Below are 57432 nucleotides of genomic sequence, written 5' to 3'. Positions count from 1 at the left end.
GGCTAGCGAGACACGGTATCTAATATACTATATTCTCCCAATGCTTGATCTTGCGGCGAAGCTCTAAGCCATTTTCTTAGCGTCTCGGTCTTGGCAGTGTCTGGGCCATTGTACGTCAAGGCAATATGCTTATTGATATCAGCTGATTCTCGCTCGATGTGATACTGTTGCCATCGCCGAAGCCGTTTCATCTAGTGAGGAATAGTGATGTTGGGCGCAGGAGAATAGCTTATTTTGTAAAAACAAAAGCAGCAACAATACTTTGAAACTGAAATCAATTTCACCAGTTGAAAATACTTTACTTATCGTTCTTCCGAAATTTCAAATCAGGTCGCGGGCCCCAAAACATGACCTCGCGGGCCGCGTGTTGGTGACCCCTGGCCTAAATCATTATAACTTCGAAAGTTGCACCCATTTAGATGTGCCAGTTGTAGTCGGCAAATAACCAAATTAGTTACAGGACTTCGGATTTCATTCGGTAGAAATAAGTAGTTCCGGGATATATATAGGTACATCAGTTTTTATGAGGGTTGTCCTATCAGCTATGCAGGCCTGGGCAAAGTGCGGCCCGCGGGCCAAATGAAAGGGGGGGTTGGACGCGAAATTTTTCACTATCATAAGGGGGGCGTGTCTAAAATAAGCTTGTGAACCAATGTTTTGGTGTCTTAATAGAAGAACGTGGATAGGGGATTAAAGAGAATTACAAATGTATCATGTTTAACATTGTTTCGAACCAATGACGGCAAATAGATATTTTGTAAAATTTGCCGCCACTTTCTAATTACCTAACATCAACACATTCACTGAGCACCATTTATTAACAATGAAATTTAGAAATATATTGAAATAGGCTGGGTATATAGCTAAAAATTTTCACTCGGCCCGCCAACGTATTTTCTGCTTCTCATTTGGCCCGCGGAGGAAAATAATTGCCCACCCTTGAGCTATGGGCTAATAACCCCTGTATCACGGTAACCGAATATATGTGCGACAATTTACGCCCGGTTATGCTATTTTAAAATTGTACTTTACAGATCTTCATCTTCTATAATTCGATTTGAAGTAGGAGTTTTGAGTTGTTTTGTAAATAACTACTTCTACTTTGAATTGTGTAGATATCGATGACATTACTGCTATTTCAGCAGGGACTAGCCTATACTTTGACTATATCTTTCAATTTTGATTGCGATCTATTGGTCTGACAAGTTGTAGAAAGATACTTGAACGTATATGCTAGATGTCGATAACGTTTCAGTCGAGCGTCTGCATAAGAGACTTCTCACGACAATACAATAATCCAGTTGCCAATGGAGATCATGTCGTGGGAAGTTAATTTATAAGAAAGAATGTCCTTGTTTCACCTGGGTATAATCTTATTTCACCATTCACCACAAGGTAAAGAGAGCACAAAATTTACAATGTATTTATTGTACATAAATTTCCGAGTTATTCGAGAAAATCTCTTTCATCTCAAACATTTTAGACTCATATCAGCGCGTTAACAAGCTCGACATATCTTTATCACACCCCTAATTGACAGAGGCCAATTAGCAAGAAGTAAATCTACTTTTTCGGAAGGCCTAAACTCTAGACGGCTTTAAATATTAAAGAATCGTTAGCCATCGGCCCTACAGGTTTAGAACGGACAATCAGGGTTATAATGACACGATTCTAGTTCCGATTTTTCGTTTACTCGTCTTGACTCGAGTCATTTCCTTTAAACGTGGAAAATGAATCGATATACCCGGGTCATTGCGCATGAGTCAACCAAGTTATATGACTCGGCACATACTATATGATTTGATTGAAGTCTCGTTTAACAGGACCGATACCTGAAAATTAGACCCAGAAACTATCTTGTAGCCTATCTGTTTGAATGAACACGCTGATAGTGAGAAAAATGAGCATATTACGAATGCGAGGCCTTCGACATCATCCAACAGTCTCATAGAAGTGTGGTAAATCTCACTTGAACTCGATGATGACTATTTGACTCGGTGTAGAATTGAAAATTACTGGACTTGCCACGAGTCAAAACTATAAAAGTACAATTGATTTTTGACTTGGAACCTTGTGACTTCGGACAATGTATATTTATAATTGACGAATGTTTATAACGATAGAGATCAACAATAATATGCAGGTGAAGATATCATCCTTTGGAAGGATCTTTACGAACATCGCGGAGAACACTTGATTTCAAGTGCCGCCAATTGCTTCCGATGATTTGAGAAAAGAATATCACAGGGCGCCTACGTTCGCTCTTGGACGCCATTCTGGTGGTCACGCTCGCGATTGTCACCAGGAAATCTAGCTTTGCGAGGTGATTCGAAGTTTCTATGACCCTGAGAACGGTCGAGATGTTCGGCCGCCAGTACAGGTTCTGGAATGTAGATGTGTTACTGAATGTATATGGTATTGTATAGGTCTCAACCCCGGATCTCATGGAAACGTACAGGTTTACAGGATTCAGTCCCTCCAAGGACTTTATAAAAAATTTACAACGACTTAGTTTGAAACTGGATGCACGGAGATACAGACAGGCAGACAGACGGGCATGTTTATTGAATAATAGTTACAGCATAAAAAATACAATATATGTTGCAGCGGTACGATTCGTTAGGTGTTTGGGCTCCCGCGAATCTTCTTGTCAACTGTATTGATCGAGTATACAAGTTATGTTACAGAGAAAAATTGAAAAGTGTTTGTTTTCCAAATGGGTTGAAGAGAAAGTAAAATAGCATTAGAGAGTAAAAATCATTAGAATGAATAAAAAGCAATCCGTGGGTTTCGTTGGTGAGATCTGTATGGGCCAAATTATTGAATGCGACTAAAGTCGATATCTGATATATAACTCAGTGGATAATGAAGAGGTTCGGTTGCATTAATAGAGGGATGCATTCAACCAGCGGCTCAAATGTCATGTATTTATTCTAAAATTTCAAAATTACAATTAACTGACTTCACCAGGGAGAGTGGTGCACAAGTGAACGCCACAAGCTCACAACCAACTATTTAAGCCACTATGATATAATTAGGCTACATTGTTTCGTGAAAAAACTCACTTTAGGGGTCTTTTGTTTAAAACGTTGTTTTAACATCTTTTAAACAAGTGTGTTGTAAAACAGGATTTGTTTTAAATGCGACACTAAAACGCATATCCATCTTATTTATTTTACAACCTACTTATTTTGATATAAAATTCACATGAAGTCCATATATCACTAGCAGAATAAAGTTATTTTATTGATAGTATCGGCTGCATTACATATATTTGTCGTCTAAGAAATCTATTATACCGAAACATATAGCATGGTAAGTTACTCACGCTTTCGATCTGTACTACTATAGTCTTGTGGCCTTGCGCAACAGTTATTGTTTTTATTGTCATCATGAGGTTTTACGGCTTTCCATATAACTTCGACACATGTATCTTTGCATGGACGCCTGGGTGGCTGTATCGGTTGAACCTTTTCATTCTGATGAACTGTTCTGATCACCGCAGTCAATAAGTCATGCAAACTTTATAGGACTGCTCAGGCGATACGGAAACCGAACGGATCCCTTATGCCCTGTTGCATCGCATTGTGATAGGTGCATAGAGCATAGTCCTATGTGTCTTGAGTGGATATGAATATCATGAACCGCTGAATGTTATGCTGTCACAACGTTTGCGAATTTTCATAATATAAACGTATAGTTACTGTTGCGGGATGGTGGGGATATAATATTAGGAAATGTTGACTGCATCAAGTTGTTCCGACTATTTTCAAACTTTTCGTTGTATCGCAGTCGTTTAATTTGAACTGACGTCAGACAACTCAACAAGTTGTGGTAGCTAAGTGTATGTAAGGCTATATATTACGGGTAAAATATATGGTCACAGCATAGTCTTAGAATTCATAATCATAGAATTTAAAAGAACGATACTCCGTCTTTCGGATCAAGGCAAGTCAACAAGATGCATTTAAATTGTATTTCTGATATACCCTTGGAGTAGCCTAATTATAGACCTATACAGTACACCAGATACAATGAGAGATTTAACAGAACTTGGTGCAATAATTGTCTTCATAGCTTGGTATCAGCATCTGGTTAGCAAGCCTTTTGAATCACTGTCTTGCGTTTCCCATGACAATCTGCTTGGTTATAAGCTCGCACATTTTATGTACATTTTAAATATTTGTCATGATCTTGCCGGTAGCATCTGCGTCCTGGATGTACTGTTTTTCTTTTATTAGGGCTTTTATGAGAGATATGTAAAAGCGAGTCACTCTGACAATGTTATACTGTGATGAAACTGAACCCAAGACAAGCAATAAATTCGTCACGCTTCCAGAAAAGCCGTAGCGATATTTATGGAACAAAGCTATAATCGGAAATCTCTGTACGAAACAATTAACCCTACCCATTCCCAAAGTAGCGTGCGCGGAAGATAGCACGTGTGTGCAGAGAATAGATCGTAATGTATGAAGGGCAGGCTGGTGGTATGTTTCCAAAAAGCAAGAGGAAAACTTCACATTGTTTCCGGCAAGCCCTCTTGTACTTGAGATATAGACTAACAGCGCCCAGAAGTCGGGTGATTGCTGTATCAGATAGAAGGCATGTTCAAAATCCCATTTGAAACAGTTGTTTCCGGTTCCTGTTCGCATAGGGACGACGCGCGTAGATATCGTACAGTGCAAGGTATAGTTGAGATATGGCACGCATCAAACCTTGACAAATGTAGATAGCATTTAGTGTAACTTGGATCTGGCTGGGCTTGCAACGTCATACGTATTTGCGGATAGCTGAAGCCTGTATTAACTCATCTTAATCTGATGTAGCCTAGGCGCAGGGAACTAGGATAAATTGTGATTCTATTTCAGATATCTGATCGCGTATGTTGGTATATAAGTATGTTCACTAACAGGTACAGAGTTTTCTACCTACTTTTTTCTTCGATTCTTTGCGCAATGATTTCGACAGGTGAGTCAATTTACTTTGATCTGATGGATAGAGGTTATATATTAATAGGCGTACAATGTAGGATGTAATGTGTTTATTGCGATCAAGGATAATTCAAAATTCCTAATTCAAAATTCCTAATTCATTGTCACGTACACGTCTTCTTTAGGTTTTGCCGTTATACTGGCTGAGCAGTGAGCAATCGTGTGATTATACTTGGGAGTTTGGGGATGCGATGCATCACAAATGCGCCTGCTTGTGTTAGATCGAAATTGCCTAATGCTTATAGCAGCCTAATCTCTGCTCCAACGCTTTTTATTAACAGGTTTCGCTGGCAATATCACTCATGAAGTCATTTCAACAACAGGCAAGACACTAAATTTCACCTGTAGCGGGTCTTCACCTACCTGGAGGTACCCGTTAAGTTTGATCAACAGTACCAGACTTCAAAAGCGATACCGAGCTGTCCAACTGGGCAAAGGCACACAATACGTTAGTACACTGACACTTGATTCAACGACTATTGACGATACCGGAGTCTATCAATGCCTAACAACCCGGATAAATCAAGACAGACGAGACGATGTAATGAATCGACTCGGAAAATTGTCACAAAACAAGAGAATCGCTAAGGAGTTTCATGTGTTTGTTTCCGGTGGGTATTTAAACTTCATAATTTGTACACTAGTGGAGTATACATAATTGAATATGTCATGCGAAAACGGTGATGACAATGACCCCCATATATGACAAATATCCGCGTTTAGCTGGTAATCGTTGTCGTTGTGACCACACAACAGACTCGATATATGTATGATTATGATGATGACTGTATCTACTCAACATCCACTGGCACGCCGCAAAAGGCTATTTATATCAAATCTCCTTTTACGATTCTTCGGATATGAATGATGAATTCCCACGTCATGGGGTTAACAATATTAACAATGGTAGTGACAGATCTTTTCTTTTAATAAACAACAATGACATATTAACAAATGTGAAAATATTGGCGTTTGGCTACTTTTCTGTTGGGGGCTAAGGTATCGTTGGTAACTTTATTACTAACAGTGTTGGGATGACTCGAGTCAGACTCGAGTCACCTTTTTCGTGTGACTTGACTTGACTCGAGTCACTTTGCTAAAATGACTTGACTTGACTTGACTCGGCGTATCAGAAATGAGGATTGACTCGTGACTCGGAGCTAAATTCACGAGTCAATTTCGAGTCATCAAGTAATCGGTGTCGATAAAAATCACCCAATCTTGCATATGTTCGGATTGTTCGCGAAACGCTGATGTAAGATGTAACCCGTGAGAGCGACCAATAATTCAATGAACGTGCGTTTTATTGAGCCTCCATTGTTCTATCACAAATAAATTGACCGCCAGCGAAGTGATTGAAGCCGACAGCTTACGCTGTCGTAAACTAGTATAGTATATTAATTTTTATAGCAGAATATCAATTTCTGTTCTATACGTTCTAGCTTTAACAAAAACTCTTGTTTTATTGAAATTGAATCGAATATAGTTTATGTAGTCGATCCGCAACCATTGGCGCAGGCTCGAATTGAATCATATCAATTTGTAAATGGGTAATGTATTGCATCTTATCAATTCGTTACTCTATTCTCTATTTTGGCTGGTAACTATAAACTAAGGCTATGCAATTACTTACGTAGTGAGCAGTTCTACGCATATGTGAGCGATACAGCGTCTACTTGCGTGTATATTTAACTCTATATTGGTTCATCGCTTCAAAATCAATGACCACTCAATCTGTATTTCAGACAGCTAGCAAAATGACGTAATCATTTTTCATAGTTCGAAAAGGCTACTTGACTTGCATTGTGACTTGACTCGTGACTTGACTTGACTTGACTCGACTTGACTCGAGTCACCTCCAAAAATCGACTGACTTGACTTGACTCGAGTCAAAATGTGCAATGACTCGAAATGACTCGTGACTCGAAGGTAGTGACTTGATCCCAACACTGATTACTAATGGACCGCTTCTGGATATTGTGAGCTTTTCCAAACTAGATTAGAATTTGAATTCTAAAAATAGAGGTAAATTACTTTAAATTCTCAATTAGAAAGAAATACAACGAAGTCAAGGTCAATTCATATCATACCATACCAGAGCTCATTCTCATAAGCACGAGAACGACAAATTTACCAAGCTAGGCTCGTTTCGAACTGCACAGATCTCCCGTAGTATTCCCGAGAAAACCCGAAATTCTATTACAATTAATATTAGGAGCATAGAAACATTTCACAAATTATATTACGATTACTTTCTATCTTACAGATAACGAAACTTTACTGACGACAACACGAAATTTCGTCGTAGTGGAGGAGGGCGCCGACCTCCAGCTTCCTTGTAAAGTCACTGTGAAGGACGCTACCATCGAACTTACGAAATCAGGCAGAACGGTGCTTAACTCAAGTCGAGTATGTTCAACTCAGAAACGTTCTGTGATATCACCAAATACGATCGATTGTTGATGTACAATGTGCATTTTTATTATCTACCATCTGCGGACGATTACCCCTGACGAGTGTTAGCCGAACATATCCCGGTTTATGAATATTTTATTCAATTGTATGGAAGTTCTGCCTCTCCTGGAATTTTGTGATTTCTTTATCACTCGGAATAACGGGCGCTGATAAGGTGTATTTTCCCTACCCAAATACGGCATATTACAGTTTCTTACAGAATAGCGGTTTAGTGAACGTGAATATCTTTCTGGAAATTGTTCCCATCCACATTTTTTTTATTGCGCCGCGCCCTACGTGCAATTTACTTTAATCTTCATCTTTGGCTTGATTGGTTACACTAGTTACAGGGTCATATCAGACCTGGGCAGAGGTGGTCGGTCACAAAGTAGCCTGCTTATACTTTAAAAGCACCCAAGTAGGTTTTTGTTTACTTCCACTACATATACTCATGTGGTTATGATGCTGGACTATTTCCACTCCTACACTTGAACACGAACAGTCTTACAGGCAAAATTTAGCGAGATAGCGTAGTGGTATATTTCACAGCTGCAACACCAATGGGTCGCGGGTTCGAGTCCGACTGAGGTCGACTCCAGTATTCCTACCTAATTGTTGAAGGTTTATCTAGGCTTCGTCTCGCCATATCATCTGCGTAAGCGGTGTCTTAGAAAGGCCTAGAAGTGGGCCGTGCTTCAAATCTGCAGCTGCGGAATGAAAATGAAGAAAATTGGCCAGGTGTAAATGACCGTAGTAGTCGACAAACACCATATGATTACCACAAGCAACAACAACAGCAATAGGCAATAGTACTTTCTTTTATCCCTTTAGGTTTTGAAGAGTGTATAATGCCCATGAGAACCGCGTGAAATAGCCATCGCAGTATAACGGGGGATATATTTTCGAAAATTGGATCTATATTAGTCATTTTGCAGTAGTCGCGAATCATCTACATCTTGCAATTTCGAACATACCCACCATCTATTAGCATGTCAAAAGTACGCGAATGGTCGACCGAGGATACTTTGTGAAACTAGTTATACTTCAGTACTTTTCAAACCTTTTCGACTTCCACGTGAATTAGTTTTGACACGTTTTCGACTTTTAATTGAGTAGCAACGCTGACTATACTATAACCACCTCTGGATCTGGGTATATATTCAATAAGAACTAGCTTTTTGTTCCCTTTCTGTCGAATCGGGAAACTCGGATTCTGTGCTTTAGCAGACAGCTCCGTCCACACCATGTACAATCTACAGTGGGTTAGTTATTATAGCCGGGGTGATAACGTAGTGGTGAGCGTCGGCGCCATCCGAGCAGGCGTATGAGGTTCGATTCCCGTCATCGGAGGTTATTCTGGGCTCCTGGTCCCCCGATCAGCCAATGGCCACCAACCTTCAAGTGGCCCGCGCATTGGTTGGAAAATCTCATGTGGCCCTTTGACCGTAATGGTTGGCCACCCCCGCTCAGTTTGACCAAAACAGGGGTTTGGAGTTGACTGTGAAACCAGCATAATATTTCCATCTTTTGTTTTTCTTTTTGTTTTCGATTGACCTTTCGCTAATGAGAATCATAACTCATCACTACACTTATTTTGATCATCAGGTTGAATATGAAATCTCTCGCGGCTACACAGTGCATAAAGTAACGAAGCGCGACGCGGGCCATTGGAAGTGCACGGCAGAATATGGCGGGATCACCACCAAGAAAATGATCTACGTATTAATTACAGAGGCTGCACCAAAAAGTAAGAATGGCAAGACACGCTGAGTTGATCAAGTAGAAATGATGGTAGAGATTTACGAGTGAGTAAAATGTAATGATTAGGGCAAGTTTTTGCAACTTTTGCAACTTTTTTTACAGCTTCTGGAAGCTTCGCAAATACTTATATTGTATGTAGTATGGTGTTTTAATCTGTTTGGAGGAGTTTTATGTTGCAACTTTTTGCAAATTTTGTGTCTATTTTTCATGGAACTTTTTTCTGCAACTTTTATCAAGTATTGCACAAAATATGCTATAAAACTATAATAAAGACTAAATTAATGAATTTCAAGTGACAATGCAGCCCACCATAGGCGCCGGACGCAGGTATTCTGGGTATGCCGTGTTTACCTAGCAATTTTTTCGTGTATGTGGCATACCCACTATTCCGTTAGTCATGAAACTCCCTGAACTAACTGGTAAATTGTGCGAACCCTATGTTAATAAAAATGTAACCATGATCGATTGAATAGCGAAGGAAGAAACGGAACAAGCAGACACCATGCAAATTTTAAACTGCTGGAACCTTTCGAGTATCTCATACCCTCATGATTTCAAAAAATTGTATAAATGCAACTTCTGCAACTTTCGTTGAAATTAAAAAAATAAATGCAACTTTATCAGGTTTTTAGTGCAACAAAAACTTGCCCTATAATGATTCCAAGTCTATTTTTGCCTCAAAAACTGAAAACTGTCAAGTCGAAGTAAAAGTATTCTAAAATCATATCTACTTGAAGTACTTCTGCTTTATCGGATTATGTATTGTTACTTGTAATTGTGTAGAAATTTACAGCATTACTTGTACTTCTACTTGATTGCCAACAATGACTGCTTCCACCACTTCTGCTAATCATGCGACGTAGCCGCTGATGAATACGCCATTCGCTCGTACACTCTTTAGTTTCGCATAATAGTTTCCAATCTGCGCAGGACCCCCTGTATCAGCTAAATCCTGTTTCTTTACAAGTAATTCGTATTGGGCGCACAAAACTGGACGTCAAACCCGGAAGTCGCGTCTTGGTGGGCGAAGACGTTATACTGCGATGTGAAGTTGAGATGCCGACGAATACAAGGTTCAAAATCGACTGGAATTCCACATCAGTGCATGGATTCAAGGTGAGCCAGTAGGGTTTGTAATATTTTTCTTTTGAGTTTTAATGGGAACCCGATTAAATTGTCGGCTTGGCTAAAATCGCTTCACATTATATCTGGCTTAATTCTGACCCGCCGAAGCGAAGTTGTAGGTGTCGAAAATTTTAGATTTGAAAAAAATGTAGTATTTAGAGTGGGGTATTCTATCATTTAGGCCAGGGTTGTAACCATGTCACAATATTCCGAGTCGCAAGTCAATCTTGCATTTCTTGTTTTGAGTCAATTTGAGTCATTATCAATTCGCCCCGATTCAAGTTCAAGTCGAGGAGCAAAGAGTCGAATCCGAGTCCAGTCATGACTCGGTGTCATTGAAGCCCTGATTTAGCGATCCCGAAAATTTGTAATTATTATGAGTGAACGAGAAGTAATTCTAATTTACATGTCTTGATCTTTATAATTGCCCGAAATCTATAGATATTACTCTATATTTGAAACTAATGTGACGCGTAGCCAGGGGGTTTCGGGGGTCGAAAGTCGAAACCCCCCTTTAGAAACGCGAAACCCCTTCCTTTAACGCGAAACCCCGACCTTTGCAAATGACTAGGGCTGGGCAAAATCGAGTACCTGAGTGATTCGATTCTGAATCACGTAAAATGCTTCGAGTCGAGTATTCGAGTATCACCCATTATGACGTCACAACAGAATGTACTATGTCAAAGTTCAAAGATGTACCTTTTATGCCACCGAGAAGAACATAATGCCTGTTACCCGTCACATTAATGATACTTCGGTATGTTTTCGACCATACCGACTTCATTGCACTTCTTGACAATGTTGTGGAACGATCATGACTTCGGAAATGTGTTATTTCCAGTAACGTGCGTAGCTTTGTACTATGTCTATCATGCTACGACACGGCCAATCAAGGTTTCAAGGCTTCCTCAGTGGGAAATATTATCAAAACTGTAATTCTCGCTGGTTCATTAACTTTCAGTTGCGAGGAGCGTGCAATTTCAGTACTCGAAAAAATCGTCTTTTACTACTCGACTCGAATCATTAAAATTAATACTCGATTCAGATTCGAGTACTCGAATCATTGTGCCCAGCCCTACAAATGACCGCTCTGACGCTAATACTCGGTTGCAATTCAATAAGTCGTATTATCAGTATTGCGCGCGGCAATTAACGAAAGACGTGTTGCCAATTAGCGAGATTGTCCGTGCGCGACCCGATCTCCCGCTGAGATGATTGCGAAATCAGGCCATTCATTCATTGTTGCGCGATCGGCAATCGTTGCTAGCCTGATTTTCAGCGTCTCCAACAAGCCTGATTCCGCTGGCTTGAATAATCGCATCTGCAATAGGCCCTGTGCGCACGATATCGTCGCTGGCCTACACAATCACTTCTGCATTGGCTTGGTGCGCACGATATCTTCGCTGGCCTACACAATCGCATCTGCAATAGGTCTAGTACCTAGCCTAACTACCGCGTCTTGGGCTGGGCCTACAATGCTTTGGCTCCTATTTCTCGATGGCTTGGATAAAATGCTATTAAGTATATGCTGATTAGCGATTGTGATTGAAGAGTGACATCTCGTCACTGAATGACATCGAATGTCCGCAATCATGTGCGACGCGTGCGTACATGTGTAATTGATTTCCACTAGTCTTGAGTTATAGTCCAGTAGGCTTGAGTTATAAATGAGGTAAGGTTTGAACCACCTCAAATCGGCGTCGTTATAGCACAGGGGTGGGCAAACTACGGCCCGCGGGCCGCATGCGGCCCTCCACAACGTTCTGTGCGGCCCGCGAGAGTATAAAAAAAATTAATGAAAATATTGATAAAATGCGTACTAAAAATCGAATTAAAGCTAGGATTTGATTAAATTTTTCTTAGTATATTTCACCATGATAATCCTAAGGCAATGGTTCTCAAACAGGGGGCGCACCTCCCTTGAGGGGGTGAAAGCATCTAAAGATGGGCGCGAAGCTAAGCTCAACTAAAAATACTTTTCGCGCTTCGCGCGACCTACATTCCCTTCATACTGGTTACTCTGCATTTTAGTCAGAATTTCATATTTCAAAATCTCTCATCCACAGTCGTAACCTTCCATGGCATATAACTATCCGTTAGGTTTGCTAGCATTGGTTGCGTTTTGTGAAATGACGGAAAGGGGGGCGTGAGCTCTTTTACCATCACAAGGACGTGGTGTGGCGTGTTTGAGAACCACTGTACTAAGGTGAATACTTCGTATATAATTTTTTATGTTTAATTTCTGGCGCGACATCCCGATCTCAAGGCTACCGCCGGTTGAAAGGCTTCAACTGCTAAACATCACAGAAATCCTAAACGAAATTTGCATAATTCGGGTCACTTTTGTGATTACAGATTGGCCAATCCACTTTTAATTATTTCAGCGTTGCGCTTATAAAACACGATTCGCGCGTGCCTTTGGTAGATTCGTTCTCTGTGTGCGCAGTATTAGGGTATTTATATTTTATCTACACATATTAGAAGCGTATTTGGAGCTAACATGCTTATGATGCTGTCAGTATTGTGTGTCCTGAAACTGATCGAAAAGTGGAATTAGCAAATCTATGAACGGATCGCTGCTCACATATTCAAATTTCATTCCTGTTCTGAGAATCGGGACAATCTACTTTCATCTCTATTTGAAGAGCTTCTTGGAGGTACAGAACTTCAATATACAATTAAATAGTATATTCATATTGAAATGAACCCGAATATTTTCGGCTGACACTCGTCAGGGGTAATCGTCAGCAACTAGTAGAGAATTGGAAAGAACATTGTATATCAACAATCGTATCACAAAATATGACGTCACCAGCATGAAATTTCGAATGAGAGAGCGTTCAATGTACTATTTTTAGGTGATACACGAACTCCTTTTGTTGACATCTTTTGTTGACATGTTCATCTCTATAGTTTTGACTGATTTGTTATTGAGGTCGCCCAGCCTATGAAATCTCGCCACTGTTTCTGACGCGTGTACGATATCATCAAAGCAATGTTTAGATTGTTTAAAATGAGCATATATCGTATCTCATTGTCCTCACTATATAATCAAATACCCATGTTGCGTTTTTGGTTTATAATCCCAATTTTATATAGTGCGGGCCGCGAATAGATTCAGATATTGAATGCGGCCCGCGAGCTCAAAAGTTTGCCTACCCCTGTTATAGCACATATTCCATAAAAACTCGTGCATTTTGACTTGCGCAAATTGTCGCCGAGGCTACATAAGACGTATTGGGCGTATTTAATTGTTGGATGCGTTGATAAGCGCGGGTATTTAATTGTTGGACGCGTTGATACGAGCGCGTATTCAAATGTTCGACGCGTGCGTATTTCATTGTTCACGACATATCAGGGAGTCGCTAATTAACAGCACTTCAGGACTTGTCGACAAGCTTATCATACGCCTATAATCTCCAACACGGGGATGTTGTATAATCGTTATTTACGCATCGCATGACTTAACCCTAATGAATTGATGCTACATTACTAAATTCGAAAAAAAATCGAAACCCCCTTTTTATTTCAACCCCCCTTATTTTTCGGCTGGCTACGCGCCTGAAAGCTAAATTTATTAGAACAAGTAACGGTTGTGATTAGCAATTTTACCAAATAAGCAATACAAATAGAAAGTTGCATATTTTTGTCCTTTGCGGCATGTACGTACGTCCACTCATGATATACATACACATTATCTGTGCATATGCATACCATAAGTGCATGATGCGCATATGCAGCTGGACAGGGAAGGTGCAGAAATAGCCTTGTCAGGCTTTCTAAGTCTTGCACCAACCCTCCATGCTATCCCAGTAATGCTGATCCAATCGGGAAGCCACGGATAGCAGTTTTACTAATCAGGTCTTTGGTCTGACCCGGCCCAGGATTAGGTACTGTTTTACATGTATGGAGTGAGCTTGTAATTTAGAGCATACTGAAGAGGCGCAGGAATGGTATCAGGAGGTACGGTACTGACGTCAAGGAAGCATTGATAAAACCTAGCAGCGGCTACTTGGTATCATGGTCCGAAATCAAGCTTAAAAGGGCTCAAATGTCAGACGCCGGATCATACGAATGTACTATATCATCCTCAGGAGACAGCAAACGCATGACCTCAAGATTGGACGTCGTAGGTGAGAGATGCTTTGCCTATTCCCGAACTAGATTTTGTTTCTATGCGCCGGTGATGTCATATGTGGCGCTACGATTGTTGGTATGCAATGTTCTTTGCGATTCTCTACTAGTTGCTGACGAGTGACGAGTGTCAGCCTGAAATAATCCGGGTTAATATACTATTCAATTGCATATTGACGCTCAGTATACCTATACAAGAAGCTTCGTCTAATATAAGCCTTTGGATTTTCTCAGAAAGACCATATATCGAACTCAAGAGCGTGCGGAATTTGGAAAGAATTGGAAACACAAGCGCTTTTCTCACTAAGGCGATAAAAGGACTCGATACAGACATCGAATTTGAGGTAAGGTTTGTGAATATCCGTGGGCATATATGAGCATGAGACTCTGCTGTATGTGTGGTTAAATTCAGGGTTCGGGTTAGATTCAGAGGGGTCGTTATTGGCGAAGTATTACATAACCATTATCTAGGTCTGGAATACTTACTTTTTAAAGTCACATGTTTTCAGGGTTGTAAAGACTCGTCTCGGAGTTTTTCATTGACATGCGGTACTTCATCCACATCTAGTGTATCAGCACGGATACTTGAAAAATTGGCTCTAAAACCCATTTTTTTTGTTTGGATAAACAATGTTAAGGCTCCTCTTCGCCATCTCATCCGCGTAAGCGGTGTCTTATAAAGCCTATAGAAGTGGGCGCTGTTACAAGTCGGCAGCCACGGATAAAAATGATGGAAATTGGTCTGGTATAAATGACCCTAAACATAGTCGACAAACACCACAAATACCGCAAGCACGAACAAACAAACATGTTAAGAGTATGGAAATGAGTATAATGTGAATCCTAGGCCTTTGATATCACCCAAGAGTTTCATAGAAGTGACTTGAACCCGTCTTGTGCTCAACGAACAGTGAACTCTATGACTTCGACCCGGACTCGAGTCTCAACAGTCAACACTATGACTCTGACTCCACCCGTTTCTCCCCGACTTGACTCGTTGGTCAATTGAAAATGACTCAACGTGACCCGAGTCAAAACCATAAAAGTAAAATTGACTTGTGACTCGGAACCTCGTGACTTGGCTGTAACCAGCATTTTGAAGTCTCGCATGATCAACTGTCGTTTTTCATTGCGTCACATGTTCAAACACGGGTGATCGTTCTGTGACATTGTGCTAAATGTTAGAAATTGTGGCGGAAAATGAGCGCTGTTAAAATATTCAGATATCTGCATTCCCTTCTCCCGTGTTCGAAATACTTCACAACGGCAAGCGACTTGGTAAGAACTGGATGCGCTATCACTGGTCAACGAAAGGCTGGATGTCGCGTCTGCATTTCGCGAGGGCAAGTTTCAGGGATTCTGGCAAATACTCACTCCGAGTAACCACGACTAGAAGACCGATGGTCAAGACGATTCGGTTTGAGGTCTTGGTCGAAGGTTGGTTGAAAGTTTTGAACATTGCGATCGAATTTTACAACGTTATGCTGTTTATCAAAATCAAAATTCGTGTATGTATGCCACAGAGGTGATCAGAATAGTCGTTTTTGGTTAGGGTTGCCATATTTTAAGGTCCGAAAGAGAGGACAATTTTCGGATTTTCGTTGCTTCAAAACACCGCGTTTCAAATGCAGAATGAGTCAAGAAGATTGTTCCAGATGAAAAGCGTGACTTATACCATTTTTTCAGATCCTTATCCGCCGATATTCGAAGAAGGCGATGTTCGGAAAGAACGAAGCAAGGTTGTTTTCATCGGGGAAGCGTTGAAACTTAACTGCTCCGTGAAAGGCCTTCCCACTCCAACGATACAATGGTTCAAAGATGGCGTTCCCGCAGGTAAAATCAAATACAATGAGGCTCATCAATATCATTAACAATCCAGGCTAACTCACGAAATGCGCGCGGTCTAATATGATAAACTACCCTTTGCGTTTAATCAAGACATGCGCCAATGCCGTTATTCGTAACAGTATATGTGGGCTGATTACTAAGCTAATAGCTGGCATGAAACGCAGACGCAGTCAGATATACTTTACAAGACCATTGCGACAGTTAATTGCATCTTTAAATGAAGCAGCTCCATACGCATTATGCCCCGAACAAAGTGAAAATAAGTCGAATGTTGTTCAGGTAATTCAAGCATACTTCTGGTACTGAAAACTTCAGCAAACGACACCGGGAACTATACTTGCTTGGCGACGAATCTAATGGGGAAGGAATCAAGAAGCGTATTCGTTTCTGCAAGAAGTGAGTTTTCAAGTATTTGGTATCGATTCCAATCGTGCCGTTTCGTTGGCGTGCCTCTCAGCTACCTTGCATTATAACATTTCTTTCTGCGTTGAAAACAAGACACGTGATCTCTTTACCCAATTCTGTTCAGGCCCGCAGCAAAAGTACAAGATGGGACTTTCAATATCGATTCCAATACTCGGATTAATAGTCCTGTCAACAATGTTCGCTCTCATCATGAAAAACAGAAGAATTCGGCAGGTTTGATACGCTTATTGTATATGAAGATCTTCTCGGAGGTACAGAACTACAATATACAATTGAATAATCTATTGATATTGAAATAAACCCGAATGTTTTCGGCCGACACTCGTCAGGAGTAATCGTCAGCAAGACTGTAATACCCCTGACCCTTCGCTTATGCACTGTACAGATAGAGCAACAAATGAAAATTCATATGGATTATCTGGCGCCTATACTGGAGGGTGAAGACGGAGATGCGGACGGCGAAGAGGCTTACGATCCTAAAATATGGGAGATACCGAGAGACCGTCTCAAGCTAGGAAAGACAATCGGAAGGGGAGCGTTTGGCCGGGTCGTACAAGCAACCGGTTATGACATAGATCAGATATCCGCTTGCAAGACTGTAGCTGTGAAAATGCTGAAAGGTATGATAACATTATATCAAGAGCTTCTTGGAGGTACAGAACCTATAGTACTGCGAGGATTTTCACTCTTAAAATAAGCACTTCACCATTGCGTTCGACGCATGAAAAAAAATGACGCTATCTAGGTTCTAGACCAGTGGTTCTCAACCGGGGGTCCGCGGACTCCTAGGGGTCCGCGAAGCAATTTCAGGGGGTCCGCGAGACCTCTAAACTTTTAAAATGGTTGATAACGTAATTTTTATTTTATTTAATAATTTGAGAAAGCATGAGGCAGTTTCGCACCACAACTGCTAAAACCTCGTGACTCATATCATCATAATAATCGTTTGACATGAACTATCGTAGTGTGGAAATTCATTTTCATTGCCAATTTTCCAATAACTTGCCGATACAAACATACTGCTGTTTAGAGACGTTTTGTTGAGGTTTGTTGACAAAATAAAAATATGGAGATAATAAGGTCAATCAGGGGAACTTCGTTATGTCTTCTCGATTTGAAGTTATCAGTCTCATCAAATTAGTGAACAGTCGTTTGAAATAAAAATTTCCGAAGTATTTCCCTAATTTGTCCCAATGCAGGGATTAAAACCTCACCGCGAAATCCATTTTATCCTGTGATAGACATAACCACTATTTGAACAGCTTCTTGGAGGTACAGAACTTCAATATACAATTGAATAGTATATTCATATTGAAATGAACCCGAATATTGTCGGCTGACAGTCGTCATAAATCGGACGATGATATAGCTGCTTTTGAAGCTCGACTATCAGATTTGGCGCATTCTTATTGCGGATGTCCTATCTACAAAGCTGTTTTTTGATGAACAAGGAGTGTTTCGTTGCTATCAAAGCATTACGCTCCAACCTTGAAATTTATCTCACCAGTTATATTGGTATGCAGCCTTGTCTTGTTAATGTTCAATTGTTCATGGTCGAAAACGTATGCTCGTAAATATATATGTAAACCCGAACAGAACAAGTCGTTTCGTGACAGTCTTTCTCGGGTTGGAAAACATGGTTCCATTATTTGGCGCATAAAATGTGTCTACACTATTACATTAGGATTTCACTTTGACGGTAGGAACTCTCTGCGGGCCGATAAAAATGCCGTTGCGGGGCGGATCCGGCCCGCGGTCCGTATGTTGCCCGTCCCTGCGATAAATGCTGGACGTTATATGCTCATAAAATATATGTTTTTTTCATCTTGGTGCCATAAATGTTGTGATCACACCAAAAGTATCGTCGGAAGCGTTATGCGTTTATACTGCCTCCATCTATATTTGCGGAAATGGTTTTCGGCCATCCTCATTCACATCAAAACGAGGACGCGGATTTTCAAGACACGACCATGTACTTCAAGAAATACAGCAGCAAAATTTGCTTTGAAATAACAAAGTTCTACCAATTTCTACATCAATAGTATGATGTTATTTTCAAGAAAAATCATGATTTTGTTGTTTATCACAAGCCTACAGTTCATATTTGCACAAGACAGATGAAGGTTGCACCATAATAGAGCTAAAATTGAACTAAAACTTGAGGGGGTCCGCGAGGATCCGTGACGGTCGAAAGGGGTCCGCGAAGCCAAAAAGGTTGAGAACCACTGTTCTAGACACTGCAATCAACCAAAAGCACGGATGGGGAATCACCTTTATACGGTCTAAGAATTTAATAAACCTTACTGTTCGTAGTGATACTCATTGTGCTGATGGCCTTCATTACATTCAGTATCTAAGGCTTATATTGTGGAATGAGTACCACAATACGCAACGCAACTACGCCTACAACTAAGTTACTAAGGCAGCGGTTCTCAAACTTTTTTGACACGCCCCCCTTTATGATTTTTTCTTTTGACCGCAGCTTCGCGCCCCTTTCAGATGCTGTTACGCTCCCCAGTTTGAGAACCACTGTACTAAGGTATCGAAGAAGAACAAATTAGGAGCGACACAGTAGGCTATATAGGAGAGAAGACAAGTAATCAAGTTGGTTCAGCTAAATGCACAGGACGAGACAATCGGACACAAGAATTCACCACACTCGTTTCAACGCTGCATCACCATTCCACACATCCCTCGATTCCATCAATCAGATACGACTAGGGCTGTACAAGCAATCAATTCCATAATATTGGATGGTTGCCACAAAAGCACCTGCTCGTTCGCACTAGAAGTCTCGGCAACAAAAATGAGAGATTTCGATGCATGTTCCCATACATATCAAAGCGCGATTGAACGAGTTGGTGACAGAAATAGGTTCCAAGGCACCCGTACGTCTGGTCGGGCGATCACTCAGTGGCTTCTAGCAATATTTTGATGTGTTGGCAAACGCGTTGTGATTCGATAAACCGTGAAATCTTCCCACGCTTTGCATTACTGATAAAAATCAAATACTTGCCAGGTACTGCATAATATAGCTGTGAAGGATCCATAGATTCCGATTTAGGGATTCGATACGAAGTCTTAAACTGCTTTATTTGTCCATTCTACAAATTGTACGCAATATATGGAGAACAGAAATTGAAGAATTATATTACTTTCTTCCTAAATACTGAAAAGGAAATCGTGACTAGAGTCGGACTCGAGTCATTACAACCATGGTATTGACTCGAAGTATACTCGCGTCATTTCGCATGACTCGACCAAGTTATATGACTCGAGAATCGGACGCCCGAGACAGGCATTTTAACTTCGAGGAATTGTAAAGTTCCATATTATTGGTATTTGGTTGTTCAGTAATGATACAGAAACTGTAAAGAATGATGAAAATAAGCATATTATTATTGTGAGGCATTCGATATCACCCGAGCTGAGTTGTAAAAAAGTGGGCTGAACAAGACTTGAACTCGAAATTGAACAGTGCACGCTATTACATGGACTCGAGCCTTCTCACCTCGACTTGAACTCGGACTTGACTCGATGATGAATTGAGATCGAGTCAAATCTAAGAAAGTAAGATTGACTTGTGACTCGGAACCTTGTGACGCAGTTACAACCCTGGTTTAAACATATATCTGTTTGGGCAAATATGGAGTTACTGACGTTATGATAACTGATTCGATCTGCATATTTGTCTTCAGCTGGATGCAGGAACAGCGAATTCCAGGCCTTGATGTCGGAACTGAAAATTTTGATTCACATGGGACCGCATCTCAACATCGTCAACCTCTACGGCGCTTGCACGACACCCGAAGGTACGTGAGTTGTTTTTACTGTATATGAAAGTGTGTTGTGTTATTGGTATTCCCAATATTTTCGGGAGTGGTCTATGAGCGAAAGAAAATATCTCCGTTAGAATTCCGTTTTGAAATTACCGCGAATAAATTGAATGATGAAATGAAACCGACTATATTCGTTCAACACTCGTCAGCGGTAATTGTCAGCAACTAGTAGAGAATTGAAGAGAACATTGTATATTAATGTTATTGCTAATATACAATATTTTTATCAAATCCATACTAGTTGCTGACAATTACCCCTGACGAGTGTCCGCCAAGAATATTCGGGTTTATATTTCAATATGAATATATTATTCAATTGCGTACTGAAGTTCTGTACGTCCAAGACTCTCTTACCTGTTTTACTGTAAAATATATTCCCTGATTTAGAATTATTTGATCGCAGAAATTTGAGGTGCATATTACGTCTGCTCGACATTTGAGTTTGTGCCACTTTGGCACGTGACTTTATAACCACAAAATTAACCCTTACATTAACCCTAACTCTAAATTTAAGACTTCCCAACCCTAACATTAACCCACATGCTCAAGTGTCGCATGTCCATTAGTTAAATGTACGCAGATCACGTATAACTTCTCGTTTTCTGCTTAACAGCAACGAATTCTCTTTTCTGCAGGACCATTGATGATGGTGGTGGAATATTGTCGCTTCGGGAACCTGTCCAACTATCTGAGACGTTACCGCGTCAATTACGTAAGTCGGACTAGAAGAACGCGAATAGTGAGCAAAGAATTTGATGACTTCAAGGAAAGGGGCCCAACGAGATCTACAGCCGATGAAGCTGACCCCATCGATGCCGCCTCTGTTTCTGGAGAGAGCGCGTTTGTGGATGGCTGTGAGGAAAATAGGTTCGTAGTACAACTATTTCAGAGTGGTACTATACTAGAATATAAACATAAACACACATAGCCATGGATAGGAATATTTACTTTGTTAGTTAATATAATGCTCCGAGTGTAGCAATTTCTGCAGTAAGATGCTCTTGGCATGGGTTGCGTTGCTCAAATGATTCTGTCATATCGAGCCTCATGTCTATACCTTGCTTAACTGTGTGTCCCATGTAATCCAATTCCATTTTTGTTATGTGTGTAATTGACAAAAAAATTCTCTCTTTCTCTCTTCCTGTAAATTCGTAAAATCATGGTATATCGTGCTTATAACTACGAAGTCTTTTGCACCACCAGCTAATTCACTTCAACAACTAACACAAGCTATTTCAGTGGTTCCCAACCTTTTTCGACTCATCGCCCCCTTTTCAAGCTCAACGCCGATCATCGCCCCCCAGATTTTGTGAACCGAAAAATCGGTATAAAATCTGTAATCATCGGCGGGTTGACTAAAAAAAAGGTCAACTTCTCGGCTCGATGTCGAATTTTACAGTTTTGCAACTAAATTTCCGTGGGTTGACTAAAAAAAAGGTCATATGTCCGACTTGACTCCTATATAGCCGTTTTAACGCGTCATCGCCCCCCCCCTATCGCCCCTTCGCTGTTTTCGCCCCCTTTGTCCATTTTCGCCCTCCTATGGCCCCTTCGTCATTTTCGCCCCCTTAGACCGCCAAATCGCCCCCTGGGGGCGATATCGCCCACGTTGGGAACCACTGAGCTATTTGATATATTTCGCAAAGAACAGTGAGACATTCAGAGTATTCACCCGGTCGACGCGAATTGCTTGATGCAACTATACAAAATGGATTATTCTACATTATGTTAAATATTTTTGTCAGTCAATCACTTATCCACGTTAAAGCTTCAGTATACTTAAGCTGACAGCATTGGCGACTTCTGTACACGACGCACCACCACTGCTGAATTATCACTGCTCAGTTATACTATTTCACCATTTTCACGTCGTGTATTGCATTCATATCAGGAGTCAGCCGAAATGGAATAACGTAGGCAAACGGAGAAGCGCCACATCGAGTCTTAGCAGCGCAACGCACAGCGTATCGAGGGACGAAGACGACGTTTGCAGGACAAGAGCGCGGCTTTCTTACAGGTATAATATAACGCTGTCTATTCCTAGCTCCACATCAGAACATACATACTTCAAACTAAACCACGATATCAGATTTTTGAGACAATGTCGATACAACGGATAACTAGCACCTTCGCCGATATATTCAAGTCGATATTACACAAATACGGCATCCATAGCTTAACTCGTATTTCCAAGAATTCAGAGCGTATGTTTTAACAGTATTGCAGTCATCGCTATGTTTGGGCATGAAGTAACTTAGAAAGGCCGCATCTGGAAACCCGTTAGCAGAGGTGGTCAGTACCCAAGCAGATTTTACCTATTTGCACTGATACTGAAGTGGATAGGCTTTTAGACTACTATTTCTACTTAAAAGTTTACAGTTTTTAAGCAGAACTAGGCCTAGAATACTTACCGTTCTACCTACATACTTATATCAATATTCTTAGGCTAGCAGTGGCAGATTATAGTTCTCTGAAGCCCTGCTACTATTCTATGCTCGATACCATGTTATTCTACCTCAAATGGTCGATACCGATATTTCTTTCAGAGTGTGGTATCGAATCGATTAATAATCCGTCTGGCTCTAATTGAAACGCTGTAGTTCCTGCATCTACTTCAGGATACATGCAGGCTGCTTCAAACACTTACTATAAAGCAGATCTAGTATCACAAGTCGTCCACTGGCATTTATCGCGAGAGCTATTGACAATACACAACGTATCTATGAAATCACGGAGGCTATATTTAACGCAACATCATTCTTTATAGCTGCAGCGTCACTAGTAAGGAAAGTGTCAAGAACACAAACCGAAAAGAATTTGAGGAAGACCAGGAAGCCAAGATTACCCTCACCGAATCGGATTTGTTATCGTACAGCTATCAAGTGGCTCGGGGATTGGAATTCCTGTCATCTAAAAAGGTACGAACACGACGACACGTATCCGTAGTGCAAATGCGAAACACACCTTTTACGAACTAGAGAGGTATAGAGAACTTCAATATGCAATTGAATAATATATTCGTACTGAAATAAACCTTGGCGAGTGCCAAGCGATAACATTCGAGTTTATTTCAATATGAAAATATTATTCAATTGTGTAACTCAGGGGTCACCTACACGCGGCCCGCCAGGTCATATTTGCGGCGGCGAACTGATACGCGATTTCGAAAGAACGATAAATAGAACATTTTGAAATGCTGAAATTGATTTCATTTCTCAAATTATTGTTGCTGTTACAAAATATAAGCTATTCGCTTGTGCCCAACATCATCATTCCTCACTAGCTGACACAGCGTCGGTGATGGCAGCATCATACGATCGAGGGAGAATCTGCTGATATGAATAGACATAGTGCCTTGGCGTGCAATTACCCGGACACTACCAAGACCGATACGCTTAGAAAATGTCTTTATTGCTTTCCCACAAGATCAAGCTTTACGGGGAGACAGTCTTTCAGCTAGTAACGTGTATCGCTAGCCCGATATCGATTCTTTAGTCATTGAAAAGCGTTGTCAGTCAGGTGTCCTGCGCAGCTCATAGTTCAAAATTAAATGAATTTAATAATCATTCAATATTCGTCAGATTCGTCATGATATTTCTTCCATTTGTGCTTCTTTAATAAAATATTAGTTTTTTTGCGGTTACTATGCCCATCGTCCATGTTAGATAGCACGACGTAAAGTTTTGAAAACGTGGTTGCTCAACTGTGTGGGCTATTTGTCTCGATATCGCATTCCTCCGACCTCTACGAAATTTGAAAAGTGGCCCGCCAACCGTTTGGAGTGGGCGACACCTGGTATAACTATATTGTGTATTTCCCACCACGCATAGCATACTCGCACAGGAACAAATGTTGTCGAAAATTTAAACTTTTCTGAGTTAGATTCAAATTACAATTGTTCCAACACATTTTTTTTCCAAATTTGCTGAAATTAAAAATAAATGAATTCGCAAAATCTCGGAAATTGAATTAAATCCCAAATTAGCGTTTTCATCCTCATGAGCACGAGAATGGCAAATGTCTGTGCAACAAGCTTAGCACGTTTCACACTGTACACTGTACAGTGTACACTGTACAGTGTACAGTTAGAACATAGAAAATTTAACAAATTAGATTAGGGCTAAATTACCGGTATTTCGCTTATCTAGTTGTCTAAGTCTGGTTATGAGGTGTGATTAAGAATTGTTGGCGTGAATACAGAAAATTAGATGCATTTACATTGCCTCATTTACCCAAGCGAGCCTGCAGTGTGTAATATAACGCATAGACTGCATCATTTCCCAGGCGTATCATTTTCAGACTGCCTAGGCGCCAGGTCGTTCTCCTACAACTAATTGATGGCCTATTGGAGGCAACCGCAGCGTCATACGTTGATATCGTTCGGTGTCTTGCGGAATTTTATGACGAATCGCGATTGTCGGCCCCGTATGACTTCACGCACACAAAGACTTGGCCTAATCGCATTTGTATCGACAATTACGCGCTGAAGTCAATTGTGTGGAGAAATGCAGCGCTGTGGTAGCCTACTCATACGCTACTGGGTATATTGCGCACATGTTCCGACAATTATATGAGTTTCTGATTCATATTGCCGTGGCGAAGAATCGTGAATTCGTATACCGTTTCGAAGAAGGAATTTGCGTATCATAATAATGCATGCTACAAGGAAATGGTTACAAATTGTTTGAGTTTGGGGCGATTCAAGGGCATGAGCCTACCGTAAACGATCATTCCATTCATCCCATAATAATCTGTAATTAGTAGGGCGTGTTTTTACCTAAAACGGACGTTTTTGTTCTAAAAAAAAACAAAATTTTGATATTTTTTGACCTTAAAAAACTGAATTTTGACAAAATTTTGCCCTCGTGTATGTAAATTAGGTGTTTTCGCACATCAAGTTAGAATTGTAGAACTTTTCTTCATTTCTGGTTGAAAGTGTCTGTCCTTACGAAGTAGTTTGGCCTGAAAAAACTTTTTTGACTTTAAAACTGGCAATTTTTTTACGTCAAAAGGCTTTATTTTAACGAAATCAAGACCTATGAAGCATTCTAGAAGTTACATCACGTATTATGATAGAAATAATTAAAATTTGTTGTAGTACAACGAAAGATACTTCCCTACATTCTCGGGTAGAACGTGGCCGTCCTTACGAAGTAGCTTGCCAAGAATGGATAAAGTTCAATAGCAGCAGTTGTTGGCTGACAACACTGAAGTTTTGCGTACACTGCTGGTGACAAACCGTGTTGCTTCATTCTAACAATGTTGTCTACATCACAATTTTTCGTCATGCGCCTCTTGATATAAGAACAAATACCCTTTCTTCAGCTTCAGACCGTTTATGATTCACACTGGGCCGTCTACAAGGGTAGGCCTATATAAAGTAGGCTACAAGATGTCAAATGTCAAATGATAAGTCCACTGCAGCGCAAACATCTACTATACCAACGAAATGCGAGTTGCAAGTTTTTTTGACTTTGTAAACAATTTTGACTATTTTCTGACCTAAAGCTCCAATTGTGACAAAATTTTGACTTTTTTGACATGTCAAAAAAATCGTTCGAGTGATAAGTGACACAACGCATGTCGTGTTTGATTTCAGTGTATTCATCGAGACGTGGCTGCCAGAAATATTTTGATCGCGGATAATCAAGTCGTGAAGATTTGCGATTTCGGCTTAGCGAGGGACGTGTGCAGAGACCCAGATTACGTCAGAAACGGAGAGGCGAGATTACCGTTGAAGTGGATGGCGCTGGAGTCTATTTTCGACAAAGTCTACAGCACAAAGAGCGACGTGTAAGTTGGTGCCGTTGTTTATTAAAAATTGATTTGGCGTGTAAGTGAATTTACTTCAAGCGAAGGCACGCATGGAAATTTGGCAAATCCTTGGTTATGTTTCAGAAATAATTCTAATTGTATAATTAGACTGATCAGCTCGAAATGTCTGAAATCTAATTCTAATTTAATTTCTGAATTTCCTGAAATGCTACTGGAGAACTGTAGTGCAAAACGAGCCAAGCTTGGTGCACAGACATTTGTCATTGTCATGCCTATGACAATGAAGTCTGATTTGATATGAACGGAACTTTATTTTTGTTGTATTTCGCTCTTATTAGAAATTTTATTCATTTTTAAAGTTTTTGCGAATTCATTGATTATAATTATAATAAAAATTTGAAGAAAAAAATGTTTAGCTACATTTCTAATTCATGTATACAGGTGGTCGTACGGCGTGCTGCTCTGGGAAATCTTCTCGCTTGGGGCTTCCCCGTATCCGGGGAGCGTCATCAATGAAGAATTTTTCAACGAGCTCAAGCGCGGAGTAAGAATGCAAAAACCGGCCAACTCTCCGGACAGAGTGTGAGTGACATTTTATCACTGTTGGCGTAACGGTCAAAACCGAACCCGGTTTGATAACAGAGGATATATGGAAAATAATCATTAATCTATGTTTGCATATAATATGTAGTATCAGTATCAGCATATCTATGTTATGTACGATACATCATTGTCTAGAGATTCAGTCGACCTGGACTGCTTACTTTACGTAGTTACTCAGTTAGACTACTTTCATTTCTGCTCCACTTTTAGGTGAAATAGCTTCCTTTTAACACTTTGTATCTTGAAAAGCAGAAATTAGCTTTGCAATAAGTTTACGTCAGCCTCATGAGTGAAATCGTCATAAAAAGCGTCAAATATAACCTGTGTCACAGCAGCTGTATATACTTTCGAATGTTCCAACTGTAGTGTCATTACTCATTAGCCATTTTGTGTTAGTTGCGAAAAGGTATCTTAAATTTCGTATGTAGGCCACCTACGATTAACTGCTGATAGTACGTTACTCCTAGACCAAGTCATACTTCTTGAAATAGGCTCACTTGAGTAAGTTCAAGACTGTCATTTTCTATTACCTCTTGAAAGAGTTTTATAGTCACTTGGAAATCGTAGAAATTTAAGGAGATTTACACTTCTACTCAGTTAGGGATTTTAATTGTACTTTAACCGCATATTCATAGAAATCAATACAACGAATTTCTCAATTTACCTCTCTCTTTTAGCTACGATTCGATGCTGGCCTGTTGGTCCGAAAATCCAGACGAGAGGCCTTCCTTCACGAAGTTAGCTGAAGAATTCAGCGATCTTCTACAAGGAGAATGCGGCAGCGTAAGTATTGAGTAGGGTTACCATATTTTAAGATCCAAAAACGGAAGACACTTTTTTAAAAATTCCGAAAGCTCTAGTAGCGGAAAAGAAAACTGGTGATTGTGAAATTTTTCGGCCAATTGTACTGTGTTGTCTAAAAAAAGGTCATCAGTCCGACTCGACTCCCGAATTACCCACTTTTACCCCATTTCAGCGGTGTTGACTATGAAAAAATAAGCCCATGTTTCCCATCTCTACTCCCAAAATACCCGCCGTGCCGCATTTTTCGTTGATTATCTTGTCAAATATGGCGTTCGCTGCGTTGAAGTCCAGTTTTCGATTGCCTTTTTAACACTTCCAGAACAAGAGGACAAATTCTCAAAAACGAGGACATCTGAGCGTCCTCCGAGCACACCTTCAATTTAATGAAAGAGAGGCCAAATTCTATTAAAAGAGGTCATATAGTAACCCAGAGCCATTACACTCGTTTGGGGCTAGCTTTTGGCAGAATTTACGATCTGGTAATTTGAGGTTCACTTGTAACCCAACTTTTGTTCAGGACTACATGGACATGCTGCGAATCTTCCAACAAAAGACGGAAGCTTTGATGGATCGTAAGATAGCACCTGGGAAAAAACCGGAGGAAACGTTTCCTGACGCTTCTGCCGAGACGCCGACAGTTTTGGCGACGCAAGTTGAGGTGCCGGAATCAGAGGTAATGCTTATCATGGGCTGCGAACCTTAAGAAAAGCCAAATTAAGAATTTTGAGTGTCGCGAATGTATGGCAGTTACTGATATACAGAGGTGTTCGAAGTAGTCAGCTACACATGGGTTATTTCGCCCATAAAAGCTATGCAAACTCAGTATCAAAAATAACCACTGGAGCACTCAAAATAGACAAGAGTACTTCGTTACTAACCTCCTCTATTGATATATTCTTACGTAATCAACATAAACTTACAAGAAGTAAGGCCATGGTATATGACCGGCAAATTCCCTAGCCTAATGTCTCCCTTCGTTTGCAGCATAAGTTATTCGAATTTTCTCTTTTTATTCAGGGCGCTGGAGCTTCTTCAGAAACCGCACTTTTGATTGTCGAGAGCGACGAGAACCTACACAGCATACCTTGCGTTATGTCAGGTAAGAAATCAACACAAAAACTCGAATGGCTTAAAACACCAGATACTGACCGGTACCCTACTTTTACAGGCGGCGACTTTGAGATAAACGAGTTGGATTACGACTCCTCGTCACAGCGCCCGTCGATAGACGTTGGAATGAACGGTTCCGCAAACGAAACACCGCCTTCTTATAACGCTCTGATGACTGCATGAAGAGTAAAGGGCGTTGCAGTAGGCTAATGTAATGAAGGGGAAGCTCGAGCCCCTTATTCGCAAGCATGAGCGTCGCGTCAAAACTGAATAAACGCCGATTGAGACCAGCGCTGCTACGTGGCAGTATCAAAAGCCTACTGTACTCAAGGTCTAACCGCACATGATTAAATCTGAGAGACTATGCCACGCTCATATCACTATAATGCCGTACAATGAACTCTAAACTGGCACCTGTCTGCCATCGCGCGATCATTATCGTCCTGTGGTATATGACGTAACAGAGAGTCATGGCGTTTGAGCTAGGAAAAGAGGAAGATACTCAAAGACACTGTCGAAATTACAGCAATTCTTACGGTTTATATCGAAAATTGAAACATTTATCTATCCACGAAGTCATGGGAATTATTGTCTAGTATGAATATTTGAAGCTATCAATGATTAGGCGTACATATCGTGGTGGATTGAAACGTGTACCTACCAGAGGCAATGTTGCTATTTTCACGATGTCAACATGCGGAATTTAGTTTAGTATAAAGATTTCAATTTCTATGTATACAGCAATGATTAAGCGTCTTTCACATTCTGGATTGACATGTGGATCTATTCGAAACAACGTCCAAATTTTCAAGATGCCAACATGCGGGTTTTTGCCTACTATGAAAACTTCAGCTTCTATCGATACAGTTATGATTGGGCGTCCATATCATTCTGGTTACGCAGTTTTATTTATTTCTATTCTGTCGTTACAACTCATTTCTTTGCTATTCTTTTCCACTCTTCGTTTGGTGAGATATTCGTTGAATTATATTATATGTTGTACAGAGTACAGGCCTGAATTTGTGAATACTTTACTGGGGCTTAGGCAGGCTTATTTTACCTAGAAAACTATGCGCCTTCGTGATTGAGTTTGAGTCAACATATGGTATGAAGTAATTAGCACCATGCTGTGTCGATTACAGTGGCGTATGTCATACACTCTCACTTCCCTAAACTGAACGGCCATGTGATGTCGCCAGATGTCTGCAGATGCATTCGTCATGCTGACGCATGCTTAGCAGAATGGGAATCCTGAGATTTTTATATACGGTACCCGAATTTGAATTTTGTACAGAAACGCATCGTTTCTGCGAAAACATCTATATCCGTTAAGTTCATTTATCATTGAAGCTTGCTAAATATGACAAGGAGGATCAGCACTTCGTCAGCCCACCAAACGTTTGTCTTGACCCCCAAAGGGTGACAAACCCCAGACCACCATCAGGTTCGTTTTGCCGCAACTTATCAGCGAGATTTGTTGTACTGTTTAGCGAGTCAGCTTATTCCGCCTTAACGCTCGAATCGCAGAAACATCAATAATCCATCATTGAATAGGTAAATATAGGTCCTATATCTGCTATGACAAAAGATCGACATGGAAATCTCCAAAACCTACTAAACTAAAAGACGCACAAGATTTGAAATTGTTATTTCTTTACTGGCAAACAATTTTTTCCGTGCGGGATGGCATTTGTCCCGTGGGGTTCAGATCACCAGGACAGGAACATTCGGCGCCAGCCATTTAGGCGCCTATATACAATTAATCATATATTATAATGTATACATATATGTATCGAAGCTTCCGGTCAGCAGAAGGGCAGTCCTTTTCGGCCAAAAGGGATGGATGTTTCCACCCAAACAACCGAGCTTCTGACCTGCCCGCATCAGAAGGCAAATGGCTAATCAGATTTTCGACAATTATGGAAAGCTTTACGTCACATTGACGTAGATATCCAATATCCACAAATATGCATCTGATTTAATTAATATGCGAGATGTGTAGTCTATTTATGCGTTCTTTATTTATCTAAATATACTTGGACTACGATTTTGTTGGATTCGCTCCACGAGACTAGGCGTAGTTGCGTTACGTAAAGATTTTACAATTCCCTGAAATCTACATCATATATCTCTAAAGCGAAACTGATAACATGCAGCACACGGAAGCTACAGTAGCAAGATGATTTCCTGCATATTGTGCCACTTGATATAAAGACGTCTCGCAGGTAATTTATCGTACAATCAACTTTGTGACGGATCATTCGAAGGTAAGTGTCTCTTAATATAACCTTCGGCCCAATATATTTTGCAGTTTATAGTTAATCGTTTTAACAGTAATGCCTACTCCTCGACAGGTATAGCGACTGTGCTAAAACCTTAATTTGAATTCATCTATCGATGTGATCGTGACGTTTAACGATAAAACGTGTTTATATCAATATATGTAATGCAATGTTTATTGAAATTACTCTGAGCACTAACACAGATTGAAGCGCCATCTGCATAAGTCTGCATACTGTCACCAGTACTATGTAACCAAACAGACGCAATATGTTACGCCAAATGAACTAGAATTTTGTGTTTCAATTCCCAAATGCAAGAATTTGAATGCTTGTTCATTAATTATTTGTAAATCAACTCACCATGTCTGTTAATTGTAGATGAATACTAAGACACTTGTCTTCATTCTTCTCGTGGGACTAATGGCGATCGAGAGTGAAGCAATCATAGCTCCACCGCCACGCCGCCGTCGATTCACGTGGCACAGACGACGATTTTCTTCTTCTCGGAGACGATTTTCTTCTAGGAGACGATTCATCGTTTTCGGTCACGGAGGTACAGTATGCATAAAAAATATATATATACTCGTCTCGTTTGAACAAGAGTCTGAAAATGAATCATATATCGGACCTGAACGACTATAGATAATTCTAGATCGAAATGCCGGTGATCTAATTCTAACCTAATTTGTGAAACATTTCTACTCTACGCTCCATAATTTGTAATCAAATTTGTGGCATTCATGAAACGAGCCAAGCTTGATGTACAGACATATGCTACTTTCGTGCTTATGGGAATGAACAGTGAGTTGGTATAAACTGAACTTCATTATAGAGTAGGAAGTCGAATAGTATATTCATATTGAAATGAACCCGTAGTAATCGTCAGCAACTATAGTAGAGAATTGGGAAGAACGTTGTATATCAACAATCGTATCACAAAATATGAAGTCACCAGCATGAAATTTGGAATAAGAGAACGTTCAATGTAATATTTTAGATGGTAAACGAACTCCTTTGGCGGCACAGCCTTGGCTGGTGTATTTTGATAAATGTTGACTTCGAGGCTCACAACCGAAAGTGCGTGAACGGACCCTATAGGAAGTCGGAAAACTATGATGTGCGACTGTTAGAGTGGGAATGTGGGCTGGATATATTTCTTATAGCTCACACTTGTTCAGATGCAGCCTTTCCGGTTTATTTTACGTCCAAGCATAGCGATGGCTGCAAAGCTGTTCAAATAAGGGAAGCTTCGAAGTTTTGTAACTATATGCCATATCTTCTGAATATCGGCCGAATATATCGACGTTTTGGGTGAAGGTGCCAGTTATCGGTTTTATTGATATCGGCTCAAGAATGAAAACGCCGTATGACGTTCTCCCTAACATCTGGGTCGGTGGTGAGATAGCGTAGGCCGTAGGGGTGTGACGTACGCCAGAAGTACACCATGAACTAACTATTACGACACCAATGATGATCCTAATTTCTGAATCCCCTTAAAATTAGATCTTTTGTTTATTCAATAAATTGACAAGTGTGTAACTTGTAGCGCTTTTCAATTAAGATATACAATTCTAATATATTTGGCGGACCGACATGAAACTTGCCACGGATGGGCACTGCGGTCCATGGACCGGTGGTTGAGGACTACTGGCATACAGTATCCGGAATCCTAGATGCTACCAACTCAATGTTTTCATTTAGACTTTTAAATAAGGCAAGATTATTTCTATTCAGACGTCGGCGAAGACATGGACCATTTCCAATAAAGAGCCCAGCGTCGCAATAAAATCGATATAATGTGTCGTTCACTTATTTCTGCGAAGTGTTTGGGTAGACGTATTAAATTATGATTACGAAACGGACCGTTTGGGAATTAAGGGAAGCAGTGGTGACTGGTGTATTGAAGGGGAGGAAATTGCTCATCGCTTTTCAGCAAAATCAGGATATATCGCAGAAATATCTCGTCAAGATATCGTGGCTGAAAGGCAACGGTTTGATCAGAGGCTATACTAAACAAGACCAGATCGTAAAACTGTCAGCGATGTGTATGTCAGGGATGTAAAACATCCGACCCGCCAGACGATTCCATCTTGCCTGCGAAGCAATTAGAACAGTGATTCCCAAACTGTGCGCCGCCACAGATTATCGGGTATGCCGCGAGTCTTTCTGGAATTTTGGAAAACAACTGTATAATGATGACGATAAGCCATGCAGACAAGCATACACGAATAAGCACATTTAACAGTGGCGGCTCGTCCTATAGGGCAACAGGGGCATTGCCCCACCTAAAATTCTGTTCAATAACAATTATTTACCATTTATAGACGCACAGCAATCAATATATACCGAAATCACAGCGAAACCCGCATTATTCTTGTGCTTTCGCTTGTAAATGCCCATACCTAGCGAAGTCTTTGCGAAAATCGAATTCTCTTCTGTGTTTTCGCTTTGTGAATGCCTAGCCGGGGCTTGCCCCGGTAGCGCTCATATCAAGCTTTCACTGTCTGTTCTCTCAAAGCCGCGCACAATAAAGAAACGGTGATTTACTCTCTCCTATTCATAAAATTACCGAGCAAGTGGGGCAACCTACCTGGTTGCCCTTAAGGTGTGATGTAACAATCGTATCTATATCTGAACTCGGTTACCGTAACATGCGTTGAGTCGATCTTTGCTGGCATAGGTCGATTTTGACGATGTTTCGCTCCATGATAATTCTTGTAACTTGGTATGTTATGTCGTGAAGGTCGTATTTAACACTGCTACAAGTTTCAGGGTTGCTACTTAAAGTGTACGGTAGTAATGTCGTTTCCAAAGTTGACTGTGTGCTGGCTGATCCGTCATCTATCGACAACGGATTTTACTCAAAAGCGGGTATTGGTCTCCATTGATTTTGACGATGTTCCATACCGAGATGGGTCATGACATTTGGCATAGTTGGTCTTAGTGTTAGTATCGATCGCCGTACCAAGTTTAAAGTTTATCACTGAACTATGTGGGTGGTAATTTCGTTTCCTAAGTCGAGTGAGAGCTGACTCGCCGTTTATCACTAACAGATTTTACGCAATACCGGTATTGGTCTCTATCGATTTTAACGATGCTCCATACCTATATCCGTCTTGAGCTTTTGGACGGTATATCTTGATTTCAGTATCGAACGCTGTGCCAAGTCCCGAGATTGACACTCAATGATTAGGGCAGTAATTTCATTATCGAGGTCGAGTATGGTAGGCCTAACGCTGACTATACCGCATTGCGGATTTCACGCAAAAGCCGGCGTTGGTCTGTGCTAATTTTAACTGTGTTCCATACTGAGATAGGTGATGAGATGATGATCTCATGAAACAGTTTACTAAGATTCTCGGTTTGCATTCAAATATTTACTTTATTTTATATTCTCCAATGTCAATTTCACCGTGAAATTGTGGCCTTTAAGCCATTTGCTGACAACCCGATGTCAAGCGCGTTAGCTAATAGTTCGTTTTCGATGACGGCTAACAGCTGATCAATTGATCAGCCTATTCCTCAATATATTTTACGCAAAATTCAGTGTTTTTAGGCAAGACTCGGCCCTTATCAGCCTGGAGATTGTCCAATGTCCATTGATCTAATCGTACACGGGATGAAAGCGCACTCATACCTTTTCCCAACGTATTGCGATAAAAAATGAAAGGCTGACGTATAAGCGAGGATAAGGACGCCTTGTTATACATTTTTACACTGCTGGTGCCAGGGGACAGTGTCTCTAGTTCGACCGTAATTGAGTATCGTGATCTGAAGCATGTGGTCTACTGCAAACGGTGTCTCGATATTACCCGATAGTCGACATTGCTCGGCTCGAGTTGACTTGTTTATATTCTAATACATCTTTTTCCGAAGTTAACCACTAGTGAACTTTTAAAATACCTATAGTTGAAAAATCGCTTTCTATCAACTTTGCTGCAGTAATTAGGCTCGATGCGTTAGATGTGCTCCCGATTCTCAACGCTCTCATTCTGGGTATTCCATATTTCAATGAACTCGTCATTGAACAATGAACAATGAACATTTTGCAACTATGAAATCACGCCGCGCGCAATAGGCCTGCTGATACAAACGTTAAAATATGCAGGTATGAACAACTGTACTTGATATTTTCTTTCGAATAATTTGAAATACGTAAGTCTTGTTTACTATGCTTAATGTATATACCCCATACAAACTGTGTGTGACCACCACGAAGTCACATTTTCACGTCGGAATACACTATTGTGACGTCATTTAGACAATTAAAATCGCGTGCACCTCTTGCCCCACCACCCGATATTATGACGAGCCGCCACTGACATTTAACCATGTCCACGAAACCAATCATGGTATTGCTGATGAATGGGTAATGTTCGCATTATAATTGGGCTGCTATTTCTCAAAGAAAGTCAAATTAACCCATAAACAAGAAATCGTGCCGCTTAATTACATAAAAAGTACTTGCATTGCCCAGCACACTTCCATCTAATTTCAGATTTTTAATAATAAGTACACCTTTATTGAATGATCCCTCAAAACAGAAAATGTCGAGTGTGTTTGCGCTCAAGTTTGCAGTCAGTGAACTCCTTCCTAATGTGAAATTGGAATCTTTCATCGGTATTCGAATGTACCAGATACCAGATTTAGGCTTCTCGTTTGATAGGGTTACTATTAGGGATGGTGTGTGAACGTGAGGTTCACGTTCGCGTTCTGTGTGTGAACCTCAGAAACTTAGAGGTTCACGTTCACAAACGAACCTTGGTAGGTTCTGCACTCTGAACCGTTTTCATATAGTACAATTTTCACTTCATTATAACAACTTTGATTGAAATTTATTCAATTTCAACTGCGGGCCACTCTATGCGTGGCGCTGACAGCATGAAAAATCAACACTAAACGACCATGCACCTTGACATTCTCAAAAATTCTTGCTTTGTTAGAAAAGTTTGCTCGAAATATTCAGCTTTCCGTTTGTTTAGTGATTCTCTGCTGTGAGCTTGCCCCTCTATCACACATCGTCAAGGGCGAAATACACTACATGTAGTCAGCGAATGATGCTTATTCAACCAATCAATGAGTGATATCGTTGTATGATGTAAAAAAATCTAGCAGGCGTACCGGGTCAATCTTGACTATGTTTATTGTATCATAAAAACCAAATCCGTGCGTAGTGGTGTTGGCTACTGCTGTATAACTTGTTAATGGGGCAATACCGGTAGCAAGTATGGAAACCCGTTTTACACTCTGCTCAATATCAACGTAACAATATTTAGATGCCGAATACATTGTCCGGTCTGCTCTAGACCGTTAAGGCGTAAACTTATATTCCCTTGCAAGTCCTCGTCGAAATTGTTGGCAGAGCGACGGAAGATTTTAATTTTATGGGATTATTACAATTATATGGCATTACGTATAGCCCGAGTCGTCGCTAGGTATCGTGTACATTAATATAGGCTATCACTTCACTGGAATCTAGGGTGGGAATTAGCAATATGACGTCACGACGTTGACGTTCGCGTTCACACAGAACCTTTCAAAAAGGTTCGCGTTCACACGAACCTGAACCTTTCAGAGGTTCACCTTCACACCATCCCTAGTTACTATAGGTATACCCACTTTGTCGACACAGCGGAAAATTATCCAATTTACCATTCAAAGGAAATGAGACGCATATGAGTATTGTAGTTAGGCCTTTCAAGGACAAATTTTACAGCTTTATACTCCTTTTTAATCTTGGTAGAATAACCAATTGATATAGGAGAATATGTATTTTTAGGCTTGACAAACTGCTTTTTTGACAAACAAATATTTCGCATCCTGTCATGTTAATATTGATTGAATGACTGAGAATGACATGAGGGTTCTTCATAGTCAATTAGCTATTTATGCACAGTATTAAATTAGAAAAAAACTATGATTTTCTTCCTGTCAAGGGAAATATTTAAGGATAAATACAGATACAGTAATTTTGGGCTTTTTTAGGGGTATGAATATCTTCTGATAAAGAGCCAATCTGACAAAACTAATGTCATATTCGTAATTTTACAGCTTTATACTCCTCTTTAATCTTGGTGGAATGACCAATTGATAGGAGAATCTGTATTTCCTTTGTGCAAAAGTACAATTTTTATGCTTGACAAACTGCTTTTTTGACAAACAAATATTTCGCATCATGGCATGTTAATATAGATGAAATGACTGAGAATGACATGAGGGTTCTTCATAATCAATTAGCTATTTATGCACAGTATAAAATTAGAAAAAACTATGATTTTCTTCCTACCAAGTGAAATATTCAAGGGTATAAATACAGATACAGTAATTTTGGACTTTTTTAGGGGTATAAATATCTTTTGACAAAGAACCAATCTGACAAAACTAATGTGACATTCGTAATCAGCAGCCTCAAAAACCCCAGAAACGGCTCTCAGATGTTCTGCCTAATTTTCTTTCAGTTTGTTGAACAGTGTAATCATTAATATACCTTTGCGTATAATATGTAGTATCAGTATCAGCATTTCTATGTTATGTACGATACATCAATGTCTGTAGAAGATCCAGTCGACCTAGACTACTTATTTTACGTGGTTACTCAGTTAGACTATACTGTCACTTATGCTCCACTTTTTGGTGAATAGCTTCCTTTTGGCACTTTGTATCTTGCAAAGCAGAAATTAGCTTTGCAATAAGTTTACATCAGCCTCATGAGTGATATTGTGATAAGAAGCGTCAAATATAACCTATGTCACTGCAACTGTATATACTTTTGAATGTTATAGCCTAATTGTAGTAGACTCGAATGGTTTAAAAACATCAGATTCTGACCGGTACCTCACTCTTACGGGCGGCGACTTTGAGATAAACAAGTTGGATTACGACTCCTCGTCATAGTGCCCGTCGATAGACGCTGGAATTAACGGTTCCGCCAACGAAACACCGCCAATCGCCATCTTATAACGCTCTGATGACTGCATGAAACGTAAAGGGCGTTGCAGTAGACTAATGTAATAAATGGAGAGCTCGAGCTCGATATTCACAAGCGTAGGCGTCAGAACTGAATAAACGTCGATTGACCTGCGCTCCACGTGGCAGTATGAAAAGCCGACTGTACTCAAAAGGTCTAACCCAGTGGTTCTCAACCGGTGTGCCGCGGCACACTAGTGTGTCAATTAAACTGCTCAGGTGTGCCGCGAGCAAATGTGGTAAACTATGTCGAAGTATACCAAAAATCCAAATTTTGAGTATGTTATTGTTCGTTTTTTTATTGAATTTACCCGGTCAAGACACGCGATGCACAATCCGATGCAGTGAACAGACATAAGGATGTCGAGGCGACCGTAGTTACGGTATCTCAATCTAGTATCTCAATCTGACGTCCCCATTAGGTCATGGATTGAGTCTTTCTCTGGGCTTTTTATTATAAAGACGCTCTGAGCACAGCAACGTACAGGGGCGGATTGGGGCGTGACTTGCTACTGCATTGTCATGAATCAAACTGCGGAGCCTCCACCGTCAATGGGTGTGATACGCTAGTTTGCCACACATAGTAGCATTTAGGACGGTGATAGCTCAACTCGGGTAATTGGGCCGTGCTATTGAGGTGTGGCCGAAGTGCTCACCTTTTACTTGTCACCCATCAGAACCGGAGGCAGTACAGGGACATGACGCAGGTTGATGACCTTTTTCATTGTCTATTTGTAGTCGTATTCTTGCCATGTCTTCGTCATCGATGATCATTTTACACCATACCGATATTAGTTATTTTGATTCCTGAGATGTCAACTTATAGCACGGCCCACTTTTTGTAATAAACTACTTTTGCAGATCGGAGGACGAGTAGGATAGGGTTGCCATACGTCCGGAATTTCCCGGACATGTCCGGAATTTCACTGTTTTTACTGCGTCCGGGAGGAATTCCCAAAATATGCCCAAATGTCCGGAATTTTGCAGGCTTGAAAAAAGCTCATAATTTTTTCGTAAATGAACATAGACAAGATTGTTTTTGGGCGCAGATGTATGAAATTTTTCTTCGCGCTGCGCGCGATTTAGTATCACATGTCTTCGTTTGGATGTCGGGATTACCACTCTCTCAAAAACTGCGATAAAAAATATAAAATAGCAATTATTTACAGAAATAAGTCTAATTGTAATCGCAATTACAAGGTAACGGTATATTCATAGAGTCGGTTGAGGCCGTTTGGATGCTTTATTCAAAGATAGTTTGCCTTTATTCTGGGGTTTACGAAGAGGTTGAACGTAATCAGCTTCCAAAATAGGCTGTGAGTATAATCTGGGCAAATTTGCCGACCATTAATTAGTAATCAGCTGGGCAACGCCAAGTTATAAATGGAGTCGCGACCATAAAAGGTTGGAAACCACCGGATGTGCGGTGTTTATGTAGCTCAGTGGTGCAGGCTGATAAATGATCTTATCGGTGTGACATGATCATGACATACAATTGCGCTACTTGCATTTTCGAAGTCATCATCCTCCACCAGCTCGACCGCTAACTCATCATGTGGGCGGAGAGAGGATCAAAATTATATAATAATATATGTTAGAACCAATATTATTGACATAATTCCACAATACGCGAGGGAGATAGCGTAGTGGTGACGATTAGGGCCCACTAACCGGGCCGAAAAGAACTGTGACGTCGGGCACTACAGGCCTGCCTGTTCATTACAACGCATTATTGTGTCTTATCGCATTGTAGGCTACCTTGTGGGTCTTGTGTTCAGATAAAAAAAAATATCCCAACGATAAATTATGATCATTATCGATATTGCTTATCGATTATCGAAGAGGATTAGTTCTCAGCACTCTTCTGTAATTCATTCGAATCATTTACGACCAGATGCATATAGTAAAAAGCCCCCAGAAGTTGCATCGATTACCGTACGGTGGGCCGATCAGTGTTTATTTGTGCGGGAGTGAGGTGAAAAAATGTGGCTTCGACCGTGGTTACAACTTACAACACACAGCCACATACTCCTGAACCGAATCATGACCACCTCTAGTCGATACACAAAGCGTTGCTTGTGTGACGTCATATTGACTAAAATGTGCTCATAACTCATTTATAATCCGCTAGTGGGCGCTAAAGAGCGTCCGGAATTTGGGTCACAAAAATATGGTAACCCTAGAGTAGGAGTCCACATAAACCTCCACCACCTAGGAAGGCATTCTCACCATCGAGAAATGAACGCATTTGGAAGTGATGTTCACGTTTACAAAATATCATTGCCAACATAGCCATTCTCATTGAGATTGTTAGGTAGCGTGCCAGCACTGCAGGTAAAATGTAAGCTCAGGGCGTGACGTTATGTTGCATTCGACAAATTCGAGAATTGAGAAGTAAAGTTAATCAAATTACATCATTACAAATTTCCCCGCTGCTGAGGTTTATTATCCCGGTTTGTTGGAACTACAATTGAACTGCGGGTGGCTGCCAGTAACATATTGAGGTATATACTATCCTCACAGGTGCTATTACACGATCTGCTGGGAAATGCGTTTGGCAGCCATGTATAATACAACTCTACGCCTCTGTATTTGTTAGTGGCGATCGTGATTGGACTCTTCGATGCGACGGTTTATTACATCGGCAATGCGGTAGTGGGCAGACTTTATTGTCAAACCAATCTTATGAAATTAAGCTCAGCCAGAAGCGTAAACGAGATCTCAACAGGCCAGTTATGTGGTAACAGAGGTAATAGCTGATAATTCGAAACCTCACACGGAAGCGGAGAAAGTTTTTCTTCCGGCCTGCAATAAAATTGCAAGGAAATGTTTGGGAAGAATAGAAAACGATTCTCATGTCAAATGATACCATTCGTAGACGTATTTGTGAGATGCCCGAAGAGATAAAAGACAACTCAAGCAGAGAAAAGCCTTTGAGCGCTCCGATAAGGTTGAAGTACTTCGTCAGTGATCATCTCTGTAAGACTGTGGTTGCTGCTATAAGCATTCTGGTAGTTTGTCTGTGTCGTAATCCAAAAGAGTTCAAAACCACTGTGCTAGTGTGCCGCGAACTATTTTTCATTTTCGAAGTGTGCCGCGAGGTCAAAAAGGTTGAGAACCACTGGTCTAACCGTTCATGATTGAATCTGAACTGGCACCTGTCTGCGTGATCATTATCGTGAATATCGTCCTGTGGTATATGACGTAACAGAGAGTCATGGCGTTGGAGCTAGGAAAAGAGGAAGATACCCAAAGACACTGTCGTAATTACAGCAATTCTTACGGTTTATATCCAAAATTGAAACATTTATCTATCCACGAAGTCATGGGAATTATTGTCTAGTATGAATATTTGAAGCTATCAACACATTAATGATTAGGCGTACATATCATGGTTGATTGAAACGTGTATCTACCAGAGGCGATGTTGCTATTTTCACGATGTCAACATGCGGGATTTAGTTTAGTATGAAGATTTCAATTTCTATGTATACAGCATTTATTAAGCGTCCTTCGCATTCTGGATTGACATGTGGATCTATTCCAGAGGTCTCAAACGCGCGACCCGTGACCATTTTGTGCGGCCCGCGACGGTATTTTGGATTTTGAAGTTTTTGACAATATTAAACTCTCAAATATCTTTTTTTTTAAATTTGAGAACTGGAAATTCGTTTTAAAACTACTCCAGAAGCTTGAAACTACCCCTCAAACTTCACAACACATCACTTTCAAAAGTTACCACGCAGTGGAAGATCAACTATTACGTCACATCACTTGTTTATGATGGTAAAACATGACCCGTTGATGATTCGTGACTGAACATTTTGATTTGGACTTGGGCGCAACCATTTGTAGAACTAGAACTCGGACTCACTGTGCGATAACATGACTCGAGTTGAGTCGCGTCAAACGTTACAATCAGAGAAGGACTTATTGCAGGGGTGGCCGACCTTTTTGCAATGCACGGCCGCATTTCGACTACTGATGTAGCCTACGGCCGCATTCCAGGGCATAATAGTATCGAACTAGATGGACGCCAAATACCCATGCTAAAGTGTCCGTGGCCATTTCCGGTGAACTGCGGACTACGCTATTTAATGACTAGGCTTATTATACACACCGACGTCGCGAGTGGTGACTGCATGGTTACGTTACGGGACTGCCCGTAGTCGCGCAAAGCGCAAAATTTTTTTCAGTTCCACTAATGAATTTCGTCATTATTATTAGTAGTTTTATGCATTACTATCAAACATTTATCCTTTCTTAGCCCATGTGATTCACTGGTAACGTTGATGGAGGGGGTGTTTTCAAGTTATAAATAATGATTTGTCTTCGGGAGGGCCAATTGTTATAAGTCACTTTGTTGTATGCCGTTATTTCTTGACCTCCCATCAGGAGCGTCGGCACAGTGAGAAGCACACGCTTGCGAGTTTTTATTTCAAATGGGGCGGATCTGTACTGTGGGCGCTGATTGGAAATGGCGCTACTATATAATAAAATCCGAAAATGAAGTCACATTGAATCGCGCATGGCGCGACGAAAATTTCAAGATCAGTTAAAATTTTTTAAGAAATATGGAGTCAATTCGTAAATTTAAATTCCATGTCGACGGCCGCCAACACATACTGATTGAAATACGTGTCCACGGCCGCACAACTTTCCTTGTACGGCCGCAGGTTGCCACCCCTGAATTGTGACTCGGAACGCCGTGACTTGGTGCAGTCAGCACCGTAACTGCCGCACCCCAAACCCCCCAATTGGGGGGGGGAGGCCGAGCTCGAAGGGGGCCCAAAATTATTTCGTGAATTAGCATAAACCATAGAGTATTTTTTGAAAATTAATGCACTTTTTTCAAATTTTTTTCGCGGTGCGCGCGAATTCAAGTAGACATTTATCTATATTATTGGGTATTGGGCCATTACCGCGCCACGACCCACAAGACATACAATCAAGTTTTAGGCCATATAACATGCAACTCCAAGAAGTGTGTCAGAACGATCGGCAGCGAGAAAAGCTTGGCCGAAAAGGTCTATGCCCTTATGCAGACCGAAGACTTCGTTATATAGGCTATACAAAATACATATAGGTTTAATTGTCCATATAGGCGCCTAAATGCTGGCGCCGAATGTTTCTGTCTTTGCAATCTGAACCTCACAAGACAAATACCATCCCGCTGGGGAAAATTTTATGCCAGTGAAGAAATACCAATTTGAAATCGTGTGCGTCTCTTAGTTTAGAAGCCTACGTTTGGGCGATTCTATATTTTTTGATATAGCAGACTGGAAGTCACGAAATAACATCATGTAACAAAGTCATATCAACGGGTCCGCCCACCCGAAGATGTTTAATCATTATTTACGTGCCCTCCCGTTTTCAAGACACTTCACTCAGCTCTACTGGTAAATCTAATTACGTGAGTAGAGAGGACAATAAATTGATAGCATAATATATATGCAATCGCCGATCTGATTGACCGATTATATCATAAATTATCGACAATTTTCGCGCTTCGCGCTGGCTCACAATCCAGTACAGATAATTTCGTGACAAACGCGAACAACGTGATGGGGGGTCGTTTTATCACCCCATGGGAGCCCAAGACCCACGTTTTTTGGGGCCTGGCGAGGTGCTGTTTCGTTCCTGCCAACGGGTATACGCCCGAAGATGTTTAATTATTATTGAGTGGTCCTACCTTTTCAAACACACCTCACTCAGCTCTAACGGCAAATCTGATTACGTGAGCAGAAAGAAGATAAAAATTGATAACGATATATGCAATTCCTTATCATACTGACCGATGAAATCATGAATTCTGGAAATTTTTCGCGCTTCGCGCGCTTAGGCGACAAATGCTGATTCACTAAACAAACTCCCAATGAATATGATGAATAGCGGTAAACAGTGTATCGCCGGAGGTGGGTCTGGGGGGCGAAGTTCGGTCTATAACCCTATGGGGGGCCCAAGACCAAAGTTTTTTGGGGGGCCCTGACGAAGTGCTGTTACGGCCCTGGGTGCAGTCACGCACGCAACAAACTATGGAACTGGTATGGGGAATGGTAATATATCAAAAGGTCGTGGCTTGTGCTGCGTAGCTTATTTGGATATCTAAGCAGTCCGGTATGCCAACCATTGGCATTACGTTGCCCTTTTGATGTATAGTTAGTTACATCCTCTGTCATCTTGGGTATCTTTATCCTTGCTATATCGCCAATTAAATGCGGTTATTATAAAGTAGTCGTAGCCTATACGCTTCACAGCTGTAACACCAATGGATTCTTCTTGACATTTCTATTGCTATGGCACAGTAATCATTAGGCTATATTCAAGTTTTTATAGATCTGTTCCAATATTCGCAGATAAATCTAACGCTGATTTAATTTGACTTTGGTAATAACATGATCATTGGCCTAGTTATCAGGAGTATGCATGCCCAGAACCAGGATTAGGCTGTACTGCTCCAATGCTCAGATATAAGATTGATCAATCTTTGTAAGATTCTAAAATATTTTACCTATAATCGTGACATGTTAAATGTTCGCTAACTGTAAAATGTTAACGCGACAGCTTTTACGATATCCTGGTGCATTTGTACTGTTTATTGGTGGCTACAGCTAAATATACAGCTACTATGCCAAGTACAGCAACAATTTTATTCGAATATATTACTATGTGATTTTTTTCGCGCCAGGCGTGAATTGACATTAGTAAATCACTTTTTCGCGATGCATGTGGAATTTCAGGTTTGCAAGTACCCGTCCAATAAGACGGATTTTAATATACATTGAATTCCCCTAGTATTGGCGAGCACATTTCAGTTTGAGACCTCTGATCTATTCGAAACAACGTCCAAATTTTTAGGATGCCAACATGCGGGTTTTTGCTTAGTATGAAAACTTCAGCTTCTATCAATAGAGTTATAATTGGGCGTCCATATCATTCTGGTTGCGCAGTTTTATTTATTTCTATTCTGTCGTTACAACTCATTTCTTTGCTATTCTTTTCCACTCTTCTCGTCTGGGGAGATATTCGTTGAATTATATTATATGTTGTACAGAGTACAGGCCTGAATTCGTGATGACTTTACTAGGGCTTAGGCAGGCTTCTTTTCCCAAGAAAACTATGCGCCTTCGTGATTGAGTTTGAGTCAACATATGGAATGAAATAATTAGCAACATGCTGCGTCGATTACTGTGGCGTATGGCATGCACTCTCATTTCCCTAATCTGAACGGCCATGTTACGTAGCCTAACGCACGCATCCGCCAGATGCATTCGCCATACGGACGCATGCTTAGCAGTATGAGAATCCTGACGTTTCGGTGTCTCAGTCCTTCGATTTTGTACAGAAGTACGCCGTTTTCCCGAAAACGTCTTTCTGTATCGGCTAAGATCATTTTTCATTTAAATTTGTTCAATCAATCAATCGGTTTTATTAATATTTTCATCATTTCAAAACACCACAAAACTGCGATACAATGAAAAGATTATAAGGTGTCGAAACAACTTGGAGTAGTATTTAAGATCAGACACCCACCTTAGCCTAGGCGAAGTAAAAAAAAAGGCATGCATGCACACTGAATGAAAAGTAATGCAGAGAATATAAGACGCAAGCGACAAAATGATGTGGCGGAAGGCGAGGTCGATGTTAGGTCGTGGTCCAGTAATTCTGAAGGCTGTTTATGACGAGATCGAAAGCTACAGACAACATTCGACCTGTCAATACATCGTATTGACAGGACTATTTTCTCATCACGATATTCTCACTCTTTTCATATTTTAATCGTGATATTTCCCCCCCAAACCAGCCGAACTTCTGTCCTGCCAACATGACATGGCTAACGTCACAAATATGTACTCGGCACACGACATATTTTATGATAACTAGAGTGTTTTATACGTCCCATTGACGTAATCCGCAGACCACAACAACATGTTTGATTAAATTTATGTGTCATAATGGGTACATTGTGTAGTCTATGCGGTCTGCAAAAACTGCTTTTTTCTAAATATACTTTGGCTACCATTTTGTTGGTTTCGCTCCACGAAATTAGGCCTAATTGCGTTAAGATTTCATTATTCTCAGAAATCTACATTACCGATAACATGACACACGGAAGTTATAGGAGCAAGATAACATCCTAGATATTGCGGCACTTGGTATAAAAACGTTCATATCTCGTAGGTAATTATATCGTACAATCAACTTTGTGACGGATCACTCGAAGGTAAGTGTCACTTAACATAGCCTTCGGCTCGATAATGCATATATTTATAGTGGCTCTTTATCAATATGCATTTCCCAGTAATGACAACACTTTGCGTAGCCTACTGCTCTACAGGTATAGCGACTGTAGGCCTACCTGCACCAAGGCTTCGCGATCTTCACTGGTGCGAAAAAAGTAGATGGATATGAATTCATCTATAGAAAACATGTTTATAGCAATACATTTTTTTCGCTTATTCTTGCTATATATTACATGCAGTATGCATGCTTCCTATTTACATCGTCGTCTATCTAAGCTCAGGTGGGTGTCTGATTTCAAAGACCGCTCCGAGTCGTTTCGTCACTTTCCTATCTTTTCATTGCATCGCAATCTTGTGGTGTTTTTGAAAGGATGAACTTATTAACAATGAAATCAACGTGTCTTTAATTTTAGATGAATACTAAGGGTGGATTGCACAGATGTCGATTAATCCCTAATCGCCGATTAAACGTCAGTAATCGGCTGGCTTCCGTGGCACAGATGCCGATCTGCAACTAATCGGTGAATTTTAATCGGCCAAATGTTATCCGCCGAGAGAGGTGTCTAAAAAGTTAATCGGCTGTGTGCTTCGCGTTGACTGCGGTCCGGGCAGGCTATAGGTACACTAGTATTTGGTATTGAGATGGTGCTAACTGGATGCTCTGACGTGCAGTTGCGGTATTACTTGAAAATATTGTACTCAGACACTACTACAACTGTTGCTGCATATTATGGGCGTGGGCCTACCACAGCCGATAGTACCTTATGCTATGATTACCGGTATTACATTTTTTACAGACTGTACACTGTACAGAATTCGATAGTATACTTTGGTAATAAAATACGAGGACGGAAAATTGCAACAGACAAGAAGAGTTTAGAATAATTGAATTGATAGAAGAATATATTGAAACCAAGGAAGATAAAAAGACTGATGGCAAAACAAAAGATGCGGTCTGAGATGTAATGAGTAAGAAATATGCAGCTATGAATACTAGTCCTGCGCGTGCAGCCGTACAACTGGCCAAATCCAAAATGTATTGAAAAATTTGAAACGAAAAGCAAAAAAGACATATGCATCACAATGCGTCGAATGGGCCAAAACTGGCCCACCTCCAGTTGACGAACTCCTTGGAAAAGGTTTTTGATAGGTAATTTTACTGGCAATTCTTTAAAATTCGCAGTAGGAGATGTATTGTTTCCATCCGTGTGTATCGTGACTCTCTGCATGCTTCATACTCACGTTTTAACGCTCGTTTTGAACTGAATAGACAAATTTTGATGATCATGAAAACATGGATTTATTGTATTTTTGTAATTCCCAACAAACTAACCATAGCCAGAGACTGCTGCACGTCATCAGCTATACGAAAACGACACATGGGGAACACTGCTCGGCAAATTCCTAATCTGAAATTGATTTTTATAGCACTGGTATATTTATTATCACTTTTCAGACCTTATTCCATCACAAATTGAATGTTTGAAACATCGGTATGACTACGATTGCGTATTCGATAGTCACATGAACAATGGTGAGTGCATTTAGGACATCAACTTTTTTAATATGTTACAACCAACGGCAGAGGAACTTGCATCCAATTTTAACTTGCAACAGTCTGGCTTTGCTACTGTGCGTGTGCAGGTGCCTGAGCAGTATCGTTGGCCATTATTATTGTTAGGCTTGCAACTTGACTTGAAGATTTGACTTCGAGTCAGGATTTCTCATACCGTATGTCATATTGAAGCAGTGACTCGAGTCAAATCCATTCATCCTATTACAACTCGAGTCAAGTCATGATTTTAGTCCTCCATGCTTCCTATAGATAAACCGTGAAAAAATCAGTAACTTATCTAATGTATTTCTAACTAACATTTTTAAATAAAATGTTTATTCAGATGCATATTCCGAAGATTCAGTTTGCACCTTCATCATCGACGAGGATGTGAACACAGAGGCTGGTTCTTCATGTCACAACAGCGATGGTAAGTTGAGGTACTAATTTGAAATCCATATGAATAGTGTTGGTACTAACATAGCCACACGAATACTTCAAATAGAACATTGCGGGTTGTTTTGATTGACATTAACATTGCTCTATTGAATTTGAACTCTATTGAATCAATACAACTGTTGTTAACCATAGTTTTCTTGCAGCAAATGAAATTGCTGCCTTTTCGTTGCTGATGGCGATGTGACGCTTCCTTCAGTTCCCTCGACAGACTTCAGGATGGAACACCAGACCGGTAAGTGTTAGCATACAAAGATGGTGATGCAACCCACAGTTTATTCATTACTACATTCAGATATGCAAGATGAAACAGAACACAAAAAGCTCAACGGCAATTGTCTTGAAAAAGAGAGCCAGGTGTGTTGCTGAAAAATCATATTTTAACTATAATGTTGGTGATCAAAATGTGGTGTTCAGAAATGAGCATCCTGGAAATGGCAAAGAAGCAGCATGATATCAGAATGAAATATTTTGAATTACAGATGCATATCAAGTACCAGAAACTGGAAATGGAAAAAGAACTGCAAAATTGAGAAAATACAGCAACAAATCGAAATAGCACAAAAACCAGACTTGGACAACTAGTTAATTGGCTGTATAATTAGAATAGTAAGTGCAAAATGCCAGTAATACTTAGTAGCGTTGTGCAGATTTCCAAATTTTCACATATTCAGTAATCCCTATTTTGATTTAATTGAAAAATGACTACTGTGTCTATAATTCTATTCTAATTTGGAAAAATATGCAGCCATAATTATCATCATAGTCTAATAATTTTGAAAATCTGATTTTCTAGTTGTCCAATTCTGACTACAGCATAGGTTACTGGATCTCGTAATAAAAATAATTGACGAGGAATTGAATGTGTGGTTATTGGTGTTCAAACACGAGATGAAATACTCAAGACATTGTAGAGAAGTGATTTTGAACAATCTGTCTGCGCTGAAGTCGTGCTCGGTTGTGCCTTCACGTTATCGGTGTCGCTAAACTACAGGGTATATTCCAATGGATTTGCTCGGTCTTTGACCAATCTTCTTGGCACTCTCTCTTCTGCTAGGCTCTCTAACATCTGGAGGGTAGCAAGAACATTGAGGTATGGATCCATTGTTATTCTCAGTCGATATTGCACTATATTAATGTAGCTCTCTATAAAACAGGTTGTATTGAATTTTATGGTTGACCAAATTCTTGATAAACTGAAGTGGGGTTTGGCTGTCAACAAACAAGATTACTCAACTGGGTAACAGCAGATAACTTTGCATTGCAAAATTGTAACATAAATGCATTACTGTTGGTACAGCACTTGAGCACATGTATGCATATGACTTATTATATGATAACATCGTCACATTGCACAACAGTTAGATCCTTGCAATGGCTGAAATTTACTTCTACACTCCCGCAGAGCCAATTGTCATTGGTATGGAGAAATCAAAATGGTACGGTATGCAAATGTGTGTGTATGAGCTCAATTTGTATATCTTCACATTGGTAAAGCGGCTATCATGACTAATGCACCAATAAACGGAAAATATAGTTCTATCTGAAAAGTATCTATCTAGATCTAGATCCCTGAGTAATGAGATAAATGTCCTGCAATATACGAAATTTGTAGTAGAGTTTCTGGCACAGCAATACCGGTATAAGACGAAGATTTTGGTACGCTATTCCTACAATTCCTCTTTTCATAACCTCAAAACGTTTGTTCTGACGTTCATAACCTTATAAGTGTATACACTGTGCAGTAGCAACAGCTTAGTTAGCTGCTATACGCACATGACATCAACTAAACATACATATCTACGAAGAGCTCATCTCTCCGTTATGACGACACAGTTCATATCGCCACCGAACGAAAACAGCTGATTGCTAACGTACGTCATTTGCGTCGATTTGCGTCAGTAATCCGCGATAAGATAACTCACAGGCGAATCCGTATCTGTACCACAGAGTCACCAGGTGACCTTGCTCGCTGATTAAATTATCGCCGATTAAGGCAATCGGTGATTACTTTTCAATCGGCATCTGTGCAATCCACCCTAAGACACTTGTTATCATACTCCTCGTGGGACTAATGGCGATCGAGAGTGAAGCAATCATAGCTCCACCGCCATCACGCCGTCGATCCACGTGGTGGGGCAGACGACGGTTTTCTTCTTCTCGTAGACGACTCATCGTTTTTAACCACGGAGGTACAGTATGCATAGAAAAAATTATTCTCGTCGCGATTGATTGAGATTCTGGAAATGAATCATATCAAACATGGACAACTATAGAATTCTAGCTGTCTATAATTAGACTAATTGGATCGTAATGTCGGTAATCTAATTCAAATCTCATTTGTAAAATATTTCTACTCACTGCTTCAGTTGAACTTGTGGTTTTCCTGAAAATACTACAGAAGAGCTGTATAGTGTGAAACGAACGGAGTTTGCTAATGAGAATGTAACTTTGATTTGGTATGAACCGAGCTTCATTCCATTTCCAAGTTTTTGTGAATTCAGTAATTCTAATTCTAATCAAATTTGGAAAAATGTGGCAGGAAACTTGCCAGGGACCGGCGGTTGAGAACTACTGGTATATAGTATACTAGTCATAGATAAATATTACCAACCCAATATTTTCATAGAATTTTAAATGAGGCAAGGATATTTTTATTCAGATGTCGGCGAAGACATGGACGTTTTCCAATGAAGAGCCTAGCCTCGCAATGAAATCGATATAATGTGTCGTTCACTTGTTACTGCGAAGTGTTTGGGTCGACGTAATAAATTGTGACTATGAAACGGACCGTCTGGGAATTAACGGAAGCAGTGGTGTTTAGTGTATTGTATAAAGCGGGCGAATTTACTCATCGCTTTTCAGCAGAATCATAGGATATATCGCAGAAAGATCTCGTCAAGATATCGTAGCTGAAAGGCCAAGGTTTGATCGGAGGCTGTACTAAACAAGACTCGATCGCAAAACTTGTCAGCTATGTGTATGTCAGGGATGTAAAACATCTGACCCGCCAGACGATCCCATCCTGCCTACGAAGCAATTAGATCAGTGATTCCCAAACTGTGTGCCGCCACAGATTATTATCGGGTATGCCGCGCGTCTTTCTGGAATTTTGAAAAAATAACTATATAATGTTCACGATAACGCATGCAGACAAGCATATACGAATTGAAAGCGATCTAAGTCCTTCAATAGCTGATAAATAAGCACGTTTAACCATGTCTACGAAACTAATCATGGTATTGTCCATATTATAATTGGGCTGCTATTTCTCAAAAAAAATCTTTAATTCGTTCAAATCAACTCATAAACAAGAAATCGTGCCGCTGAATTACATTAAAAAGTACTTGAATTGCCCAGCACAATTCTAACAAATTTCAGATTTTTAATAATAAGTGCACTTTCATTGATTGATTCTTCAAAACAGAAAATGTCGAGTGTGTTCAATGTTCCTTGTTTATATAGGCCACATCATAACCACCCGTCAGCGGTGTTGTGGCTTTACTCTAGCGACCATCCGGAGCAAGTCGTTGACATTGACTCCCGATTCCGGGAAAGGCAAAAAAGGGCATACTGAATTTAGAGTTCTATGCAAAATCCACAAAAAGTAATTATTCACAGAAGCGAAAACCCCTCTACGAAACCGTTGTATGCAGATTACTTTGAGAATAGATTAGTAAACAAAAACATTATTCAAATATGCTTAGTCGCCCTACTGTATCACTATTCACTTCTGATTCAAAATGTCCCCGGCCTACAAAGCAACCCGAATCGAGATTTGATATTGAACCAAATTCCAACGTCCGCGTTTAGAGTTAAAATTTCTTGTGTTCCTTACTACGCATACGCAGGCCTAACGTAAGTCAGATTACGACTGACCGTTACAACCAGCATACAATTATGTCTGGATGCGAGTTAATCAATGCGAGGTCGGATCTCCATGGCTCACTGCATTTAGGATACGTCATACTTTCCATTTAGCCAAAAGCAATTTTACGACCATTCTTGACCTGCTTGCAGAGAGCTAAATTTGATAAAACGGGTATCAATGGAAAGCTGCTGCTGTACTAATTACGAAGACATAAATTTTATTCTACCCGTGGCTCCGGAACCGCCCAATATCAGTCTCAAATTATGCATCGTGATCGAATTTGGCATTGTGATACAACAATTCTGTCTGGCAAACCAAGACTGCAGCTCAGGCGAAAGAGCCAGACAGCGTTGTTGCGTCGCAATGCAAAACTCGATCATAATTCGAGCCTGATATTGGGGGTTCCATGGCCATGAGTAGAAGAAAATTTATATTTTCGCAATCAGTACAGCACCAGCTTTCCATTGATACCCGTTTGATCAAATTTAGCGCTCGGCAAGCAGGTCAAAAACGGTTCTATCTAATCTAAGATCTAAGATTAAATTAGTCGGACGAAGCTCCATTCCGAAGCAAAACTCGGAATACACCTATAGGCATAGTTATTCGCTGATATGGAAACTCTGTAAGTACGTTTTCTCCTGATAACCAAGCGCGGTTAAAATCATCAATTCCAAGAAATAGTCAACATGAGGAGTGATATATAGCGCACGGATGTCACCCTCTGCTGGCACAAGACAAAATACTGTACGAGTATATGACGCATCACTTCGATCATTATAAAACGTATTGAATCACACATGAGATTGCAGGACGAACTATTATCGAAGGTAAGTTTAGCTCGTTGCAGGTATCTGTATGATTTATCCATATCATGTCGCGGTACAAGCTACGTTATTTGCATGATTGTCGGGCAGACTCTCAAAAGAGAGGATCGCTTACCTGCGCTAATGAATTTTGGTATAGTTAAACTATCGATAGACATAATCTCTGCAAAAATGATGCGAAGCCCGCTCACCTTCTCCTACCTACCTACACCTACTCCGACTCTGGAAACTTCAAAAACACCAACACCGAGTCCTAAGTCCTAACATATTCATCGCAGAGCTAAGACTCCAATATTCTTGTAAATCTATTCAGAAAGTTAAATGTCTGTTACATTTTCGGTTATTGTCAGAATCAAATCATCCTCATAATAATAATAATAATAATCATTATTAGTGTTTCTATTTAAGAACTTAGGTTTGCGACGGTAGGCCTACGTGACAGACTTAATAACTTCGGTTACTGTAAAGTGCAAAATACGCTTTTTCGTGATATTTAAAAACATGTGGTATGATTTTAATGTTGTTGGAGTCAGAGTCAGAGAAATTTTACGATCTCCAAAGGAAGGCCAGAAATGGATAAGAATCAAAACTAGAGCATGGAAACATTTCACAAATTCGATTAGAATTTGACTACCGACATTTCTCTTTAATTAGACAACTAGAATTATCTATATTGGTTCAAGTCGGCCTCGACTCCATGAAGAGAAGATTTAACTCAACTCTATCCACAATCTACATAGCACAGCAATCTTTATTTACATGAATTCCACGGCTCTGGTCAGTAGTAGTATAGATCGGTCGCGAGCGGCTATGGGCTCTTATGGGTGCGGCGGCACGGTGCCGCGAAAACTCGTGGTGGCACGGTGACCCTTATCTCTTATGGCTGCGGTCGCACGGTGCCATTGTGTCTTATGGCTGCGGTGGCACGGTTACCTTTTCGGGTATAGGCTGCGGCGGCACGGTGTCGTGAAAACTCGTGGTGGCATGGTTACCTTTTCGGGTATAGGCTGCGGTGGCACGGTTACCTTTTCGGGTATAGGCCGCGGTGGCACGGTGTCGTGAAAACTCGTGGTGGCATGGTTACCTTTTCGGGTATAGGCTGCGGCGGTGACTCGTATTGAAAACTCGTGGTCGTGATTCGTACTATTCTTACGCGGTCTCTGGTGACTCGCCATGTGTTCTTATGGGTGCGGTCGCATGCGGCTATTGCGTCTTATGACGAGGGTGGCGAGCGGCTATTGATGCTAACACGAAACCCGAGGTGGCAAGCGGCTCTTTTGTCTTATGGCGGGGGGTGGCAAGCGGCTATTGTGTCTTGTGGTCACACAGTAACCCTTTTCAGTATAGGGATCGGTCGCACGCGGCTTCGTTGTTGGCATGTCGTACTCTCAGGTATAGGCTGCGTTGACATGTCGTAATTTCAGTAAAAGGTGTGAAATAGTCAGCCGCATGGTAATGTTTTGGTAATTAGTTTACCACGGAGCCAGCGTAGACGGTGATTCGAATACCAACAATAGCCGCGTTCACAAACTAACACTCCAAAAAGGTGTGAAATATTTCCTACAAGCGCTCGCAAGATAACACATCATAATAGCCATCTCTCGCGGTTTGGTGTTACAGACATACCGATCGCTCACAAGGTAATATTTCCGCAATAAGTTTGTCACAGAGCCGTCGCACAATATCCGCGTTCACAAACTAACACTCCAAAAAGGTGTGAAATATTGGTAAAATCCCGCGATCGCTCACAAGATAATACCTAAGACATAACCATCGCTCGCGACTCGCTGTTACATACATGCCGATCGTTGACAATGTAATATTTTGGTAATTGGTTTGCCACAGAGCCGGCGTAGACGGTGATTCGAATATCAACAATAGCCGCGTTCACAAACCAACACTTCAAAAACGTGTGAAATAGGTTACAAATCCCACGATCGCTCACAAGATAACACCAAAGACATTGCCATTTCTCGCGTCTTGTCATTACATACATCCCAATCGCTACAGTGTAATGTGTCGATGGTTGTTACTATCAAGTAATAAGTAATGAATAACAGTACCAGCGCAGACCGTGATTCGAAAACCAACAATTTGACACTTGCACGCGATCGCTATATGTTATGACACTTCGGAACAGTCGTTGACTTTACGTGATACAAATCATGAAAATATTCAATCAGTGTGTCAATTTGTCAACTTGAAATGAAACTTACTACACAGCTCAAGTTGATTCGTATCTGAATGTGTTAATTCGGTACAATGCTAATTATTTTGAGTAATCTTTTTAACGCGATCTTTTGATTCGACCGTAACCTGAATATTACTGACACCAACATCCAGTCGCATCGGATTATTCACACATTCCGCGCCGTCGTTTTCACACCTATAGAATCAATACCAACTATAACTCTACAAGAATCACAAGTATGTGCATTATACAGTTATTATCTTTATCAACATGAATTTAAACTCTTAACAAAAACACGCAACTATAATCATTTGCCAACTCTAACATTACCAAAAAATTTAGGTATTGTTGATTGAAAATCCTTGAACTCGTATTATTAAGAGTTTTATAGTACGACGTCGGAATCCACTCGCGAGATGTACTAAAGGTAAATCCAGATAATCCAAAATGAAATATTTGGACTTTGACATAGTCTGAATTGAAATAGATTGACAAACATGACTACCAACTTTCAACCCATACATATTTAGAGATTATGCGCATGTTGATTTGAAACAAGTAATGAAACCACACAACTCTATTCACAGTTTTCCGTTTGTCAAATAGAGTTTCAGTAAATACTATCATGATATTTAAATGTGTTACTACACACAATAGAATCAATCAATGAAATAGCACCTGTTGTAAATATTTCTTACTTGACAACCACTTGTACATACCGCGATCGAGTTGCGACACGATGAGTTAAATCGGAATATTTCAATCTATTTGTCGAAACCTTGAACAAGCTATCTGGTTATTTTTTCGTTGCAATTGAGTTAACGGAAATAGTATTACGTCTCGACATCTTACCATCTTACCATACTCCAAAGAGCCAACAAGGAAAAACCTTGTCAAGCAATCGTCTGTACCTCACCCAATCAACTCAAACAGTATCAGTATGAAAACAGTCAAGCATACACGAGTAATCACCACATTCTAAAATCCATAGCAAGTTCGGTTTTAGGCATATACCGTCAACTCGTCTTTTTTGTTCGACTGTAAAAGTCGTTACTATTCTGCGAGACAAAGAAATTACTACGCGGTATATTTTGTAAGATAAAAGTAATTACTTCTCGGTGCCAGCGACTTGAGATTAACATAATATGTTTGAGTATACGACATTTGAAAGTATGACCATCGTAGTTTCTTACAATCGAACGCAGGTGCTATATCGAAAATTATCGTGATGTAAACATAAGGATTGTCACATCGATTTAACATATGAGATTTTGTAATGGTCTATCATGACTTGATTATTAAATTATTCGTGTTAATTAGACCGTTGTGGTAAATGCTATGACAGCAACAAACTTTTCAGTACCGTAGTTATTAACATATTGAGTTGTAAAACTACGCGTGTCTCAAATGTTCTTGAATTGAAAATTATTCCACCTTGGTACATATCACCCTGCGTATGGCGGATAGCAGAAAATATTTTACAAATGTAATTGTCTCCACTAACCACGACTAAAGATGAAACAACAATTTCCTTTGTTAAACAATAACCGGTACAATACTTCATCATCGCAATCAGCAGTGAGAATTGAAACACTTTCGTGCATTACCTGGTGTCAAGATATCACACTAGGTGAATTGACATACCACCATTTGATTAATGCTTAATCCGTTCGCATCATTTCACACACACTTTGATCATTACAAAAACAAATTGGAATATGTTTGCTAGGCACCACCTATTCAACTATACTTGAGTAATACAGAAACCTCTCAGCATTAATAAAATCGAAATGTGCGCTACACTGAAATCTACAAAATGTGTTTGTATTGCTGTTCGTAGTAGCGATATCGATTTGAACCTCCATCATCTAACCAAACTACTGAGAGTCGTTGTCAATTTACATGACGTTCACTGATTACATACTAGAACTATTTGTGCAACGCACACGATCAGAGAAATTGGACATTTTTCCATTGCCATTCGTCAAAGTAAATGTCGTCACAATAATCAGTCACTAAAAGACCATATACTTGTATGTGATTGAATCGCCGACAATTAACTCGGTAAATCAAACCCCTGAGAAATTTCACTCAGTCATTGGATAGGAAACAGCGTCGCTTAATGTATGCTTTTCTAAATACTAATCATATCTGTCCAGCCAAGAACAATTTTC

At 40.3% G+C, this 57432-nt stretch overlaps 1 protein-coding gene and 2 long non-coding RNA genes across 6 annotated transcripts; all 3 read left to right on the top strand.

Moving 5' to 3' along the window:
* Positions 1-3252: 3252 nt before the first annotated feature.
* LOC145443230 (vascular endothelial growth factor receptor 2-like) lies at positions 3253-29884 on the top strand. Its single transcript, XM_080321214.1, has 22 exons — positions 3253-4968; positions 5273-5602; positions 7258-7400; positions 9051-9192; positions 10174-10322; positions 14260-14464; positions 14700-14809; positions 15689-15902; positions 16152-16298; positions 16593-16709; positions 16843-16952; positions 17125-17359; positions 20438-20551; positions 21214-21445; positions 22470-22595; positions 23346-23496; positions 26178-26371; positions 26795-26935; positions 27634-27739; positions 28278-28433; positions 28778-28859; positions 28929-29884. The coding sequence occupies exons 1-22, from the start codon at positions 4899-4901 to the stop codon at positions 29051-29053; spliced, it is 3399 nt and encodes a 1132-aa protein (XP_080177340.1). The 5' UTR covers positions 3253-4898; the 3' UTR covers positions 29054-29884.
* Positions 29885-31044: 1160 nt separating this feature from the next.
* On the top strand, positions 31045-33029 carry LOC145443811 (uncharacterized). Its single transcript, XR_013916543.1, has 3 exons — positions 31045-31137; positions 31531-31705; positions 32887-33029. It is a non-coding gene; the product is annotated as an uncharacterized LOC145443811 (long non-coding RNA).
* Positions 33030-46545: 13516 nt separating this feature from the next.
* LOC145443213 (uncharacterized) lies at positions 46546-51158 on the top strand. 4 transcript variants are annotated; one of them, XR_013916346.1, is made up of 7 exons: positions 47078-47511; positions 47818-47895; positions 48260-48346; positions 48519-48607; positions 48668-48729; positions 48855-50564; positions 51035-51158. It is a non-coding gene; the product is annotated as an uncharacterized LOC145443213 (long non-coding RNA). The 4 variants fall into 4 exon arrangements; XR_013916343.1 differs by lacking the exon at positions 47818-47895 and having other exon boundaries at positions 46546-47511; XR_013916345.1 differs by having other exon boundaries at positions 47074-47511; positions 47818-48346.
* Positions 51159-57432: the final 6274 nt, after the last annotated feature.

This window comes from Botryllus schlosseri, chromosome 7, assembly GCF_051294905.1.
Source record: "Botryllus schlosseri isolate E-star chromosome 7, Bs_hap1, whole genome shotgun sequence".
In the NCBI taxonomy this organism is placed as follows: domain Eukaryota; kingdom Metazoa; phylum Chordata; class Ascidiacea; order Stolidobranchia; family Styelidae; genus Botryllus; species Botryllus schlosseri.
The sequence above is the reverse complement of the archived record's forward strand: the minus strand, read 5'-3'. Positions and strand labels throughout refer to the sequence as shown.

Bases quoted from the DNA above. Each gene is read 5' to 3' on its own strand.
- LOC145443230 (XM_080321214.1), top strand. From the start codon at position 4,899: ATGTTCACTAACAGGTACAGAGTTTTCTACCTACTTTTTTCTTCGATT. The intron at 4,969-5,272 runs GTGAGTCAATTT...TTTTATTAACAG, and splicing joins TTGCGCAATGATTTCGACAG to GTTTCGCTGGCAATATCACT. The intron at 5,603-7,257 runs GTGGGTATTTAA...TCTATCTTACAG, and splicing joins GTTTCATGTGTTTGTTTCCG to ATAACGAAACTTTACTGACG.